Source organism: Labeo rohita, chromosome 1, assembly GCF_022985175.1.
Source record: "Labeo rohita strain BAU-BD-2019 chromosome 1, IGBB_LRoh.1.0, whole genome shotgun sequence".
Lineage (NCBI taxonomy): Eukaryota > Metazoa > Chordata > Actinopteri > Cypriniformes > Cyprinidae > Labeo > Labeo rohita.
In genome coordinates, this window is record NC_066869.1 from 15,772,172 (window position 1) to 15,833,119 (window position 60,948).

At 33.6% G+C, this 60,948-nt stretch overlaps 3 protein-coding genes and 1 long non-coding RNA gene across 4 annotated transcripts; 1 reads left to right on the forward strand and 3 right to left on the reverse strand.

The window, feature by feature from the left end:
* Window positions 1-18,239: 18,239 nt before the first annotated feature.
* smarca5 (SWI/SNF related, matrix associated, actin dependent regulator of chromatin, subfamily a, member 5) lies at window positions 18,240-29,515 on the reverse strand. Its single transcript, XM_051118202.1, has 24 exons — window positions 29,248-29,515; window positions 27,932-28,054; window positions 27,638-27,804; window positions 26,981-27,081; window positions 26,749-26,849; window positions 26,426-26,605; window positions 26,187-26,342; window positions 25,948-26,079; window positions 25,731-25,799; window positions 24,781-24,890; window positions 24,436-24,662; window positions 24,233-24,354; window positions 23,973-24,125; window positions 23,648-23,780; window positions 21,965-22,113; window positions 21,743-21,862; window positions 21,548-21,655; window positions 21,344-21,457; window positions 21,126-21,248; window positions 20,823-20,955; window positions 20,619-20,737; window positions 18,960-19,172; window positions 18,756-18,866; window positions 18,240-18,672 (listed from the first exon to the last, which is right to left on the reverse strand). The coding sequence occupies exons 1-24, from the start codon at window positions 29,323-29,325 to the stop codon at window positions 18,607-18,609; spliced, it is 3,108 nt and encodes a 1,035-aa protein (XP_050974159.1). The 5' UTR covers window positions 29,326-29,515; the 3' UTR covers window positions 18,240-18,606.
* Window positions 29,516-32,192: 2,677 nt separating this feature from the next.
* Window positions 32,193-44,340, forward strand: patl1 (PAT1 homolog 1, processing body mRNA decay factor). The gene is made up of 18 exons (XM_051118117.1): window positions 32,193-32,350; window positions 33,102-33,201; window positions 34,984-35,384; window positions 36,607-36,681; window positions 36,789-36,992; window positions 38,143-38,244; window positions 38,452-38,538; window positions 38,635-38,837; window positions 38,922-39,072; window positions 39,313-39,427; window positions 39,749-39,846; window positions 40,155-40,214; window positions 41,040-41,185; window positions 41,453-41,612; window positions 41,717-41,842; window positions 41,952-42,043; window positions 42,182-42,331; window positions 43,805-44,340. The coding sequence occupies exons 1-18, from the start codon at window positions 32,336-32,338 to the stop codon at window positions 43,824-43,826; spliced, it is 2,307 nt and encodes a 768-aa protein (XP_050974074.1). The 5' UTR covers window positions 32,193-32,335; the 3' UTR covers window positions 43,827-44,340.
* Window positions 44,341-47,428: 3,088 nt separating this feature from the next.
* Window positions 47,429-51,623, reverse strand: wu:fc75a09 (uncharacterized). The gene is made up of 2 exons (XM_051126136.1): window positions 51,513-51,623; window positions 47,429-48,349 (listed from the first exon to the last, which is right to left on the reverse strand). The coding sequence occupies exon 2, from the start codon at window positions 48,347-48,349 to the stop codon at window positions 47,693-47,695; it is 657 nt and encodes a 218-aa protein (XP_050982093.1). The 5' UTR covers window positions 51,513-51,623; the 3' UTR covers window positions 47,429-47,692.
* A 2,471-nt stretch (window positions 51,624-54,094) lies between these two features.
* Window positions 54,095-56,841, reverse strand: LOC127172874 (uncharacterized). Its single transcript, XR_007828687.1, has 3 exons — window positions 56,731-56,841; window positions 55,120-55,285; window positions 54,095-55,006 (listed from the first exon to the last, which is right to left on the reverse strand). It is a non-coding gene; the product is annotated as an uncharacterized LOC127172874 (long non-coding RNA).
* Window positions 56,842-60,948: the final 4,107 nt, after the last annotated feature.

Sequence of the window (60,948 nt, forward strand, 5' to 3'; positions counted from 1 at the left end):
TCATACAAACAACACATGGTGCTTTTATTAGTATAGAGATGGGAGGGTTAAAACACATTTGCGTTCCTCATATGTGCCATGCCCACTAAACATACAATTTTAAGCATTAAAACACAGCTTGTGTTGCACTTGAACTTAACTGTGCACCTCCATATGATTGTTTGCTTCAAATATAGAAAAAAAGAGTTTTGCAATGCAAAACTGGTGCAGCTGTGTAATAAAACTGTGCATGTTTTCTACCCAAGGGGGATATTTTCCATAACAATGCATCAGAAACGCTGTCCTTGTTGGCTAATCCCACAGATTTGGGTTTGTTATGATGGTTACAGAGACAGAGAAGCACAATGGGAAGCCCACAGCGCTTAACCAGAAATAAAAATTCTCTTGTAGCACCGCCGTCTCCCGTGGCATTTCAGCGCTCCCTCATTAAATCACAACACAGCACTATATTAATGACCTGTCATGACCGCTAACATTTATTTCATGTGAATTCATTCAAATCGAGGGAATTTTTACAAATGGCACCCACCGACCACAGGTTCGTTTTTCCTCCCTTCATTGAATTTAAGTCAGCAGAGCCACGGCGCTTCGGCTTCGCGCGGAGAAAGAAGAAAAATGACTATATTTATGGTGTTCGGGAACGTCGTTCTCCTGGGCACATTGTTCAAGGCATTAAGCAATATCTTGGCAAATGTGAGGGTAGACACTGAAGATTAATCTTTGTAGAGAGTAAATCCTCACAACGCTACTGTATATATACTCAAACATTTCTCATCAAACTCTTCAGAGGACCAAATTATCTAAGCTATACTTAAGACTGAAAACATTTTTCATTTGAAACAATCCTTCAGAAGTTGCTAGTAAATTTCACAAATAATTACAAAGAAACAAAGTATTGAATTAAACATGATTTTTTTGAAGTAGAAATACTGAAAATAACAATAATCTTTGACAACTTTGAAAATAATATTCATTTTATGGTGTAATTTCATAGCTCTATACTCTTTAATTAGGTCAATAACCATCACATTTTTTTGTTTTTCATTTGAGACAAACCTGATGCTTAAAAGAAACATAACTTTGTCTAACTAACTGTCCTGAGATAAAAGAGCAACCTCTGAGCAATATAAAACTTGATATCACATTCAGAACCGTAAAATAATAATAGTATACTTTACATTACCATTGGTCAATAATAGTTAATGCATTAACTAACATTAACTAACTATGAGCAGTATATTTGCTACAGTATTTATTTAGGTAATAAACAAGCTAATTGTTGGAAGAATAAATAAAAATAATAAAAATAAGATAAAAGATATCATTATACTTTCCCTAGTTGATTAACAAAAAATTACATGACAAGTTTTCCAAAATTTTATGTTTAAATATGTAAATTATGTGTCATTTAATTAAATATACACTAATTTGCATACATTTCCAGAACTGAAATCTGAACGCTGGATTAAATCAGGCTCAAAAATCTATCTTTATCACTCCATAAATCCGAAAGTACTGTCAACACCCTAGTAAAAAAGTAATAGATTTAAAATGTATTTATTTTAAACTAAGTATAGTTCAAATCTATTAACATATTTACTGACATATTGCTCGAGACTTACTGATATAAAAATTGTAATTAAACTTTTTTTGGAGTACTATGCACATTTCTTAATATTAAGCCTAAAATATGTTTTAATGTCACTATTGATAAGGATTGTATGATCTTTATCAATAATTTAATAATATCAGTCTTTAAATGCAAGATATTTGAAGTGTAAATAAAGTATCCTTGCAATAATTCCACTTTAGCACAATCAGATACACTTATAAGTATATCTTTAGTTGGACTTCAGCACTATTTCCACACAATTAAGTACAAAATTAGTTGTTCTAATTTAGCAGACTGTAAATATACCAGTTTAGTATACTAAAAGTACAATTGCAGGGTATTTTTATTAAGTACAAAATAGACCAATGCATGAAAAAAAACACGTTTTGCCTGTAGCTGTCTATTTAAAACACAATTTTTGATTTTAGTAAAGTATTAGCAAATGGCTTTTAACATATATAATTACATTTCTTATTTTTGTAATCAGTCTATCACTACATTCAGAATATGCATAAGAAATGAAACAACAAACACAATTTTATTTATGCATCAGTGTGAAGGAAATTGTTCAAAGTAAGAAACATTATATGACCCAATTTTGCACAGTGGCGCACTTGCTGTGTCCAATTGCTGTGAAACTCCCACATCGGCCAGTTTCTTCTTCGCCCGGCAAGTTTCCTCCCTTTTCTCTCACCGTATTTACGATGCCACCCATTGCTTAATTTGGTGAATAGCAAGTTCAGCGTCAACATATTTTTGATGGGAGGCACTTGGTGTTAACAACGGTTCAGAGAAACCATTTTCCAAGAACTGATAATAAAAGATGGAATTGGCCTTATATCACTTTCCCATTTCTAAAAGACTAACACGCTCATGAAAGAAGACCTCAGTCTGTAGATTCACAGCAAGTATGAAGCTACTGCAACAACCTGATACGATCGCATTTCATACTTTTCATTTTCTGCATATACTGTTCTAACATCGTGAACTTGAAATGTTATTTTATGGTATGAAAAAGTAAAAATGCAACAAAAAGCTCTGCAGATTTTGCATTGGTCTGCTCTAGCTGAGGAATTACAAGGCAATACAATAGTGCGGGTTTTTAAATGGGCCGGGACACAGATAGCAACATACGGTTTATCCTTCTGTCCTCTAATCATCCAAATGAGCCATGGAGAAAACGACAGAGAAGGAGAACGAAGGAGCTCAAGGCAGACAGCCAATCTGCAGTAACACTAGCAGGATGACAAATGACAGGATAAAGAGTAATGAGAATACCCCGTCCAAGTTGTCTCAATACGGTGTTTAATCTCTCCTGCTAACCGCGCTCTTCTCAAAGGACACGTGTTCCCCGAATGACGCTTGTACTAGTTCCTGCAGGAGCTAAAAATCACATAAAGTACTTATGTGGCGTAATAGTTGGATTCGATTGTGCATTTGGTGTTTGGAGGCTCGAACATCTGCTCTGTCATTCCCCACTGAGAAGAAATAGTCAAACAAAAGACATTTCTATTGAGAAGACAGCCATTTCAGCTCATGCACAGCAAAAAATAACTGCTTTTTGTTATTAGGCTATTGGCTTTTCATATTGGAAATCGTTAAGACCACATTAACTTGAAGGGTTAGTTTACCCAACAATTTAAATTCTGTCATTAATTACTCCCCCTTGTGTCGTTCCAAAACCATAAGACCTTCATTAATCTTCAGAACACAAATTAAGATATTTTTGATGAAATCCGAAAGCTTTCTAACCCTGTAAGACAGCAATGCAACTGACATGTACAAGGCCCAGAAAGGTAGTAAGGACATTGTTAAAATAGTCCATCAGTGGTTCAGCTGTAATTTTATGAAGCTATGAGAATACTTTTTGTGTGCAAGGAAACAAAAATAATGCTTTATTCAACAAATTCTTCTTTTCCGCGTCAGTCTTCATTGTCGTACTCTCATGAACGCGCATCGAAGACTGACATGGAAAAGAAGCAATTCTCGTAGCTTCGTAACATTACGGTTGAACCACTGATGTCACATGAAAAAAGTTCTTGGATTTCATCAAAAATATCTTCATTTGTGTTCTGAAGATAAATAAAGGTCTTGTGGGTTTGGATCGCCATAAGGATGAATAATTAATGACAGAATTTTCATTTTTGGGTGGCAGATGTAAACAGGAGCCTTGTTTTTCCATCGGTGACACTTTATGATGCAGTCAAGATTTAAGATTTGCACAATTACATCGACAAACTCTGGGTTAATGTTTCAATCTGCATATTTATGAGGTAAAATAAATAAATTCCTGCTTATCCCGCTTATACCATGATCATTTGCCAGCACTGACAAATTAAAGCTGTTACTGATGTTTGCAGAGCAATATTTGAGCAGAAGGGTAAAAATTATGGTTATTTTTATCAGTTATGGTTTGTTAATTCTAGCATTCTGGCAGCTTCAAATCAGACAATTAATGACATATACAGCTGAAGTCAAAAGTTTACATACACCTTGCAGAATCTGCAAAATTTTTATTAGTTTAACAAAATATGAGGGATCATACAAAATGCATGTTGTTCCTTATTTAGTACTGATCTGAATAAGATATTTCACATAAAAGATGTTTACATATAGCCCACAAGAAAAAATTATAGACGAATTTATAAAAATTACCCCGTGATTCTTAACACTGCGTTGTTATCTGAATGATCCACAGCTGTGCTTCTTTTGTTTAGTAAAAGTTGTTCATGAGTACATGTTTGTCCTGAACAGTTAAACTGCCTGCTGTTCTTAAGAAAAATACTGTTGGCGGTGGAAACACCAGCCAGATCATAAAATATATATAAAAGCCAGGGGGTGAAAACTTTTGAACAGAATGAAGATTTGTACATTTTTCTCATTCTGCCTAAATATAATATTTTTTTCATTTAGTACTGCTCTTCAGAAGCTACAGGAGATACTTAGAAGTTCCCCAGAAGACAAAATAAGTTTAATTTTCTGATCTTCAAATTCCAAAAGTTTTCACCCCCTGGCTCTTAATGCACTGTGTTTTCTTCTGAAGCATCAGTGAGCGTTTGAACCTTCTGTAATAGTTGCATATGAGTCCCTCAGTTGTCCTCAGTGTGAAAAGATGGATCTCAAAATCATACAGTCATTGTTGGAAAGGGTGCAAATACACAAAATTGCTGAAAAACCAAAGAATTTTTGGGACGTGAAGGATTTTTCTGAAGAACAGGGGGCAGTTTAACTGTTCAGGACAAACAAAGGATAAAAACAAACAAACAAACAAAATCACAGCTGTGTATATCATTCAGGTAACAACAGAGTATTAAGAATCAAGTGTATGGAAACTTTTGAACTGGGTCATTTTATAAATTCAACTATTATTTTCTCTTGTGAACTATATGTAAACAACTTTTATGTGAAATATCTTATTCAGGTCAGCACTACATAAAAAATAACATGCATTTTGTATGATCAATCTTATTTTGGTAAAATAATTAACATTTTGCAGATTCTGCAAATGTAAACTTTTGACTTCGCCTTTAAATCCATGCATACTTAATGGCAGCAGAATGTGCAACTTAAAGGAATCAACTCAAATGTCTTTCATTTTGGTGAACAGGCTTCAGGTGAAGTGCTCAAGAAGTGATGAGAGTTACAATGCAAAATAAAACCAAATATACCTTCAGGGAAAGAAATGTTAAAGGGTCTATTAGTGTCCTTGATAAGCAACTGTAAAAGTTTTAGATTGCTAATGAGAAATGTTGTATTACATTAGAGCAGAATGCAAAAGAGGAGCATTTTGTGTCTGTTTGACACTCTTAGTCTCTATAAATAGATGTAATTTCACACACACACATTTGCTGAGCATTTCAATTAATCACTGAACAAACTGCGGGCCGCTTAAATTAAGAGCAGCGCTGTTAAGACACGAAACAGGAACACGAAGCGCATCGTTTATCAGCCAATGGCTATATGAGAAAGCCGAGAGCTCATTAAAAAGTTTATTCATTTAGTGACTATATTCACTCTTTGACTGTTGCGGCGAGCGCTGCGCTGGAGTGCTGCTTAACAGGGCATTTAATTATAGACACGTCAGTGAGCTGTGAAATACTGTCACATCCGTAGGAGTCAAGTCACGGGTTCACCAGCAGAGGTCTCCATCATCAGAGAGCACGTACCAGCCCGTCCCATCACTGTCACTGGTGCGCTACTGCGCTTTGTGCATTTCTAACCCCCAATTACAATCTTGTCATCAGTTCTCTCAGTAATTCTGGGCATTCACCCTGCGTGTGTTTATTCCAAATTGGTAATTTTTCTTACCAATTATGCCTCCGCGCGCCTGGATATCTTAATAAACTCAAGGAACTCTGAAAGTTTGGGTGGTTTGGACTAATTCCTGAATTATCCATGTTAGTTACACACTATAATATTTGAGTTTTTAAAGTTTCAAAGAGCATGTTTTACAAAAAACTACTTTTACAGTTGTTCTAATAATTCAGTGTGTTACTTGCCACTTCTTTGTAACTTGTGATATTAACTAGCAATTTCTAAGTGAAAGTTTCTAAAACCTTTTTTCTTTCCCTAACACATTCATATCTGTAAAATGTGGATTCATGTTCCAATTTGCTTATTTATGAGAGTAATAACGATGATCAGATTAGCCTTAACGCTATCTACATGCTAGTGTATACTTAAACTTTTAATATTCTCATTTAGAAGATTTACATTTTTAAAGCAAAAACTTTCTCTTCCAGAAAACAGAAAAAAAAGTTGTGATATTAATACAAAATTTATTTTAATTATTTACTAAATATGAACCAATTAATATTAATCTTTAATAAATAAATATTTGTATTTAATAAATAAAAACATTCAATAAATAAACACTTAATAAATTATTTGTAATAAATATATTTGTATTACATAGACACTTCTATTAAATTGGCAAGAAAATCATATTAATTTCATATTAAATTAATAAATACTCATTAAATAAAAAAAATATACACACTACCAGTTTTTAAAAGATTTTTTTAAAAAGATTTTTTTAAAGTCTTTTCTGCTCACCGTGTGAATATTAAATAAATTATTATCTATATTGAATCGTATTACATAAATATTCATATTAAATTTGCAACAAATGCATATTAAATTCATATCAAATTAATAAATACTCATATTAAATGAATTCACACTAAATAAGGCTGCATTTATTTAATCCAAAGTACAGCAAAAACAGTAAAATTTCAAAATATTTTTACTATTTAAAATAACTGTTTTCTATTTGAATATATTTTAAAATGTAATTTATTCCAAAGCTGAATTTCAAAAGCTGAATTTTTAGCATCACTACTCCAGTCACATGATCCTTCAGAAATCAATCGAATATGCTAATTTGCTGCTCAAAAAAACATTATTATTATGTTAAAACAGCTGAGTAGAATTTTTTCATGTTACTTTGTTGAACAGAAAGTTCAGAAGAACAGCATTTATCTGAAATAGAAATCTTTTGAAACATTAGAATTGTCTTTATCATCACTTTTGACCAATTTAAAGCATCCTTGCTAAATAAAGTTTTGATTTCTATAATTCCTTTCCCAGAAAAAAAAATAATAACAATAAAAATAAAAATAATACTTAATAAAATATTAATTAATAATAATTAATAATATTAGTAAATTATTTGAAGTATTTTAAAATAGAAAGCAGTTATTCTAAATAGTAAAAATATTTGACAAAATTACTGCTTTTGCTGTATTTTGGATCAAATAAATGCACGCTTTGTGAGCAGAAAAGACTTCTTTAAAAATAATTTAAACGTTTAAAAAAAGAATCAAATAATACAATTAAATACATACATATTCATAGTAAATATTAAATAAATATTCATATTCATACAGTTCACCCAAAAATGATGAAGTTCTAAACCTGTAAAATAAAATAAAATATAGTTTAATAAACTCTTTAAATAAATTTGTATTAAATATTTAGATCGCATAAACTCATACTTAATAATTTACATAAAATAAATGTTTTTAAAACATAAACATTCAATTCAAATTAAATCATTAATATTAAACAAATAATTGCATTAAATGAATATTCATTTATGCATTTAAATATTCGTAATATAAATACTTTTTTTATATTACATTTTTTACAAATATAAATATAAACTTGCATTAAATAAATATTCATATTACATTTTTTCATAATAAATCAATTCATGTTAAATCTGTATTATATATATCTATACATATATATATGTATATATATATATAAATTAAATAAAATTAATGTTTCAGCTATATTTGTCTATACAATAAGGAGTCATTTTGAAACCAAAAACAGCACATAAAAGCATCTGTGATACAAAGCACATGAATATTTAATGAAGTATTGTTTAGTTTGTGATTGGCTGTGTACTGCTTGCAATATATTCTACAAATGCATTACTTACATTGCATAACTATCATTGTTTTCCCCCCAAACACATTATTCAACAATTTCCCTACTGAAATAAATTAACAACAGCACGTTGGTTTACAAATGACGTCATAGCTAAAAAAGTTCGTACATCTGCCATAACGTCCAAAATAGCACTAAACATTACTGTTTAGCTTTAAGTGCAGTTTTAAGATTAAGTGACAAGGATCTCATAAATCACTAAAAATAGGTCAAATGGAAAGTGTAAGTAGTATGCAGGGCAAAATGTAAAGGAATATTAATGAGGCGGCAAGCAAATATGGCCATTTATCTTGGCTGGGGGAACTAATTGGGGTTTATCTGATGTCTGTAGAGCAGTCCATCTCCAGAGACAGTCGTTTAGATGATCTCAGCCTTTAACGAGCGAGCGGTAAATCCCACCAAACTTCCAGCCCATTAACCAGGAGACACGCCAGTCATTCACTGAGGAATAACATCACACACTAGCAGGCACTCCTGAACATGGACGCCTAATAGACATTCGCCTGTATCATTCAATAAAATCACCGTCACTGCTACTTAAAACTGTTTCGATTATAAACACTAACTGCTTTTATTCTGCAAGGGGAACATTTGTAATGTATGTCCTTGCACAAAACTCATTATCATTCCTTGGGGACGAAGTGAAGAACAGAGTGTGAAATTATGTATGCTACACATTTTCTTTATGTTATTTTTTGCCTGCCATAGCCTAGATTTTATCACATAGTCAAACCCATCCAAGTGTTTGAATACCGGAGTCATTTTTGCTGATGGGAACTTTTCTTTTTTCTTCCAAGCGAACAGCCTGAAGATTGTGAACCTATTAGATTTATTTTAAAAAAATATGATTCACATTAAAATTCACTATGTTAAACGTGTAAGTCTGACTAAGACAGGGCACATATTGACTTTTGAGACATTAAAAAGTAATTACTTTAATTGCTTAACTTTTCACTGCTTATGTATCATTTATTCTAGATGTTTTTTCAGCTTAAAGGAGTAACGGTTGGACAACATCCAGCTGAATTTGTCATTCATCAAAATTTCCACTTCAAGTTCTATTTATCAGTCTATTCTCCTGCAATTTTGCATCGCAGGCTATTACAGATCATTTTGCTATTCGGCACACACTCTCTTTACCTTCAGGACCCTGCGGTCACTTGATAAATGCTGGATATGAATACGCTGCATTAGATTTCACGCTGTCGAGACATACGCTGCCGGTTTTAAAATGAACGGTATTACATAAGGCCGGTTTGCGTAAGGAATCCTGAACGCACCCTTTGAACATCTGTTATCATCAAAAGCACTTGTAAAGGCAGAGGTAATATTAAGCACCACACAAATGTCTGGGCCCCGGAGATCTGAGAGTATTATAAAAAGACTGAACGAATCAATGCTTTATGCATGTTTTTTTTACATAACAGATAATACGCAGCAAGCTGATCAGGATTTACAACACATCATGTCAACAATCACTATATAAGCAGTTTATAGTCTAATTTTAGCATATGCAAATTAACAATGGAATTACAGCATTATTTATTGAAGCTATCAAAATAATCAAATAATCAAAATATGTTAGCATAAGCCTAAACATTCAATGTTTGGTTGACAGCAGATCTACACTGTAAAAAATAAAAAACACAATTTGTTGAGTCAGCTTAAAATAATTTGTTACCCTGCTGCCTTAAAATTTTAAGTTCAATCAACTAAAATAAGTTTAGTCAACTTGAAATGTTAAGTTGTACTAAGCAACAACTTAGACATTTGTGTTTGCTAAACTTAACAGATGGGTAAGTAACCCAGCTGGCTTAAAATTTTAAGTTGATTCAACTCAAATATCTAAGTTGTCACTTAGTATAATTTAACATTTCAAGTTGAATAAACTTTTTTTTGAGTTGACCTAAATTATTTTAAGTTGACTCAACAAATTGTTTTTAACAGTGTACAGTTATTTACAGACTTTCTCTTTCAGTAAAAAAATAAAAATCTGCACTACATATTTTTTGTCTAAGCTGTGGCAAATACAAAAATGTATTTTAGGTATTTACTAAACAATATAAAATAAAAATGCACATTTAATATTTATTTTGCTTACATTTATATTCAATAATTTATATTAAATAAATGTATTAAACCATTTATATTACATAAATCATTAATATTAAACAAATAATTGCATTAATTTAATAAATATTAATTTGTTCATTTAAATATTAATAATAATATTAATAATATTTAAATTTAAATATAAATATATATATATATATATATATACACACATTTTATATTATATTTTTTATAAATATAAACTTAAGAATGTTCATTTAAATATTCATAAATATAAATTTTAATTGTTATATTATTTTTTATAAATATAATTAGATATTTGTATTGAATACATATTCATATTACATAAATAATAATTGTTATTATTAAATAAATAATTCCATTAAATTAATAAATATGAATTTATTAATTTCAATATTCATAAATATAAACATAAATTTTTATTTGATATTTTTATGAATATAAACTTGTATTAAATAAATAATCATGTTACATAAATTCATATTAAAAAAATCATTTTAAATCTGTATTACATCATATTACATAAATTCATATTAAATATATGTATTCAATAAATATTATATAATTAATATTAAATAAATAATTGCATTAAATAAATAAATATTCATTTAAATACCCATGAATATAAACAAATTTTTATTTTATTTTTTACAAATATGAATTTGTATAAAATATTCATATTACATAAATTCATATTAAATAATTGATATTAAATAAATATAAAAGTATGTTTATATTTATGAATAAAGAATATTTTCTATAAATATAAATGTATTAAATTAATATTTATATTACATAAATTAATATTAAATAAATTCATGTTAAATAGGTATTAAATATTTATATTACACAAATTCATATTAAATATATTTCTATTAAATACATTTTATATTATTAATATTAAATAAATAATTACTTTAAATAAATAAATATTCATTTATTCATTTCAATATTCATAAATATAAATGTTCATATTGTATTATTTTTTATAAACAAATATAAACTTGTATCAAATAAATACTCATTGCAGTCATTAAATATATTAATTTATGTTAAAAAATATACATTAAATGCATTCATATCAAATAAATAAATTTGTACTAAATAAATCAATATTCATATTACATTAATTCATGAAACAGTCAAACACTTGCATGTCTGTGCTGTTGTGTCTTATGTAAATTGATCACACACACTAAGATGATGACTAACCATCAAAATCACATCATCTGAAGGCAGAGATATTAGATCACAAACGATCAGTCGGTAAACACCCAACACCAAAAGCTCAGCCCAAAACTGCTGCCATTAAAGCTCAACGGGTTCATCCTGCAACAGCAAAGCTGACATCAGAAGCTTGTGGCTGAACACCTCGGGGCTTCAGCTCCTCGCCTCCAGCCAGACTGGAAATAAAAATAGAAAGTGGCCAGAGACAATGCCAGAGGGTCCAACAGGGGAGTCAAAAGGCTTTTTACAGTTTGTTTTTAAAAGGCACAACTAAATGGACCATGTGCTCCACAAAAGATTCAGGGACGCTGTCGGCAAATAAGCTTTCAAAGCGAGGCACGCAACAGAGACGCTGCATTATTCACAAGCGCAGGTGACTGCAAACAAGATAGCAAAGAGAAGAGGAAGAAACGTGTCAGCCAGGACTAGGAGAATGAGGGAAAAGAGGGGGAAACAAGGGAGGAAGATGTTGCAGGAGTGAGGCCCTTTTAACATCATTCACATTAACAGCACTCACTAAAAGCGACCTGATTGTACCCTCTGACACCATTACTGAAGACAGGTCGAATAAAGATGATGAAAATCATTCTGAAATAGAAAATGAATGCCCTTTGCTAAAAAGACCATCTTTATTTTCCAAGCTGGTGCAAAGCTGGTCCACCTAGAAAACTAAAATGGAGAGCAAATGGACACTTTTGCTGGCGTCTCCTGCTTGTCAGATGTTTCTAACTGAGCTCATATTGGCTAACACACCTAAATGTACAATTGAAAATCATATTTATGAACTCAAACATTTCTCCTTAAGTTAAGCCACATTCTCATGTTATCTTTTTTGGGTTGGGGGGGGTTGGGTGTCATGTTCTGACATGAAGTGATAAAATGTTGCTTTTTTTTATAAATTAAATATATATTTAATAATTTTCCATAATGAATGAATAAAATAAAAATATCTACTAAGTTAAATATAAATACACTTGCTTTTGACAAATGAATAAATCCACATTTAATAAATATTCACATTAATAACTTAAATTCATATTTGATGCATAAATATTCATATTTAATTCAATTCCATTTTTAATTAAAAAAAAACTTGCTTTATAGTAAGAAAATATTTTAAAAATATATTTTAAATGTTAAAATATATTTAAATATCAAAGTTGATGTGCGGGAAAAAACATATTTGATAAATTAATATTTACTAATCTTTTGGGATAACTGAATAAATACATATTTAACAAATACTGCTTTTTAATTAAAAGAATAAATAATAAAAAAAAATAAGAAGAACATATTTTAAAAATGAGTAAATACATTTTTTAAATATTAGAATAATTTTAAAATATTTTCTGTATTTATTTATTTAATTATTTTAAATATTGAATATTTTTAATACAAAAAACATTCCTTATTAATAAGAACTAAAAAACGTGTAAATATATTTTTAAAACATTTAAATAATCTCAAAATATTTTATTTATGTATGTATTTATTTATTTTAAACACTGCTTAATATAAAAATATTATAAAAAATCCTTTTTAATAAGAACAGTTTTTTTTAGTAAATTTTAATGTTAATAATTCTATATATTATTAATAATAATATTTTTTAATAAATATTTATTTATTTAAATGTCCATCTCAACACATTTAAACACTTGTTTTAAGGTTAATAGTAAAATACTTGGTGTGTTTCTGAAAGAGAATTCTTTGTCTTTGCATATCTTCATTACATATCTTTATTTATTGGCGAATAAAGCTAATTCTGATATCTGCATATCGTCAAATGACTCATCTGTGTCTATTTTTATTTTCAAATTTTAAGAGAAAAACCCAAGACTGAGTTACTGGCAGTGTCGCCAAGTCTGCGGTTTTCCCGCGGAATTGGGCTACTTTAAGAATGTTGCTGCGGGTTATTTTTAAAGCAAATTTTACCAGGGGAACACTGCCAAAAAATGTGCATTTTTACCCCCCGGACTGAGATTTTTACAGCGGAACCCCCCTCAAAGTGAGATTGGGCTATTGGGCGGGCTTTGTTGTGAAACCTGGCAATCCTGGTTATTGGTTTATGTGCAAAAAATTATACTGGTGGACCATCATGGTTGCTTCTGGTGTAGCCAGTTAACTAAAGTAATCTGTGTCTTTAACCTACTTAAAAAGCAGCATCCCATACTAGGATCCATATACATAATACATTCTGGCAACCAACCATGTCAGTTTGTTCAGAAGGGTCCATATATTGATTAAATGAAAAGTCAGACTAAGATTTTCAGCTCTCAAACTACATTTTAAACACATAAATTTGTCTTTGGACTTCAAATGGCATCAGCCTTTACACTCTGATATCGCAACAATAACAACATAACAGACAGCAGAACAAAATTGATCGCTATTACCGCTGGTGCCTTTTCCGAAATTGTGATTCCTGCTGGTTTCTTCTCCAGCCTCAGTTATTGCACTGAGAGAAACAGACAAACGGTCAGTGATACATTGCAGGGGTGTGTTTGATCAATACATCCTCTTTTTACCATTCACCATGAGTTCTGTGCAGCATCTTTAATCTCATTCACATCCTAAATGAGGAACGACTGAAGAGCCGCTGCTAGCTTTATTCAACCATTCGCCTCCAATGCAGGGAGGGACAACGGCGTCCCACAAAGCATCACAAAAAAGGAAAAGCTTAATAAAAAAAACCTCAGTCATATGATATAACATTTCTAAAAAAAAACCCAGATATTTACATATTTATGTAGAGAAATATGCATGAATTGCCTCTTTGAACTGCTTCTGGCTGCAAAATACAGCAGGATTCGGTGAAAGCACTAGTGATGAAAATCTCAAAAGTTACATTAAAGCCATAAGGGACTAGAGAGAGGGTGTAGGGGAAACTATTCTGCTTATTTTAAGAGCTGAGGCAGCTAATGTAAAATCAATCATGTTAGGGTATTTTAATTGTTACTTAAAAAGAGTTTCGTATTGCCAAGAGCACCCAGACATTCGTATCGATTTGGCGAACAAACACAATAAAGGCCCTATTACTCCAACAAGATTAGTTTTCGCTACAAGATTACTCATGGATGGAGACGTTTATGAGGTTATCATTTATGCTTAATGTTACTATTCTTTTGCTCGGGAGCAGGCCACCTTCAAGAGTCACACCATTGCAAACTGCTGCAGTCTTTCTATTAAAAACAGAGCAACAGCACCACCTTGTGCATCAAACACACACATTTTCAAAATCAGAATCTAACATTTTGCACAACAAATACACACACACACAAGGGCAACTACAAAACAGCTCCTTATTCATAGGAATAGCTAACATTTTTAGATTTTTTGAATGAATAAAATAATTAAAATAAAAGAAAATAAATAAATAAATATTTATTTTTAATATATGTGATAAATAAAATGAAAATATAAAATTAAATATATATAAAATCCACATGTGTACACTTACAGGTGTTGTGGTCTGTTCATAAACTGCTTTAAACCATCCTGGGACTCCAAAGGATCACACTGCACCTGGCAAAAACAGATTATATCAGGTGTTTTATTATATTTATAACATATATTACAAGACAATATATATTACAGGTCATTTGACGGATGGGTAGAGTTATAATCATTACCAATAGGCATATCTGCTAGTCAAAGCTAAATGTAAGTGTTATTAGAGGGATTTGACTGGGGGTTTTGGACATAAATTGTAATACAACATGAATGAACCATTCATATTTTTATCCGGTCTTCCTAGTAGAGAAATAGTGTACTGTAAAATATTAAATACAAAGTACAGGCGATTCAATAACAACAAAAACAACATATATCGACATGGAAATTTAAAAAACACTGTTGTGAACAATTAATATTCTTACACTAATATTAATATAGGCTTAATATAGTGTTTTATATCGTGGTGTTTTGGTTTAATGTGTTTAATCCGATGGGTAGACCAGCAAACACAATTTTACAAACATAACAGAAAATGTCCTAATGTTATTACTTTTTTTTTTTTTTTTTTTTGGAAACGCGCCAGTTAAACTATAAAGTCTTCGACTGAGTCAAAGTTGACTTAATTTACAACCATTTTGTATAACTTTCAGGTTTTAATATTATTATGATCCCGTTGTTTTTAGCATTCAAAATCACCTCAGAAATCACCCGTCGTCGATTCTTCTCCGAATTCATCGCGCATGCGCGTTTCATGTTGCCAAATCGCTACGTTTTAATGGCGTAGTAATGTAACTCTGAAAAAAAAATGTGAGCCTCGAAAACTGATTCAGTACATATATATATATATATATATATATATATATATATATATATATATATATATATAATATTAACAACTTGAGCAAGACACAAACGCGGAAACAAGGTGAGAGGTTTACCCGCGATGCTCAAAAAGCGCGCGAACAGATCCAACGGAGTGAATCACGTGACATTCGTCTTTTTATGTACTTCAAATAAATCCAAAACTTAGGCTATCGAATATAAGAATTTAGCAGAAAACAGAAAAGAAGAGGACAGAAAATAATTAATAAAATAATTATTCATAAAATAAGGCCCTGGTAAAAAAAAAAAAAAAGGCATATGCTGGTAGGTAGGTTTTGATGCTGGTCCTTTGCTGGTTTTTGCTGGTCATGTTGCTGGTCAAGGACCAGCATGAACCAGCAAAGGACCAGCTTAAACCAGCATAAAACCTACCTAACCAGCATCCCAGCATCAAAACATACCTACCAGCATATGCTGGTTTTTTCACCAGGGTTAGCATGTTATCAGCATGTTTCTAGCATGATTAGCAAGTTACTAGCATGATTAGCAAGTTAATTACATTTTGCTAGCATGATTAGCATGTTACTAGCATGTTGTTAACATGATTAGCAAATTACGAACATGTTTTTAGCACAATTTGCAAGTTACTAGCTTGTTTCTAGCATTATTGGCATGCTACTAACATGAATACCATGTCACTAGCATGTTGTTAACATGATTAGCAAGTTACCAGCATGTTTCTAACATGTTGCTAACATCCCTGGTGAAAAAAACAGCATATGCTGGTAGGTATGTTTTGATGCTGGTTTAAGCTGGTCCTTTGCTGGTTTATGCTGATCATGTAGCTGGTCAAGAACCAGCATAAACCAGCTAAGGACCAGCTTAAACCAGCAACAAAACATTCCTAACCAGCATCAAAACATAGCTACCAGCATATGCTGTTTTTTTCACCAGGGGGGCTTTAATATCTGTAAACATTAAACTGTAAACATTTTTAAAAAACATCTGTAGTCTTTTCGTTCCGTTTTTTGTTTGTTTTGTTTTTTTGTTTTTTTTTTGCGTGATTTAAAATGACAAACATCACTTTTGTCTCTTACTGTAAATAAGAGCATGAAAATGGCTGTGATGCAGCAGTACTATACTGCAAAATGACAGTGATTAACTTTTCTGCATTACAGTGACCTCTTGTATATTCATATTTTAATTGCAATAACATGACATCCACACAGGTTCAATCAATCATATTGCCCTGCAAAAGAAAGATTAATACGTGTCTTCTTTTAAAGCTCTGATAATCACTTGTTACTGGCGCTGCTTCTGATTATGGTAAATGTCAATAAAATGCTTCATTTGTCTTTTATAGAGAGCAATTATTCCATTCTCATACAGAAAAAAACATGTACAGAACAAAATATGCAGCAGACATAACGGTCTCAGTTAAATTCAGTAAGGAGTAATGATTATGTTTTTTAAGTGCTTTATTTTAAATAAATAAATAACACTGCTGACTGTAAATGATGTTGTCTTTAAATTACACGAATAAAAAGTGTGCAAAAATATACAAAAAAATATTTTGTGTGTATATAAAATTGGTATCAATATACAATTCACACAAGTATGCAATGTTGGCTTGATATTTTAAATAAATAGAAAAATCACCTTTTTCTATTGCGAATTTTGTATTATTTTTCCAAACACAGCATGCTAATTTGATTGTCCTTTTTTGTACTATTACTTGTGTAGTTTATTATATGTATGTCATTTATTTTTGGGTTTTCCATATATTTTTAATATTTATTTTTGCCTGTTCTTTATGAAGTACATTACACCTTTTAGCCACTTTATGTTTACCTGTAAGAGTAAGCGCGGCCATTTGTAAATGTTATGGGTGTGGCTTCCAGTCTCATGGCGTCCGCTCATTTTCAGCTGTACAAAACAGCTCGTTTCGCTGCTTGATATTGCAAATTGGTGTGTTTTACCATATTATTTTAATGTATTACCTTAAACATGTACACACTGGTTTGTAGTGCAAATAGTTTTACCGTTTACTGCACGTTGTTATTCTTCTGATTATTTTCCGGAAGTCTCGTCCATACTTACACGTTTAAGAATAAGGCGGGTAAATTAAACTTAAGTATTGCAGTCACACCAATATCTCAAAATGTGGCAAAACTAAGCTAACTTCAATGCTTTAAAACAGAATAAACAATTTGTAATTCTCATTTTAAATAAAATGATTGACAAATGTCACGAATGAGAGAGAAAATACAAAGATGAGGTAACAGACAGAATAGAGAAGATACGGAGAATGAGGTACATTAAGAATTTCCAAGAACGCACATGAGCACTATTTTAAATTGCGTTTCTTCTATTTTCACCCCTACCCTTTGTACAACTTTCAGTACAAAAACCTTTAAATCTTATCCTTGAGATTTTTCAAAAGCATTTCTCAAACATTATTCCAGCCATTAGCCCCAAGGCTCTCGGTGTAATTGCTGAACGTGTACACCAATACTACATTAACATACAAGCGGAACACTTGACATTTACTTGGAGGAATCATACAGAGCAGTGTTTATAAAAACAACATTTATTAGTCACGTTCCAATTGACTATTCAACTGAGGGTACAGAGACAATACTGAAGACGCTAATAATGAGGGAAAGACAGCCAATCAATTTGATACAAGCAAATGGAATGTGGTACAAAAAAACCAAAAGTAGGCATAAATACAAAAACACAACTGACAGCACAGCCGTAGCACATTATATAACTAAAAGAGAGATCTAATTTACAACTCTACACCTTGTTAAAAAGGTCAAGCTACTTGAAGGCGAGGTTCAGTGCTGCAAATCCGTACAGTACATGAGTGGGACCCGTAACATCAAATGTAAGAATTGCTGTACTGAAGGTCCTCGCCAAGTGAGGTGCGACGCCGATCACAATTTGAGCTTCTTCTTGCGGCCACGTCCGTCTGGGGTCCCGTCCTGTTTGCGTTTCTGGGCCTACGTGAAAAGAGGGATAGGTCATTAAACAATTCCTTTCGCTAGCAATTGTTACAATGAAGAATACACTAGCACAAGCTCACCGAAGATGTACGAGGGCCCCTCTTCTTCTTCTCCGCTTTCTCTCGCTCCTCCAGCTCCATGTTCTCACGTTCGATAAGCGTGATCAGTGTGTTACATCTCCTCTGAAGCTCCTGTGGTTACGTAACAGTGTTAGGACATTTTTTGAATCGATGAATATTATTTGATTGCTCGTGATGTGACTTTACACTCCTTGTAAATCTTACCATGGCCGTGCGGGATTTGAGGAACCAGTCGAAGCGGAACTGAGGCGAGTTGCGTATACACTGGCGCAGCTCATCATAAACGCTCTCCTTGTCAAATCCCAGTTTGTGCAGCATGCAGATGAGAAATCGATCCTCCTCCTCTGTGTAGTTCTTCCCTTTGTTTGTGCCGTACGAGATCCTGAGCTGATGGAACGGCGCCTTATAACGACCAATCTGGAAAGAGAAAAACAAACGTTAATTCTCTGAATCAGCATTTCACTGATATACTAATATAGTTCAATATTTTGCATTAGATTTTATTTTTCAATTTCCTGTTTTCACATGAATTTTTCAAGTTTAAGTAATTTTTTTGGAGGTATTAGTATTTAGTTTATTTGCTTTTTTATACGTCCATATGGTATTAAAAAAAAAAAAAAAAAAAAAAAAAAAAAAAACCTAAACATTTTTTTTTAAACCAGAAAAATCTGCAAATTCTGAAGCCAAAGAATGATTTATTTTAGTATTTTATTTTATAATTTCTTTTTTTTTTTCCTCCTCACTTTTTTACTTCCATCTGTTTTCACTTTAAATTTTGGTTAAGTAATTAGTTTAGTAATTTTGTTGAGTGTTTTTTCCTGATTTTTTTTTTGCCTAAGATACTTATACATTTTTGTTAATTTATTAAGTTTTAGTTTGTTTTAGTATCACTGATATGCTGTTATAGTTAATATTTTGAATTCGATTTTATTCTTATATTTTCCATTTTCACTTTAAATTTTGGTTAAGTTTTAGTAATTTTGACAAGGTTTTCCTCTATTTTTAATCTGTGTTTTTTAATATGCCTATGATATTTATTCAGTTTTGTCTTATTTTTAGCCTAACTGACATGCTTTAATAGTTAATATTTTGAATTAGATCTATTTTCACTTTAAATTTTGGTTAGATTTTAATTTGAGTTTCTTCATTTTATCATTTTTTTCTTTTTTTTTTATATAAATATGCCTATGGTATTTGTTAATTTTTATTTGTTAGTCTGTTAAATTTTTGTTCTAAAATGATCACTGATACCCTGTTATAATTAATATTTTGAATTAGATTATACCTTTATATTTTCCATTTTCACTTTAAATTTTAGTTAAGATTTAGTAAATTTGTTGAGTGTTTTTTCCATTTTTATCAGTTTTTATAAATGTCTATGATATTTATACATTTTCATTTGGTAGTTTATTAAGCTTTAGTTAGTTTCCATTTTGTTTAATTTTAATCATTTTGTTTTTTTGTTTTTTTTTGTTCAATATATGCCTATGATATTTATTAATTTTTATTTGTTAGTTTATTAAGCTTTAGTTAGTTTTATGCTTTGGATGCGTTATGGCTTCATTTTTATATATTTTTGGCTTCATGGCTTTAGTTTTAGTTAACAGTATCCGTGAAATATAAACTCCAGTAAAACTATTTTACTGTGTCCTTGTTACATGTACTTACTATAGTAGTAACAGTAAATATTATGAATAATTACATGCAGCTAAGCCCTAATCAAACCTTATTCCCGAACACTATAGCAAGTACATGTTATTAATAAGTACTTAAAGACATAATTACGACGTAACAAGGACACCTTAAACAAAAAGTGCAACGTGAACCACTCATTGAGAAACCAATGACAGAACTGTCACTCACTTTAGAGTCCAGTGCTTTCTTGATGCTGATCCTCCTCTGGATTCGGGCCTCTCCTCTCTCGATCTGTGCCATGATCTTCTCAATGTCCTGCAGCTCATTGCATCGCTCCCAGAACACAGCTGCACACAAACAACACATCTCAATCACTCATACACTTCCTGTATACACTTAAGCGGTATGCTGGTGGACGGTGTATGGACATACCAGAGTATTCCATGACCTCCTCTGGTGTTTTGCCCTCAACCTCACGGGCGATGTTCTCGATGTCGTCTCTTCCCCACTTCTCATTGGCTTTGATGAACTGATTGAAGTCACGCTTGGTCCAGATAGTAAAACCCTGAGTATACAAGACATTTTGTGATGAGCCACAACATTTGAGGTCAAAACATCTGAAAGCACAACTTAGACTAGGACAAGGAGATAAATGTGAATACACTGGGATTAATTACAGTTACAAGGTGTCATGTAAATATTGAAGATATGGAAGTCGACTCCACTGGGATTTACCTGTGAAAGGAGGTTCTCCTTCTCCTCCAGCTCCTCCTCATTAAGTGGCTCAGCTTCATCGATCTTGGCCTGTTCCTCTTTCTGCATCTGGGCCGAGTTGGGCAGATCAGGGTTTCTTGGCACCTGTTAGCATAGTGACATCATGCATTAGGAACTTATTGCTTCTGAAGAGTTTTTATAATGCAATTATAAATCACTGAACTGTATGTGAGACACACCTTGTAGCCAATGGTCTTCCTGTAATACAGGATCTCTTTCTCCAGCAGCTCAAAAAGCCGAGGAGGAAAGAACTGGAAGTCTTGAACATTGGGCTGTTTGGGAGGACGTGGAGCCTGAGGGAACATGAGAAAGTCCATTAAGACAGCTCTAGGGTTTGCAATTCAAATGCTGATTACGGTCAACAGCGTAAGTGCTAATAATACCTTTGGTGCTTTGGGCTCGCTGACACGCAGGGCTTCTCTGAAGTACGCATCCACAGCGTAGTTGGCCTTGCGCTCTCTCTTGGGTGGCTCAATCCAGTTAGTGATGACCTGAGGAGGAGGGGAGTTCAGATCAGTCTATCATTGTCAACCCAACACTATAATGATAAGCACTTGTTGCCATCTGTCACGCATTACCTTTTTCTTTTCTCTGTAATCTTCACCCTCAAAGTTGTACACGCTGTTCTCTGTGTCCATGGTGAAGTTCCTCAGCGAGCTTTCTCCAAGATTGGCCAATTTTTCTTTCATCTCCATGGTCTAAAACAACCATTGGAAAAGTCATAAAGAGCATTTCTCGAAATTAACTGAATAACTCCAGTTCAGCTTTGTGATGTAATTTCCTTAGTTTAGAGGATGTACCTTCTTCTCTCCTCTCTCCAAGATGGCATCAATGTCTTCATCTGTAATTTCACTCTCCTTAGAGGCAAACACATGAGTGGCGCCATGTCGAATGATGGACAGCATCTCATCTTTGCCCAGTTTGCTCGTGTTTGGATCGACCAGCCTGCCTGTTGGGAAGCAACAGTGTTACTATATTGATAAAAAAAAAAAAATAATAATAATAATAATAATAATAATAATAATAATAATTAATATAATAACAAATAATTAAAAAAAAGAAAGTATAATATATTTTAAGAGAATATTTTAGAAATATATACATAAATATATACACACAAACACACACTCTGAAATAAATGAGAATATTAGAAAAAAAAATGTGAATCAATTTTAGAAAATATTACAATTATATTTTATAAAAGATTATATACACAGATATGAATAAATAATTTAAAAAAATTAAATAATTTTATAAATAACTAAATGATATTTTATTAAAACAGTTGCATTAATTAGAAACAAAGTATAATGTACTTTAAAATATTTTATTCAAAATATATATACATTTTATTTTATAAATATACATACATAAATATATACCCAAACACACAGTGACATGAATTAGAAAAATAAGAGAGAAGAAAAAAAAAACCTTACTATCAATTTTATAAAATATGAAAATACATTGTATAAACTATTTTATACATAAATACGATTAATTTAAAATGTTTTTATAATTAAAAAAAAAAATATATTAAAAGGCAGTTGCATTAAGTAGAAAAATAGTGACTAATAATTTTTTTAAAGTATAAAATACTTTAAAATATTATTTTATATAAAGTGTAATTCATAAATGTTATATTATGTATACACACACATGCAATGGCATGACTTAATTAAAACATTAAAAAAATGTGACTATCAATTTTACAAAATTACTACATTTATAAACTATATCCAAAGACATAGTGAGATTATAAAAATTATAAAATTAAAAAAATAATAATTCTATAAAATGTGTATTATATATACACATACAATCACATGAATTAGAAAAATTTGAAAATTAAAAAAGTAAATAATTGTATAAAATATTATAATTATATTTCATAAAATATTACACAGATAGATATATAGAAAGACTAATAATTTTATAAAATATTATAATTATTTATTTTTTAAAAATTATACTGTATAAAATGTATTTATTTATATTCGATTTTTTACAAATATGTGACCCTGAATCACAAAACCAGTCATAAGTAGCACAGGTATATTTGTAGCAAAAGCCAACAACACATTGTATGAATCAAAATTATAAATTTTTCTTTTATGCCAAAAATCATTAGGATATGAAGTAAAGATCATGTTCCATGAAGATATTTTGTAAACTTCCTACTGTAAATATATAAAAACTTAATTTTTGATTAGTAATATGCATTGCTAAGAACTTCATTTGGACAACTTTAAAGGTGATTTTCTCAATATTTTGATTTTTTTACCCTCAGATTCCAGATTTTCAAATAGTTGTATTTCAGACAGATATTGTCCTATCCTAACAAACCATACATCAATGGAAAGCTTATTAATAAAAAAAAACAACAAAAAAAAAAAACCCACACCACTTTATGGCTGGTTTTGTGGTCTAGGGTCACATATTAAAAATATTCAGAAGTTGCTTGTGTTTGTTTTACATCTTACCTTGTTGAATGACAATAGAATCCAAGCGAAGCTTCATTTCTGCACGTTCCACAATTCTTTCCTCCACTGTATTTTCCGTGATAAAACGGAACACGCGCACCTGCTTCTTTTGACCGATCCTGTGGGCACGATCCTGAACAAAGAAAATCCAATGAAAATGAATTAAGACTCTATTCTAGAAGAGGTCCGATGCTGCTTTGGAGAGAAGCACTTTTTAATAAATCAACAGTTTGGCAAATGGAGAAAAGCATATGCTACACGAGTCCAAACAAAGCAAAAACATAAAATAGACTTATAGAAAAAAAATATCAGTGTGCATATTGACCATAGCCTGAAGATCCACTTGAGGATTCCAGTCAGAGTCGTAGATGATGACGACGTCAGCAGTGGCCAGATTGATTCCGAGACCTCCTGCTCTGGTGCTCAACATGAACAGAAACTTTGAGCTGTTGGGCTCATTGTAGGCATTGATGGAGATCTGAGGAGTTGAGAAGAATCTCATTAATTTGTGCTTATTTATTACTGAGCTGTTCAGTCAGGATGGAAGCCCAATTTATAATCATGACCATGAAATCATTATCATACCTGTCGCTCCTCATGAGGAGTCTGTCCATCCAAGCGGCAGTAACCGTAGTTACGCCACATACAATAATCCTCCAGAATGTCCAGCACCCTGGTCATCTGACTGAAGATCAGCACACGGGAACCTGCAGGAAAGTTAAAAACAACATGTCAAGACAGTTCAAGACAGATTAATGTTAAAGTATGTCTGGCAGTAAAGTGTTCACCTTGCTCTTTTAGCTTCGGCAGCAGCTTGTCCAGCACCACCATCTTTCCGCTGTTGACCACCAGGTGCAGGTCAGTGGTGTATGGTGGACCAGGCTCAGCTCCATCAAACAAGTAAGGGTGGTTGCAGCATTTCCTGAGCTGCATCAGCACGTTCAGCAGACGCATTTTGTCCATCTTACCAGCAGAGTTCAGAATGTCAATGTCCTTCATCAAAATCTTAGTGTACCTAAAGAGAAATAATAATAGCTCATTATTTGTCTGTTGATTCTGATACTTGTGACTTACCAAAAAAGCCTGGTAAAACAACCTTGAAACACCCATTTAAACACTTTATTAATATTTACCATTCTCTCTGCATCTTGCTAAGCCCAATATACATCTTGATTTCCTTTTTGGGGAGGAGAGACTTTTCCACATCGGCTTTGATACGTCTCAGCAGGAATGGACGGAGTACCTGTAACATTAAGAGATTGCTTATTTACACTATATTTTTAAAGAAGTCTCTTCAGCTCACCAAGCGTGCTTTATTTGATCCAAAGTACAACAAAACAGTAAAATTGAGATATTTTTACTATTTAAATAAACTGTTTTTTATCTGAATATATGTTTAAGATGTAATTTATTCCTGTGATCAAAGCTGAATTTTTAACATCATTACTCCAGTCACATGACCCTTCATAAATCATTCTAATGTTCTGGTTTGCTGCTCCAAAAACATGTTTGTTTGTTTGTTTGTTTGTTTTTGTTTTTTTTTTCAGGTTTCTTTCAACAGTTCAGAAGAATAGCATTTATCTGAAACAGAAATCTTTTGGGAAATGATAAATGTCTTTATCAATTTTGATCCATTTAAAGCATCCTTTTCACAATATTACTGCATTTTGGATCAAATAAATGCAGGCTTGGTGAGATATATAAATAAATATATCCTAACATATTTATATATTTTGTATTTTTATTTAAAATAAATAAATATATAAAATAAATGGTTTAAACCTATGCTCAGTGATTCTACAGTTTTAATAACATTCTCAATGTTTAAAATAATTTTAAAATCTACAATTTAAAATAATATTTATTTAAAATGTAACATCTAAAAAAAATATATATATATATAAGTAAAACATTTTGCATTATTAAAAAAAAATTAAGCCACATGCTTATATTTTCCAATTCAAAATTTACATTTTAATTGCCTTTTGATTTAATAATACACTTTAACAAACACATTTATGAGATTCACCCACTGTTTCAAGCTATAAATGTCTAGACAGGAATCCGAGGAAAATGCACTCACAGTATGCAGACGTTCCACCAGTTTTGTGTCTCCCAGACAGTTATTTGTGTCAAACCAGGAATCAAAATCCTGCACAAAACGAAAAGGAAAAGACAAAACGCATTCATAACAGGTTCACCTACAAAAAAAAAAAATGGAATTTCAAAAGCTTATACGGCCTGAACAACATGCATTAATGCCCAAGTTCTTGGGAGAGTATGCAAGAAAGAAGTGGCACCTCTGAGGAGTTGAAGACATCAGGCAGGAGGAAGTTCAGCAGTGCCCAAAGCTCATGAAGGTTGTTCTGTAGTGGGGTTCCAGTCAGCAGCAATCGATTTGTGGTCTTGAACTCTCGCACAATCTCTGAAAGCTGAAAGAACACATTTTATTAGTTTACTTTCAGACTAGAGGAAACCAGGGACTCACAATCAATCAGTAACTGACTGTGGAGAGCTGGAGACGGATAAAAATGCACACCTTTGATTTCTCATTCTTAATACGGTGAGCCTCATCAATGACCAGGTATCTCCAGTTGAACTTTTTGAAGACGGCTCTCTCGATAATGAGCATCTCATAGGAGGTGACGCACACATCCCATTCGCCTGGCAGCAGTGTGTCACGGATAAAAGCCGTCTGCAAACAGAATTGAGCTATTAGATGGGCAGAACTTTGAGATAGTTTATAAGACAACTAACAATAAGTAAATGCCTACTTACTCTTTCATCTCTGTCACCGATGAGGCAGACAGCACGTAGAGAAGGAACCCAACGCTTGAACTCATTCATCCAGTTATACAGGGTGGATTTGGGCACCAAAACCATGTGAGGTCCAGGAATGTTTCTATAATGCTTCATGTAGCCCAGCAGAGAGATGGTCTGAAGAGTCTTACCAAGACCCTGATGGGACAAGAAAAGACAAGAAGTGTGAGCAAAAACCAGATTCTGGCTGCTGAGTTGAGCATAACTTTTACAGGCTTGGAATTTACAATTTAAATACAAAAATCTATAAAAGGACAATGAGTTTGTGGGTGGAGTCATACCATTTCATCAGCAAGGATCCCATTGATTCCGTTCTCATAGAGGGAAATGAGCCAGTTCAGTCCACGGACTTGGTAGTCTCTCAGTTTGCCAGTTTTCACATCTGTTAATAATAAAAATATAGGCCACAATAAGCTTTTCTTGAAATTACGAAGAGGCCATAAAACCAGATTGTATAAAACCATTGTTGTAAGTGTTTATAACAGATATTATGTGTTTTAATGTGCAACTCACAGGAAGGCGAATCATCAAAACGTGTGCAAACGCTGGTGGCCTTGCTGCTCTCATTCAGCAGCTCCTCATCCTCCTCTTGTTCAGTCCGACGATGGCGGTTACTTTATATTTAAAAAAAAAAAAAAAAAAAAAAAAAAAAAAGTGTGAACAATCAGTCAGGAAGAAGCAATTATCTGATAGACACATTAACACATGGAGCTGATGCTGTTGGAGTTATGAAGTGAACCAATAATAAATGTAAAACTTAGGACTGCATGATTTATGGAGGGGAAAAAAAAAAAAAGCTCAAAGTTTCGCTCTGCTCATTTGTAGGAATGCGTTATTTTTGAATACTAATATAATTAAATAAATTTATTTAAATAATGAAATAAAAATACAGAACAGAATTATTATTACTGACAAATTACATAATATTAATAATAAAAATTACTACTAACAAAATACAAAATTAAGTATAAGAAAAATAGCGTAATATTTTGCTGTAAAATTGTATTAAATTAAAATTCAAGTAAAATTCAGATTATTTTCTCCACAGAAAAATATTTTTTTAATATCATTTAAAAGTTGTTAATTAGCAGTATATGATTTCTATTGAGAAAACAGATGGGAAAAATACTTGTGAAACCAATTCTGCTTGAACCGTATGGACAAACTTACTCTCCAGCAGACAGCAGGTTCTGCTTCTCGTCTTTTTTAATGCGGGGACGGCCAGGCTTCATCTTCAGAGGTGAAGTTGGGGTCTTCTGGGCAGCTGGCTGGATGAAATGAGCAAACAATTCAGTCTGCTTCAGGAGGTACTCGAATCTGTTGGTCCGGTCTGTTTTCTGTTAAAACAAAACAGTAGACGTCAACAACAACACACAGCGCCATGTCTACTTACAGATCAACATTCCTGCATAACTGTAACATGCATTTATACCCAAAGTAACTTTGATTCATTTTTAACATTACCACTTTTTCTTCATATCCACCCGGCTGATCCTTTTCTTTTGCCGAGGGCGGTGACGACGACTGCGCTTCACTATCCATCGCAGTATCCGATGCTTCATCGTGACCGTTTTCTGAAGTATCATCCTTAAAGAGAAACAATGTAAATTTAGCTTGAACAGCAAGAAAAATTGATGAGACTGAGTTTCCTAATGAGAGTTTTTTTCTGTATTGTGATGTACTTCTAATCAATTATGATTTAAAAATTAAGGCAACATTTATAAATTTAAAAAAAGAAAAACACAGACAAATCGTTCACAATAAGATATGTAACGCATTTAGAAAACAGGTGAAATTTAATTGCACAATGACTTTAAAAGAAACAGTGATATTTTCATTCAAGAAGGATTTGATTGGACAATATTTTGGACACGCCCACAAGGGCACAATTACGTCATCACAACTTTTAGTTTGTTTTCTATAACCTAAAAATACATTTTAAAAGCCTACATTATATTGTAACAAGTATACTATGTTAACGATAACAAATCACCTTAAAATATCGACAAATATCGCGTTATAAAGGCTTAAACTGAACATTATTACGCAAGCGTTGCTTTTAAACGACCGTTACTGCGATTCTAGACGTTCAATCGGAACTTCACTTTCACAGCCTTATAAAGCAGTTCAGTTTAATAACGCAGTTAGTAAAAGCAGCAGACTGAATTAAAAATACGTCTAAATAACATCCAAGTACGCATTAAAAATACAAGTCTAATAAACGTCACTGAACGGTGACTTTTGTGTCATCGCATCTTTCCGATGGCGGGTAATTCCCTGTTCAGCGTCACTACAGAAACGTCACATGAAAACCAACAGAACGGAACTTTTATTCTGAATGAAAATCTACAATAAAACGACTGCAAGCCATAAAAATGTACCTGTCTGACCTATATAGCGAAACGTGGTTCATTTAAAGCAACGTTACCGTTCTTAAAGTAACAAAATATCAACACCACTGACTGTCATATTAAGTTTATTCAGACAATAACAACACATCAAACCGGCCATCTCTCTAACCCCATCCATCAATTTGCCAATCTTCCAGTGTTAAAAGTGATCAAACGCTGTTATGAGTGTGAAAATGGACGCCGATCTGCTCATCTATTCATCTGAGCCGGAACAATACATGCTAACAAAAACTTTCAGCTGCACTCTCGAGAGACGCGCGCGGATGGTTCGTCGGCGCTTCGTTTTCAGCTCCATCAGTCCGTGTTTTAAAGCCCCAGATGAACTGGGATGTGATTATGAGTGGGATATGATGGGAAAGAAGCGCTCACCTCTGCCGGACCGGCCGAGTCGAGTTGGCTCGGCTCTTCCCGCTGCTGCTGCTCCATGCTGCTTTCTGTTTGGGACATGATAGGCTAGCTAATTCCGTTGTTTCGCTATAGGCGCGAGTAATTCCGTTTAAAATAGGTCCGAAAAGCCGAAAAAGTATATAGGTTTGATTGGGAAGTTTCAAAATATTGCCCAAATAGAGCAAGCACACCACGCGTCATTCACGGCCCCCGGCTTTTCTGTTGACACTGTTCCCGCAAAACGGGCCCGGCTATAGACTATCGCGAGATTTCAGACGTGTGACGTCACTCGTACACTAAAAGGGAAACGCAAGTAAATCCGCGGGTTTATTACTACCCCTTACAGAATTTTACATTCATAAATGAAAATACCTAATTTATTAGGTTTTTATTAAGTTTATTTTATTTTCAAAAAGGCGTTCATATATATTTGAATTCCTAAAAAAACTCTAAAATTCACTTGCTTGTAAGACTTTTATAGTGTAATGCGTTTTAGTTCATTTAATAAATTTCATATATGTGACCCTGGACCACAAAACCAGTCTTAAGTCGCTGGGGTATATTTGTAGCAATAGCCAAAAATACATTGTATGGGTCAAAATGATCGATTTTTCTTTTATGCCAAAAATCATTGGAAAATTAAGTAAAGATCATGTTCCATGAAGATATTCTGTAAATTTCCTACTGTAAATATATCAAAACTTAATTTTTGATTAGTAATATACATTGCAAAGAACTTAATTTGGACAACTTTAAAGGTGATTTTCTCAATATTTTGATGTTTTTGCACCCTCAGATTCCATATACTGAAATACTTGTATCTCGGCCAAATATTGTTCTATCCTAACAAACCATACATCAATGGAACTATTTATTCAGCTTTCAGATGATGTATAAAGCTCAGTTTTGAAAAATTGACACTTATGACTGGTTTTGTGGTCCAGGGTCACATATTGTAATCATTTTATACTTATATTGTTTACAATATTTTGTTTGTCTTTATTCTTGTAAATGTTGTTACAAAATTAAAAGATAAATCAATATGTGCCACATATGTGACCCTGGACCACAAAACCAGTCTTAAAAAAAATACATTGTATGGGTCAAAATTATTGATTTGTCTTTTATGGCAAAAATCATTAGGAAATTAAGTAAAGATCATGTTCCATTAAGATATTTTGTAAAATTCCTACTGTAAATGTATGAAAACTTAATTTTTGATTAGTAATATACATTAAGAACATTATTTGAAGAACTTTAAAGGTGATTTTCTCAATATTTAGATTTTTTTGCACCCTCAGATACCTGATTTTTAAATAGTTGTATCTCGGCCAAATATTGTCCTATCCTAACAAACTATACATCAATGAAAAGCTTATTTATTCGCATTCATATGATGTATAAATCTCAAATTTGAAAAAATGACCCTTATGACTGGTTTTGTGATCCAGGGTCACATATCTTAAAAAAAAAAGATGTTTGTACATTTATAAAAAATTTTTTTGGGCATGTCCATTGTCTTTTCAAAATGTTTATTTTGGTTCATTTTTCTTACATTTACATTGCATTTAATAATTTGCCATACACTTTTATCCAAAGCAACTTAAAAATAAGAAATAGCTTTCACAGTTGCCAAATTACATATTGAATCTAATTTTGTAAACAAAAACATTTTAGGCTATTGTTTTTTTTTGTTTTTTTGTTTTTTTAAAAAGGTAAATAACTATAAAACTATATCTAAACAGTTTTAACTAGTAATAACATGAATGCAGTTTAAAGCTGTTTAATGGTTAAAACTTTGTTTGGTAGTGTGCTGATATCATATATTTATATTTTTACACATTTTCTTAATGTGCATTATTTTTTAAACATATGACAACAAACAGTACAATTCTGAAATATTTTTATTATTTAAAATAACTTTTCTGTTTGAATATAGCTTAAACTGTAGTTAATTTATTCCTGTGATCAAAGCTACATTTTCAGCATCATTACTCCAGTCTTCAGTGTCACATGGTCCTTCAGAAATTATTCTAATATGCTGATTTGCTGTTTTTTAAAATTATTATTATTATCAATATTTAAAACAGTTTTTTTTTTTTTCAAGATGTTTTGATGAATAGAAAGATCCAAAGATTTATCTGAGCATTTAGCTGAACTAAAAAGCTTTTGTAACATTATGCACTATACCATTCAAAAGCTTAGAGTCAGTATCATTTTTTATTTTTTTGGAAAGAAATGATAGAAATTAATACTTTCATTCAGCTTTAAATTAATCAAAAGTGATGATAAAATCATTTATAATGTTACAAAAGATTTGATTTCAGACAAACAATGTTCTTCTGAACTTTCTATTCATTAAAGAAACCTGAAAAAATTCTACTCAGCTGTTTTCAACATAATAATAATAATAAATGTTTTTTGAGCAACAAATCAGAATATTGTATCATGTGACTGGAGTAATGATGCTAAAAATTCAGGTTTGAAATCACAGGAATAAATTACATTTTAAAATATATTCAAATAGAAAAGAGATATTTTAAATAGTAAAAATGTTTTACTGTTTTTGCTGTACTTTGGAGCAAATAAATGCAGGCTGGGTGAGCAGAAGTGACTTTTTTTCGTTTTTTTTCTTTTAAAGAAACTTTTGATTGGTAGTGTACCATAGTATTTACATCATCATGTCAGTACTTTGAAGAATGCCATGGCAATACCATTATACTTTTTTGTTTTTAATTAATTATTTCTTCATTTCCCTCATTCTTACATCATAATACATAGCTACGACATACTTCCTAGTCCAAAAAAATGTGAACAGGATTCCTTTCCTAATGTTATTTCTGTCCTAAATTTATTTTTAATTCCAACATGCACAAACACAAAACTGGATCTTTTATAACGCATAAATACCAATATTATGGGTACAAATAGAGTCATTCCGTGGTTTTACTGCATTCATACCGCGTGCCATCTCTTTAAGCTCGCGCGTGAGGAATCTTGTGCCGTGTGTCAAGCGCGCGCGGCGTGTCGCGCAGCAGAATTAAACGAGATCATTTTTTAACACAGACACATGTTTCATTTTCAGGTAAATCTTTTCTTTCTTTACAAACTGCATGTCGGAATTGCTCCTTTCAAAGAAAAGTCTTGTAAAAAGTGGTGTGTAGAAGATTTACACGCAGATTTTGATGGGAATTTGCGGCTTTGTTTTTCGACACTACAGTTAGCGAGCTAAAATTGTTTGTGGGGCCTAACCGCCAGTTTCCTCCGGTGTTGATATTCAACAAGATGTAAAAGCTTCATGAAATCTATAATAGCCAACTGTCCTTAGCAAATACCCCCTGATTTGCGTTTTGTGTCGGCCAGATGTGTGATATTAAACCTTTGGCCTTGTTAGCATGCTAGCGAGGCCGTGCTAGTACGTCAACTGACCGGGGCAACGCAAACGCACTGGGATCACTTTTTTGATCCAAAACATTTTCCAAACATTTTTAATTTATCTCGTCACTCTTAAAACGATGTTTTCAGAGCAAACATGTTTCTGTAAGATTTTGGATTGTCTGCAGTTTTCTGTAGCTAAATGTATTAAATGTTGCTGGACTTAGCTGCTCAATATTGGAAACATGTATAAACTGTTTCTAAGAAGTGAAAAGAAGACTAATGTCCTCCAACACTGATCATATTGTTTTTTGGTGAGCACAAGTACAGTATTATACCTGTGCATGTAGCTACAGCAGCATCTTTCCCCTCTGGTTTTCACCTTCATAGATCTCCTTTATGTTTTATGACATACTGCTAATGATGTATTTAATCAATATTGCTTCTGTGTTATTTTGCAGTCTTTTGACGATGACTGCACCCTGGAGGAGGAAGGGTTGGTAGAGGAAGAAGATGAAATTGACCAGTTCAATGATGACACTTTCGGTGCAGGGGCAATCGGTATGTTTTTCTGCAATCCTTACACCTGGACTTATGAATTTATCCAACAGAGCTTACTGGATCACATTTGATTTGATTGGTTTCTAATGTCTGTAAATTGCCAATATGATTAAAACTGCTGCAAAACCTGTTGTACATGATCTACTCCATGCATTTAGGTCACTGATTGTACAGTTTGTACTTTATTAAGTAAAAGGCATTTCAGTGCAGTTGTGAAAATGTCCACATTCACATAAGTAACTTAAGTCAAATTGCATATCGAGGGGTGAGAACCAGAGGGGCGCAAGTGACATTTTGGGTTAAATGGAGATAGATATATCAAATGAAAGCTCGTGATGAGCTCTTTCTACTGGCAAAAGTATACCGCCATCCATGAGTGTACACATTTTTATTACAAACCATTGAAATCAATACAGTACAGTCAGATCAAACTTTTTTTTTTTGGTAAAATTTTTGTTTTGGCCCTCCTGTAAAGTTGGTGAAATGTCACTTACGCCTTTCTGGCTCTCACCCTTCAATATATGTTCTCAGTTTGGGCGTCTGAATAAAATGTAAGTGTTTTTTAAGTTTGCCTCCTTGAGTATAAGCTCCATGTTCTCACTTTGTCATAGTATATGAGAGTTAAAAGTCTGATGTATCAAATATGATTGAAAACATAAAATGTGCATATATTTTGTCCAAAGGTACTGTTACATTTTAAAAATGTTTTGTGAAATGGATGTTTTCATTTAAATTTTTCTAGTGTCTGTTTTAATGGTTAAATTAAAAAACATGAATAAAAAAGAATGTCTAATTAATTGAAATTGTGCAATGTACACAATTTAACAGCAATTTACTACAAGTTTAACAAATAATTATTTTTAAGGCCCTATGAAATACGTTTTTTTTTTATTATTATTACAATTTCTTTAATATATTATTTATTTTCAATTTTTTTTTTTTTTTTTTTTTTCAAATTCAGTTTTGTTTTTCCCAAATTGTATTTTCAATTAATTTTCTGGATTCCATTTAAATGGTTTTATTAAATTGTAATAATCAAAATAATTTCTAATTAATTTATTTTTATATAAAAAAAAAAAAAGATTATTATTATTTTTTTTTTTTTTTTTTAAGAAATACTATTTTAGAAATTATTTTCTGGTAAATATTCCTTAAAAAATAATGTTTTAATAATAGTTTTATTAGTAGTAGTAGTACTATTATTGCATTAAGTAATATATTTCTGTCACAAGTTTCTCCAGGTTAAACTACACTTTAATTTTGATGGGTTGCTGTAAATGTGTCTGTTAGTATATGATCTGACAGTAGCTTTGTGCATGAAATAACTCTCAGAGCAGTTACGACGGTTATGTTTTTGTGTGTTCATGTACTCCTATATTGAGGCGGCAGAGGCTGAAAACACTGCTAGTGTCACATACGCTAGTATGTGTGTAGTAAATGAAACCATGCATCTGCGCCATTAATTCGCACAGAAACACATAGGACATGCAGGATTCATATATTCAAATAGTCTTATTGCGGCTTAATATTTACAGACACTAGTCCATGTCATGTTTAGATTTAAGTGTACTGACCTACTTTTGATTTATTCTTCCCAAATTTGCCAAATTCCATGACATTCGGCGTCATATTCCATTTTTATAACCAGATTCCAAGGTTGCATTCACGGTTTCCGCATCGCAGAAATCATAGGGCCTTACTATTTAATTTCTCAGACATACTACATCTAAGTTACATCGGTGTATCAGATTGTAACATCACCTTATGTGTTTTCCTCTCTAGATGATGATTGGCAGGAGGAGCACGCCCGCCTCGCAGAGCTTGATGAGCGGGTACGAGACGGGCTGCATGGAGCAGGCGACGCCTCCTCTGTTGACCTCCCTCCAGCTGGCGGCAATGCCCACTCTTCGGCCCTCCCTCAACCCTCCTCTTCCTCCCGGCTTTACCCTGACATAAATGAACGGGGTGGTGGTGACCTGGCAGAGTCACTGACTCGCCTCATCTTGGGCTCGGATCCGGCTATCGCTGGAGTGGGCACCGCCAGCTCGGACAGATCTCGCCTTCCTCCGATGCTGTCCGGTCAGCCTCCTCAGCCTTCGGCATTAGCTGGACAGTCTTCTCTGCTGCTGAGCTACCAACAACAGCAGCAGCTCCTGCACAGAGGACCGGCTCCTCTTTCACAGGTTTGTGTGAATGTATCCCCATAATATTAAGCCATTATTGATATGATTTAGTTTGTAAATGTATTTTTAAACCTGAAGTGCCATCATCAGGGTGTGGATTGCAACAGGTAACGTTAACAAACAGATATTTTAATAGGTGTGGCATTTTGTCACATGTAAAATATGGCTGCACAGTTAATTGAAATAAAGCCAAAGCAGTCTAATTATTGAACTGCAAATATTTATTTAAAGAAATATAGACTACCAGTTAAAAGTTTTTGAACAGTAAGATTTTTAATGTTTTTTTTAAAGTCTCTTCTGCTCACCAAGCCAGCATTTCTTTGATCCAAAGTACAGCAAAACAGTACAATTTGGAAATATTTTTACTATTTAAAGTAACTGTTTTCTATTTGAATATATTTTAAAATGTAATTTATTACTTTGGTTTCAAAGCTGAATTTTTAGCATCATTACTCCAGTCACATGATCCTTTAGAAATCATTGTAATATTCTGATTTGTTGCTCAAAAACATTTATTATTATGATGATGTATAATTTTTTTCAGATTTCTTTGAAAAAAAAAAATATATGTATATGTGTATATATATATATACACTGACTTCTAACTTTTGAATGGTATAATGTTACAAAAGCGTTTTATTTCAGATAAATGCTGATCTTTGGATCTTTTTATTCATCAAAGTATCTTGACAAACATGTACTGTTTTATATGTTGATAATAATAATAATAATAATAACACTTTTTTTTTTAACAGCCAATCAGCATATTAGAATGATTTCTGAAGGATCATGTGACACTGAAGATTGGAGTAATGATGCTAAAAATTTAGCTTTTATCACATGAATAAATTACATTTTAACACATATTCAAATAGAAAGCAGTTATTTTAAATAGTAAAAATATTTCAAAATATAACTTCTTTTTGAAGTTTTAAGGAATCTACCCTCTCATGTTTGACTTCTTTATAATACAGGGCAATAAACATTTAGGAAATACAGGTTCAAATTGCGTTTTCTAACCTGTTTTATGTTTAGTCTGCCCTATATGAAACCATCTAGTGTGAACTAAGATGGATAAAATAACATTTAAACATATGTAGAAGCCTTTAGGTGAATTTGATACGTTAAAGAAAACAATGCAGATTTGTCACTGTGATGTTATTGCTCTAAATATTCTGTATAAATGACCAATATTTCCTTTTTTTTCACACCCCCCCCATAGATAAATTCTCACAGTATTTGGGAGAACAGTATGGGCTTCAGTCCTGTTAGTTCTGGACTAGTCACTCAAAAAGAGGTAAAGCACATGTGTATATAAAAAAACAAAAAAAAAAAAAGGCTTTCCCACATTTGCCTAATTGTCATTCTGTGCTGTTCTTCTGGACCTCTTGATTCACTGCTCAGGACAAAACACTAATGTCCATTATCAAAGAGGTCGGGCTTCCAAATCGGCCTCCCGCACACAGGGATGAAGGGCGAGATTTGTCCGAAAGGGTTCCGCCTCCTCGCTCCTGCTCACCTGTGATTGGAAGTCCACCTGTAAGGGCTGTACCTATTGGAACACCTCCAAAACAACCCATGAGTCAAATTCACAATCAGCATCAGCAGGTAAGATGACATCTTTTTCAATCATAGTATCGTTGTTAAAACATTTGGAATATTTACTATTTTTAAATGGTTTTGAATAAATTACATTTTAAAATCTATTCAGAACATAGGTAGTTTATATTTAAAAGAACTTTTTATCAGTCAGAGGAAACATAATTTTAATGAATCAACTGTTCAGTTAGAACGATTAGAACTTTATGCATAAACATTTTAAAGTGTACTTGAAAATTTGATCATTTCTAAATTAACCCACTGAATGTTGATGTGTACACTACTGGTCAAAAGTTTTTGAACAGTAAGATTTTTAATGTGTTTTGTGTTTTTTGTTTTTTTTTTTTTTTTTTTTTTTTTTTTTTAAGAAGTCTTTTCTGCTCACCAAGCCTGCATTTATTTATTTATTTGATCCAAAGTACAGCAAAAAGGGTAATTTTTTTTTTTTTCAAAACTTTATTATTTAAAATAGCAGTTTTTTTATGAGAATGTACATAGTTTACATGTAATTTATTCCCGTGAATTTAAAGCTGAATTTTTAGCATCACTACCAAAGTCACATGACAGAAATCATTCTAATATGCTGATTTGCTGAGCATTACTCACTATACCATTCAAAAGCCTGGAGTCAGTAGTGTTTTTTTTTTTTTTTTAATTAAATGATAGAAATTACTACTTTCATTTCACAAGGATGCTTTAAATTGATCAAAAGTGATGATAAAGACATTTATAATGTTACAAAAGATTTTATTTCAGATAAATGCTGTTCTTCTGAACTCTGTTCATCAAAGAATCCTAAAAAAAATTCTCAAACGTTTTCAGTGTAGTAATAATAATAATAAATATTTTGGAGCAGCAAATCAGAATATTAGAATGATTTCTGAAGGATCATGCAAGTGGAGTAATGATGCTGAAAATTCAGCTTTAAATTCTCATAAATAAATTACATTTTAAAATATATTCAAATAGTAAATGGTTATTTTAAATAGTAAAACTATTTCAGAATTTTACTGTTTTGCTGTACTTTGAATCAAATAAATGCAGGCTTGGTGAGCAGAAGAGACCTAGTTAAAAACATGAAAAATCTTGGTGATGCAATGATGTGCACTGAATTGAAGTGGTTCATTGACTGTATGTTTTGTTTTGTTTTTTTCTTTAGAATAATCACCCATCAGCCATTCATGTGAGAGCCTCTGTGCCACTACGCTACCCACCTCCCTTCCCTGAGCGTCTGTCCCCTAACAACCTCCTCAGCATAGCTGTGAGTCCCAGATCAGTTCAGAATCAGTCAGCTCCTACAGCCTGATGGTGGTGCTATAATACAGCAAAAAAAAGTGAACAATTTTCCAGAGTTTGGTGTCTGTTTGCTTGCTTGCTTTTGCAAGGAAAACTGGTTTGATGTCTATTTTGAATAATGTACAGTATTAAAATGACAAATAATACTAAACCCTTTTTCCTGCTCTCTCAGAACTCACCGTTGTCTCATCCTCCGTTCCCTGCTGGTGTTGGTCCTGTTCTTTCTCAGTTACAGAGAGCCCAACTTCTCAACTCTCAGGTGACTTATTGAGAGTAATAGCATACACCTTTAAGTGATTTGAGAGTTTCCCAACCCAACAAACATTCTTCAAACATCTTGTTCTACGCTCCTCAGGTTGGTCAGTTCCAGCGTGGTCCAGCTCCCCCAATATTACAGGGAGGTGTTGGGGGTTTCAGGCCGTTCTTTGGGCAGTCTGGGCCTAGAGTGGGTCCCCATGGGCCTCCTCTCGGCCACGCACCCATCCGACACAACACCACCCACCTTCACCCGCAGCACCGCAGGATGCTCAACCAGAGGATGCAGAACAGAGGCTCGGGGTAGGTACCATCAGTGCTCTTTCTGGATGAAGCTCCACTTTGAAATGCCTCATGTAAATGTTTTTGTGTTTCTTGTACACTCAGTGATCACGTCGGCGGGAGAGGTGTTGGAGACAGGAAAAACAGAGATCCCTACAGCAATCTGATGACACAAAGAGAGAAGGAATGGGTGGCGAGAATCCAGATGATGCAGCTTCAAAGCACTGATCCGTATCTGGATGACTACTATTACCAGGTAATCACTCTTTTACCCATGTGCACAAAGACATATTATTTCAAATGAAAACTTTATTAATTTTGCAACTGATATATACCTATATAAACCATACTAGCAAACAGTATTGCAGCTGAGTGTCTGCAATGTCTAGTTATTTTCTACTACTGCGCTAGCTTTTTTTATTTGAGAAAGATCATTCTAAAAAAATATTGTGTAGCGATTGCTGGTTTATGGTGGATATCAATTCTTGTTTTGCAGAATTATTATGAGAAGATGGAGAAGCGTCAGGAGCGGGACAGAGACAACAGGAAGGAGCACACCACCAAACTCATCACTCCTCAAGTGGCCAAACTGGAGCACACCTATCGGCCAGGTAACCAGATAAAAAAATAAATCTTATGGCTGGTTTCACAGTATTACAGGATTAGGCCATAATTCAGTTAGGACATAAAAGTAATTTTTGTAAACATGCCATTTATAAACATGCCTGGTGTGCATTTTGAAAGATCAGGATCAATCAGAGCAAGTTTCTGAGTGTTTTTCTGGAAGTGGAGTTCTCCTTTAAGCCTTGTCTGTGAAATTAGGGGTCAGTGCAAGCAGAGTCCAAAATTGTTAGCGATTTTAATTGTGCATTTCTATCAGGTGATGATCTGTTCAAATGATCTAATACTCTGTGATTGTGTTTGTTTCACAGTGCAGTTTGCCGGCTCGTTAGGAAAACTCACTGTCTCCAGTGTGAACAATCCAAGGAAAATGATTGATGCTGTGGTGACCACTCGCAGTGATGATGAGGTCAGTACTCTTACCCTTCCACTTCTTTTACAGACTCTTTTTATAAAACCACCAATGAGTCTGTCCTTGATATGCATTGTTTTTGTTGTTTGTTTATTTGGACCCACACTCATTTTGTTTTCCAAAAACAAAAGAAATCTCCACCAATTTGTTCTGGTCCTAGTAATACTAGTAATAGTATAAAAAGTTTTAGTAAAAATAGTAATAGTAAAAAGTCTTTCTTCATAAATAAAGGTTTTATTTAAAAGGTGCATGTTATGTAATAGTACAGTTTCTTTGTAACAATGTTCTTCTTGCTCAATTTTCAGGAAAAAAGAGAAAAGCAAGTGTGGAACAAAAGACGGCAAATCCTTTACACTGTGGAGAAGGTGAGAGTGGATAGAAGTAAAGTTTTTGTAGCCGTAATGATTTTATTCTAATTCAGGTGATCAATTAAAAATAAATAAATATATTATATTTATTTATTAATATTTATATCTAAATAAATATTAAATATTTAGATTTTTTTTGCCATGCCAGAAATTTTACTGGCCACAAAAAAATAAACAAATTTTCATTGTTTTCGCCCTATTTAACCTTGATTTCTAATAAATAAGGTTATGACACCTTTTTAGATACCAATGAATTTTCCCAGTTCCCAGTATTTTTGTATCACAGCAATTAATTATTAGCCTCACTAATATAAAAGATGAATAAACAAATATTAAAGATGAATAAACAGTCAGTAATAAAATAAGAACAAATAAACATTACAATCAATAGCACGAATAATACAACATATAAACGAATACAGTAGAACAATATGCAATATACATTAAAGGATGTACACTTCTGAATTAATTTCTTGATAATTTACTCACCGCCATGTCATCTAAGATCAAAAGAATTTTTTTTTTTTGAGGGAAAACATTCCAGGATTTTTCTCCATATAGTGGACTACAATGGGGACCAACAGGTCCAATGGGTTGAAGGTCCGAATTGCAGTTTCAATGCAGCTTCAAGCAGCTACATGATCCCAGCTGGGGGATAAGGGTCTTATCTAGCAAAACGGTCATTTTCTAAAAAAAAAAAAAAAAAAGGCAAAGGAAATTGCTTAAATGCTTGAATTGTCCTTTTTGTTAAGCCCTGAAATTAAATCAGTGTTTCAGAAAATATAATGTAATCCAATAAAACCTGTATGTTTTGTTATGCAGATGTACAGTCTACTACTAGAAGTGCAAGACTTTGAGAAGAAGTTTTTGCAGACCCCTGAGCACCAAAGAGATGCCCTGCTAGAACAGCATAAAACCCACACGCTGCAACTCTACAACTCCCTCCGGGAAAAAGAGTGGGACGACCGGTGAGTGCAACAGGAAGAGCCACATGAGTACAGGCTTGTTTGATGAGTGATGAGGCTTATACAAAGCCCAGTCCTGTATCTCTTGACTGAAATCCAAGACTGTTCTATTTTTGAATGAGCAAAAAGTGAAACATGAAGCAGTATCTAAATAGTTTTATGTTAAACAGCATAGTTTACTTTAGTCAAGAACTGTGTGAAATCACTGATCTCAGTGTCGTATACTGAAGGTTTGTGATCGTAACAAACCTCCTTTTCATCCTCTTGCAGAGTGAGCGATGAGCAGTGCTTGATGATCATGTCTGTGCGCAAGGGGAAACGCCTCATTTCCAGACTCCTCCCCTTCCTGCCACAGCCACAGGCTGCTGCTGTTGTCATGGGAATAGCCAGGAACCTTCCGGCTCTGGCCAAGAAAGACAAACAAGACCAGGTACAATCACAAACGAGTGGGTGAACTATCGAATATGGCAAGTTCTATAGATATTAGCACTAGGAAAAAGTTTTTTCTTTTCTCATTTCCATGTTCCCTCTCAGGTACTGTGTTGGTTGGTAGAGCCAGTGACTGCAGTAATCCAGTCCATGTCGAGTACTTCCCTCACCGACCTCCTCCAGGAGCTGCAGGGCAGTGAAGGACAGCTTCCCCTTGTGCTGCAAAATAAGGTATCACTCTCAAATTTTATTTTTGTAATGGCATGCGTGTCAATAGTCTCCCCATAGGCTTTTTGTTCAAACTTAACCAATGATGTTTCATATGTGTTGTGTTTGTCAGTTTGGCGTGACGTTGCTCTATCTGATTCTGAGTGAAGGAGAGAGGATGCAGAGCTCCGATCCCAACTGTCAGCTCATGGATGATAACCGCTGGTGAGCATCTGTCTGGGTATTCTACAGGTTTTCATGTGTGAAAGTGGCTAGTGTTGCAGTATTTCATCATGATTTGTTTCTCATGTCTTATAACATTTTGTCCTGTTGTTCTTAGCAATCTTTTCTTATCGTTTCCAGGACTGAGTTGGTGTTCTCTGTGACGCGGGAGCTTTTGAAGGTCCCGTCCTCTGCGCTCTCATCTCCGCTGTTCACTCCCCCAAACCTAGTGTCACTGTTCTCTCGATATGTGGACCGGCAGAGACTCGAGCTCTTGCAGGAGAAGCTACAGTGAGTTTGTCCACTAAAAAAACAGACAAGCTCAAGTTTTAAACTGGATATAAGACTATAGGTCTGATCCATATTAAAGGAGAAGTCAACTTCCAGAACAAAGATTCACATATAATGTACTCACCCCCTTGTCATCCAAGATGTTCATGTCTTTCTTTCTTTCTTCAGTCGTAAAGAAATTTCAGCATTTTTCTCCTTATAATGGACTGATATGGATTTTGAACTTTCAAAATGCAGTTTAAATGCAGCTTCAAACGATCCCAACTGCGGTTGTAAACAAGTCCAGCTGAGGAAGAAGGGTCTTATCTAGAGAAACGATTGGTTATTTTCATTAAAAAAATACAATTTAAATAATTTTTAATCTCAAACGCTCATCTTGTCTTTCTCTCCCTGAACTCTGTGTATTCTGACTCAAGACAGTTAGGGTATGTCGAAAAACTCCAATTGTATTTTCTCCCTCAACTTCAAAAATCGTTTCAAAATCATCCTACATCGCTGCAGAAGTACCGACCCAGTCTTTGCAAAGTGAACATGCAAAGATGATCAAACACCCTTAACAAAAAAGGTAAAACAGCGATATAGGACGATTTCGAAGTTGAGGGAGAACATGAGATGGGAATTTTTTGACATACCATAACTGTCATGAACCGGAAAAAAACTGTCCAGGCAGAGTAAGACAAGATGAGCGTTTGACATTTAAAAAGTATATAAATTGTATTATTTTTATGAAAATAACTGATTGTATTTTTTTTTTTTTTTTTTTTTTTTTTTTTTACATGTACACAAAAAAAAAAAAAATCAATTTTACTAAACACAAACTGTCATATCATCATTTATATATTTGTATGTAAAAATTGCACTTCTGTTATAGGACCATGTAACATTTATATGCATATGAGATTTGTTTATATATTTAATATATGCATGCATGAACTTTTTATTAAAGTATTTTTGCAAATACAATACCAGTCAAAAGTTTTTGAACAGTAAGATTTAAAAAAAATTAAGAAGTGCACCAAGCCTGCATTTATTTTATCCAGAGTACAGCAAAAACAGCAAAACATTGAAATATTTTTGCCATTTAAAATAACTGTTTTCTATTTGAATGTTTTAAAATATATATATTTTTAATAATAATAAATAAAAAAATAATAAATTTCATATATATAATTTTTTATTTATTTTTTTTAAGCTGAATTTTTAGCATCATCAGAAATCATTTTAATTACAAGCTTTTGAATGAGCAGAAAAGACTTTTTTTTAAAAAAAAAAAAAAAAAAAAACACTTAAAATCTTAAAAAAGCAAAAACTCAAAAACTTTTGACTGGTAGTGTATATAAGCACAAATTTAGTCCATAGTGTTTTATAATGTTTGGCTTTTGTGTTCAGTGTAAGAGTTGATCAGATGAAGGAAATGTCATTTCAGCCTTTCATTTAGAATGACTTGTGTTTTTTTTTTTTTTTTTTTTGCAGGATCACAGCCCTGTCCAGGTAGAAGTGACTTCAAACATGGCAGTTGTTGAGAGACTGACTGTTAATGTGTTTGTGAATGAGCAGTTTTATGTGTGATATGTTTTGGAGGTTGAGGCCCGGTCACTTTTCCTTTCTCGTTATAAGAGTCACAATAGATAAGAATAATGTTTAAATGGTAATAAACTGTTGTCTATAGGTTTGTCAATAAAGGCGATCAGGTATGTATTTTAGCTTCCATTAGGGTCAGCTCTTGAGCAGAGGAGCCAGGTAAAGGGAGCTCGGCGTGAGGCGACGTTTCCCTGTGACAACATCCGACCTTATTTATAGACACATAGATTTGAGGAGAATTTTTGCTGTACATTAATATCTTAATTTTTCTTATACACTGCAGCTTGATGTATGTTTGCAAAAGAGTGACTGTGCAAGTGTGTCTGTGAGTTTAAATGAAGGTTTAAACAAAGGTATTCTTCATTTTTAAATATCTTGACATGATGCCTGTGATAAACATGAAATTAAAACTTTCTATTATACAAAGATTGGTTGTACTGTTTTGGTCTTAAAATCCACACAATCACCATAAAGTCATGTCAGTAATGTCATATCATTATCTTTTCCCTTGAAGTGACACTTTCTTAATACTTATTTTTTTATTTGTCGGCCTGGAGGTCTTCATTTCTTAATGCAGAATAAACTTTTTCTCTGTAACTGCTTGAGAGAACAACTATCGTCTCACACAAACTGACAAGCAGCTGATTCCCTTCAAGGTCATAAATGTTTTGCGTAGACCTTGAGTGTGTTTCTATACAGACGGAGTCAGCGCTTTGACAAAGACACAACTAAGATTATTACACCATCTCTGCTCATGCTCTTGACAGCTTTCATCTGCTGCTTGGTTTGAAGAAACAGTTTGGCCTATCACATGAAATAGACCAGAACAAAATATGCAGTATACATCTGCAAGTATTACTGTGGGGAAAATGCATAAAATGCCATTTCCCTTTTCTCTACATAGTGTGCTGACCTGATTTGTGATGAGAGTTCACAGGGAGGAATTCTTCCAGGCATCTTATCTGCTGACCTTCCTGATCCACACACATTCTGACAGAGAATAGCCTTGTATTTGGCTTTTTATAACCCAAATGTTAGGTGATTTTTAGGATTTTTTTTAGTAGTTATTTTTTATTTAAATTAAATTTGTATTATTTTTGTGATAATCAACATTACGTTACAAATGCTGTCCATTAAACACTTGAGTATTTAAAAAATCAAAATCATTATCGTCTATTGGGACGATATTTTTTCACCCTGGGTCATTCTAAAACCCGAGAAATTCTGTTTTATTTTACTCCACGTTTCACACTGCTTATAATTACCTGGGGGTTAACTATTAATCCTGGGTATTTATATGCTGACGCTTCACAACGTACATTTCTAAATCCGAGGCTGACGTTAACGTTCTTATTTTTTAGTGACTAAAACTGCAATGCATATTATATTTTTTTATTTTATATTTTATTATATTTTTATAACTCATCCGTTTAAATTATATTAAGCCTTAAAGTTCTGCATAATTTAGGGCGTGGCCACTTGAGTGACAGGTGGATTGCCGCTGCTGTCACCACCGTCGCGCTAGGCGGGCGTGGTTTCAGCAACCAGCTCCACCCACATCCCGCTTCTTTGCCCATTTTCTTTTTTTTTTTTTTTTTTATTGCTGAGAACAAGAACATAGAAATCAATACAAAATACAAAATATAGACAAAAAAGAAATTTGAAAGAAACAACAAGAATAATAATAAAACAATACAAAAAAATACAATAAATAATAATAAAATAAATAAAAATAAAGCAAAATAATATGCAATAAAGGGCCATTGTTTTACATAAGATTCTCTACACAATTCTTTGCCCATTTTCGATTATCCAGGAGTGAACAGTGACGCGATTCCAAGATGGCGACGGTCGACTCCCGCTCAAAAATGCTCTTCAGAAACTTAAGGGTGACGTCACGGACACTACGTCCATATGTTTTACAGTCTATGATTTTGTACTGCCAGCCGTTAAGAATTACCTTAACGTTCCTTTCCTCACTCCAATTCATGTATTTTTCGTCACCATTTGCCATTTTCCCTCTCAAACCCTAAAACGACTTTTTATACGCTTGTTTCCATGATTGTCCAAAGCGGTTTGGTCAGTTACCCAGATGCGCCGCCATAACACTTGGACGTAAACAACAGCACTGAGTGAATGGTAAATGTACTAACATAACAATAAAATTTGTTGTTCTGCTAATTTATGCTATCTAAACTATGGAAAAAACATGTGGAAGCTGCTAAATCATATAGAGAAGGACTTAGTAAGCAGGAAAGGGCGCAATATTTTGACAAGCTAAAGTTAATAGGTGGTAAAGATACATATGAGCAGTATTAATTAAGAACTTAACCTAATATTTCACCTACCTAACTGGAAATGATAAGAGCAAACATAAATGAGACTCTTGTCCTGGAATTCCTGGTTCAGTTTGGACAACCACAAACGCCTTTTGTTCTTCAGTTTTTTGCAGTCTCTCCTTGATTTGTTATAACTTTTGGCAGTCTATAGTACCGTCAAACGTGACAATATTTGACCATTTTTAGCAACAATAATCAGCAAAATAATCATTGGCATTGTTTATGCTCAGTGCCGCCAATACGGCAGATTGATGACGTATCGTGAAACACTCTACAGCCCCTTTCACACAGTAATACCAGTAAAATTACAGAACGACTTTACCGGTAAATACAAAAATGCGCTATTCCTACAAGCAACAATGTTCCTTTTTTTTTTTTTTTTTTTTTTTACCAGTAAAGCACCATTCACACATCAGTTTCAAAATACTGGTAGAGTCTTACATAATTAACCGAAAATGACCTCTAAATGGCTGTCTTCTGCTGCTGTGTTTGTAAACATGGAAAGATATACGTGGTCAGTGTTTTTGTTGATGTTTTTATTTTTGTGTCAAACATTCACATTTATGCAGGAGTAAATGCTAATTTACTGGTATTTTTGTAAAGGTCCTGTTCACACATGATTTCTTAATGGTAATTTACTAGTAATTTACCAGTAATTTTAATTACTTTATTTTTTTGTGTGAAAGAGGCTTTTGAGGCATGCAATTGGCTGTCAGTTGCTAAGCATCTAGCCATAAATGTATGGTTAATGGCGCAAATGTGGTGCTAATCCTGCTCCGGAACAGTTTCATAATGGGTTAAAAGCTGTGCTAACTGGTTTTAAAATTTTAAAAGTTTTAATCGTTCCTTTACCCCAGGTAAAAACAGAGATTTTACCTTATCTGCTCAACTAACATAAGGGCTCCAGTGACAGGAAAGGAAAAGGAAAGGAAAGGAAAGGACGTGACATGTGGCCAAGTATAGTGACCCGTACTCGGAATTTGTGCTCTGCATTTAACCCATCCAAGTGCACACACACAGTAGTGAGTAGTGAACAAAACCCAGGAAGCAGTTGGGGGATCAGTGCCTTGCTCAAGGGACTCACCTCAGTCATGGTATTGAGGGTGGAGAGACCTGGTTATTCACTGGTTATATAGTGTTGTTCTTTTAGAGCAAACACTCAGACAAGACTGAAGTATTCTCTTTGACTCGCATTTATTCACTGCTGAAAGTAGCAGACCGATTCAACGGCCAAAAATCACATGCATGTTTAATTCAATAGAAAGCACAAAAATACCAAGGTTACAAGTTTACTTCATGACAAGTTCAGTCAGTAGATGAGCACATCTTTCTGTTACTAAGCATATACATGTTCTACTGTTAGTTCTGCTAATCTACTTGTTTCAGACCTTGCACTGTACATCTCAGAGACTTTATCTGCAACTTTTCCTCCCATATGATTTCAGAGTATGGTACAGCTACAAATACAGTTTCGAGACGGTGTATCAGTATCTGTGGAAACATCATAAGTTTCTTCCTTATCTTCATGATACGCTGCTAATTCTGTATCAGCAAGACTCAACACAGCCATTTGGAAAACTGCCGTGTGATACCCAATGGTCAGCAGAAAGTTGTCTAGATTCGCGAATGACTTGATGGTCTTCAGGAGGCTCCTGGAGATATGAAATGTGCCGTATGGATCAAAACTCCACTTATCTTTGTGTGTGGTCACGTAAATTTTCCCAAACTTCCACTCTCTGTGATCGGTGACAATGATGCGATCCGTGTTTCCGTCTCGCTGGCCGGTGTTGTGTTCACGGATGTACTCCGGCAGCATGTCAGCTCCTGGTGAATTCAGATTGCCCAGCAAGTAGTACTGAAAGTTCACATCTGGAAGAAGTGTCTCTTTATGTTTAATGTGTCTGTTCTCAAAGCGGTGAAAGCCAAAATATTCCTTCGTCGGGTCAACCGCCAGAAACATGTCGTCGTTGTCGCTAACCCAAATACAAACTTTAGCAAACCAGAACAAGAGCTGGAGTCCATGTCTGGGCCAAGGTTGACCAAATCCACACTCTTGTAGCTGGGGTATAGTTGTGATTTTTTGCGGAATGGGCTTCATCTGATGGAGGGACAAAGATGTTAATAGAGTATGGGAACATGACATCAGCAACGCACTGCATTCTGGGACTTTCAGACACGGACACTACAGTCTACACTGGGTATGCTTTTATGCTTTTCAGCTTGAAACAACACAATGGCAAAAGCCACACAATGAAAATAAACAACTTCCAAATCTGGCTTTGTCGTTTGTATTTATTATTAATTGCAGATTCATAATTTCCGCTTACGCTGTGAATAACACGTGTGGAAATGTACACGTATACATTATAACGAATAACACGTGTGGAAACGTGTTTAATCTGTGATATGACTCTTTGTTCATAAAGCAACTCATCTGATTTACTGTTCAGCAGCTCTTTGTAAGAAACTGTGTATTTGTTCAATTTAAGTCCAGTAAAACTTATTGCACTTCATCCGTTAATGAAATTAGGGCGATATGATATATAATGAAATACATCAGCGTTTACTTAAGAATATTCTTTCGTGGATTTGCGCTACGCCACCACCTGCATCGTCTTTACACAGACTAAACTCAGAATCGTGACATAATATACCTCTGTAAATAAATGTAATTTAAATTCACACTTTAATGCTCGTTGAATGGAACATATACGCTGTCTTCGAACTGGAATCAGGGCGAAATATTTAAAGTTGGCAGGGCACTTACTTTTGAATAGAACCGACATCTGAGATACACACAAAATGTGCAGAGCGGTGGTTCACTTACATGATCAACTGGCTGAGATCAAGCTATCAAGCTCAAACCACCTAGTTATTAAAAACGGCAAAAAAGAATTTAATTCAGTTCTGTGTGTGGTACAGTAGAAGGCGGCCGTATGATTTCTGTGAGTGTGTATGTGTGGTGTTCTGGCCACATGACTCAGTGCTCGAATAAATGCGATGGATTCCAATATTAGTACAATTATTCTAAGCAAGTGCAAGCAGCTCTTAATAATATTAACGCAAATACAGTAGTTTTATCCTGTACGTTATTTAGCATGTCCTAAAACATGGTGGCGACTACCCAGAATGCAATGCGCAGTGACGTAGCTCTGTTATTAAATAATAATGCATAATTTAAAAATGTAAGAGTTTTGAAGCAAGCATTTGAAATAAACATTTAAAACCACTGCTAGATAAGACATTGTTTTATACAGAGTGTACTTTGATAAGCACTTTAAAATACTTAGAATCGGACAAAGGACTTTTTCATGGTGTGCTTTGACTCAGCATCATAAATAAATTTTCCAAGACAGCAGAATTTATTTATTTATAAAGATAAAGGTCAGTTTATTCATTACAATTGGTTTCTTTAGCAGTATGAGTAACCTACAAATACTCTAAGGAAATTAAATTATAAATGTCAAGATGTTTTTCAATCAAGGCAATATCAGTGATGGTTTTGGTGCTCTTAAGGTGGTCATGAAGCAACATCTGATGTCGCTGTCATCTTCACAGATATCTTCTGCATATTATTTACAGTTGAGGTCAAAAGTTTACATCCCTCTTTCAGAATCTGCAAAATGTTAATTATTTCACCAAAATAAGAGGGATCATACAAAATGCATGTTATTATTTATTTAGTACTGACCTGAATAAGATATTACGCATAAAAGATGTTTACATATATCTACAAGAGAAAATAATTTATAAATTTATATTAATTTATATAAATGACCCTGTTCAAAAGATTACATACACTTGATTCTTAATACTGTTGTTACCTGAATGAACTACATCTGTGTTTTTTTGTTTAGTGATAGTTGTTCATGAGTCCCTTGTTTGTCCTGAACAGTTAAACTGCCTGCTGTTCTTCAGAAAAATACTTCAGATCCCACAAATTCTTTGTTTTTTGTTTTTTTAACCCTTTCCAACAATGACTGTATGATTTTGAGATCCATCTTTTCACACTGGGACTCATATGCAACTATTACAGATAGTTCAAATGCTCACTGAAAAAAATTATGCATTAAAAGCCGGGGGGTGAAAACTTTTGAACAGAATGGAGATGTGTACACTTTTCTTATTTTGCCTAAATATCATATTTTTTTATTTAGTGCTGCCTTTCAGAGGCTACAGAAGATAGTTTCCCAGAAGACAGTAAGTTAAATGTACCCTGATCTTTGTTGTGGCAGAAAATAAAAATGACTCTCACCACGACGTCAAATGACGTCAAATGACGTTAAATGACGTCAAACTCACTCAGCTGTCTTATGCTAAGTTTCATTTCTTGCACAAAAAAGGTCGCAGTTGCACAAGTTTTCTTAACAGCGGTACTTTTTCACACATGGTAAGAAAGTCAAAACCACATTCTGCTGTATGGTACTTCTAAAGCTTGGACCCTCATATTTAGGGCCTAGATGACCTTTTAGGTCATAGACAGGCGGCTTTGGGTCTCCTAGTTGTTCCCCTTTGAGCTGAATTGTTCTTCCACATCTTCAAATTCAAAAAGTTTTCACCCCCCAATTCTTAATGCATCGTTTTTCCTTCTGAAGCATCAGTGAGCGTTTGAACCTTCTGTAATAGTTGCATATGAGTCTCTCAGTTGTCCTCAGTGTGAAAAGATGGATCTCAAAATCACAGTCATTGTTAGAAAGAGTTCAAATACACATAAATGCTGAGAAACCAAAGAATTTGTGGAATCTAAAGGATTTTTCTGAAGAACAGCAGGCAGTTTAACTGTTCAGGACAAACAAGCGACTCATGAACAACTATCACTAAACAAAAAAAACACAGCTGTGGATCATTCAGATAACAACACATAATCAAGCGAATGTAAACTTTTGAACAAGGTCATCCTTATAAATTCAGCTATTATTTTCTCTTGTGGACTATATGTGAACATCTTTTATGTGAAATATCTTATTCAGGTCAGTACCTAAATAAACAATAGCATGCATTTTGCAGATTCTGAAAGGGGGATGTAAACTTTTGACCTCAACTGTATAAAGTTGCTCTAATACATGTTTTAGTATAGTATAAATTCCCTTTGTGTCAACTAGCGTGGGTTCTAAACAGAAAGCTTACTAATGACACGATGTTGCTTACTTAAAATTTATCAGACGACTGGTCTTAGAAGAATCAGACAGCAGAAGTTACGACTGAAATAACTCTTTGAGCGTAAACAGAAAAGAAAGAATAAAACTCAAAGGCTACTGTACCTCTTTGTTATCAAATATAGTTGCAGAAATCTCTTCTGTGTTGTTGTTTTGCTCACCGATACAGGAGTGAAGTACAGGAAGAAGAGGAGCTCATTTGGGGGGGGATTCAAGAGAATGAAAGTAGGTGTGTCTTTTTTCAGACATTCTGGCTTCCTTTGATGGTTTTGCTTTGAGTGCCGTCCTGTATAACAAATACAATCACTATGCCAAGTCTAACTGATGAACTGTTAAATGGTGCAGTTGATATTATTTCCATGGAAGGTAAAGTTATGCACATTGCATAGTAAGATGCTGTAATTCTATGGCTGTATTTATTTAATCAGAAATACAGTAAAAAACAAAAACAAAAACAATAATATCATGCAATATTATTATTATATTTTAAATGTAATTTATTCCTGTGATGCAAAGCGGAATTTTCAGCATCATTACAGTTTTGAGTGTCACATGATTCTTTAGAAATCATTCTAATATGCTGATTTGCTGCTCTAGAAACATTTCCGATTATTACAAGTGTTGAAAACAAGTGTTGATTTTTTTTTTGAGGATTCTTTAATGAATAGTTTAAAAGAACAGCATTTATTTGAAATAGAAATATTTTATATCTGTATATCTTGCATAGTTTTACAGTCAGTTTAAAAAGATCATATAATGTTAATAAAGTCTTGTTAACGAAAAAGCAATACAATTTTGACAAATATAATAGGATACTGCACCTGTAGGTCATCCTTGACTGTTCACACGCTCCTGTTCTTCATGTCTCTGTTAGTGGGCAGAAAAAACCTTAAACCTCCTGCTGCGTATGGAAACTGGAACTGGATTTTTGTGTATTGTTATCAAGGAAGAATCTGAGAAATGTTTCTGTGGAACTAAACTACACTACACTCATGAATGTCTAAAGCTGAGTAAGAAATAACAGACCATTGTTTTAATAGGATAGATATCTACAAAATGTGAAAATGTAAATATAGCTTAAGTATGTAAGTGAGAAAATAATAAACAAACCATTAGTGCAGTATTTATTAGTGTCATGCAAATGAACTGATATATTGAACATTATAAATGGACATCTATATATGTCATACTTTATATGTACACACACACTGGACAAAGGGACTAATTTGAATCTTGTTTAATTTCATTAATCTTTACTTTGCCAGAATAGTAAATTGATGTTCTTCCATATTTTCTGCCCATAAAAATACAATGTAAATTTTAGCCCTAATTTAAGCGTAACATTTATACCATAGTCTTTACAAACACACAAAAACAGAAAGATTGTGCCAGGACCTTTTAAAGCATTTTTGCCGCAAGACCTATTAAATCAAGAATCAAGAATTCTAACCTAGCAAGAAAAGTAGCTGATTTTAAACATAAAATGTCTTGGTTCCCCTTACAGTGTTGCTTTTGGGCCTTCACTACTATCAATTATCTACTTATCTAACAGTTTTTAAAAAAATGTAATAATGTCATTATTTTACATTTACAGTTATTAAAAACATTAAAAACGTCTACACTCTAAAAAGTGCTGGGTAAATATTAGACAGAATACATGCTGGGTTATTTTGACCCAGATGGTTGCGTTAAATGTTTTTACCCAACATGCTGGGTTGTTTTATTTAACTCAACTATTGCTTAAAAATTATTATATTGCTGGTTTAAAATGGTCTGAAAATTAAAAATCACACAGGATTATAGAGGCAACAGCAATAATCAAAAAATGAACATTTATTATTAAGCAAGAACACCCATGTACAAACAAATAAGACAAATTGAATTTATTTGGGTGAGGAGCATAGTTTACAATATTACATACATTTAAACTTGTTCAGCAAGCATTATAGAAATAATAATGTAACATTTAAAAGTAGCATTTTAATTTAAGTGTATTCAACCATTCTCTGTAATCACTTTTCCCCAAAATAGTGCTAATTCTCATGTTGGTGTGTGGACGAAATCTGATCCGGTGATGGGTTATTGTTCACTGGGGGAACTATGAACATCAGACCGCTGCCTAGTGTTTAACTCGTAGCTGATAAAAACCTTTTTTTCGCTGAAGAATTGCACCAAACTGGCGGTGCTGAGAAATGCTCTCTCCTGTAGAGGATGCAAAAAGCCTGCACTCTGACTGTAACTCAACAGCTGTGTTGTTTCGTCTGAGACAGGCTCAACAGAGGTTGGGTAGAAAAACTAATCTAGCATTAAAAATGACCCAGCAAATATTAAAACCAACCCAGTAAAATGATCCAACAGGCTGAACCCAGCATTTGGTTTAAAAAAAAAAAAAAACAGCATTTTTAGAGTGTACTCCTTTTCATTTGAACAGAACTGCTTGTATTTGTGTGTGGTGCTGTAGTGATGAACATAAAATCATCAGTGTGTTATGAGAAACACATTAGATTTACTTGAAAGATAATTTAGATTAAACTTAGATTAAATTCAGATTTCATATTACATATTAAAGCATATTATACTGTATATTATTCATATTAAAATGTATTATCAAAAGTAAGATTTGTATTCATCACACAAACATAGACAATCACCATCATCGCAACAAATTTGAACACATATAGACATCACAATTTCATAGTGATTTTATTATGTAATCTTGAAGTTTTACATTTGGTACCTTTAATTGTTTCATATTTGTTTACATCATTACCGTGACCATTCAAAAGAAATATGTGATGCTCAATATTGTAAATATATAAAGTCAAGCATTTACATGTATTCAGATTGTCAATCCAAAATTTGCTGGGAAAAAACATACAGCAGTTGATTAAACTGTGTTTGCCATTTTGAAAAGAATGAAGACAAACACAAACCAGATCAACAGAGCGGAAATCAGTGCGCAAATCAGCTTGGAGCTGCAATCACAGAAATTCCCGGTAGATTGTTGTGACCTTTGATTCTGCAGTGACTGAAGTGAAGATGTAGACTGTGAGTGTATGTTGTAATTTTGCTGGGAATACATCTGATAAGGATGCATTTGTATATTCATCATTTCTCTGCGGAAGTGTTCACGCCTCAACATTCGAATTCTCTTCAGAAGATTAATGCTAATGCAGTAAGTGTGATTCTGGTCAAAGTCTGTCAGATCGGAGTGCTGCGTTACATAAATACTCTCAAATCTGTTCCACCTTGAGTTAAAAGAAACTATGATGCGATCTGTGTTACTGCTGTCTGACCATCCTGTGTAATATCTAGTGACATAATCAGGCAGTGAACCAGGGGTGTTCAGGTTGCCCACCTCATAGTATTGTAGGTTAGTGTAAGGAAGAAGTCTGCAAGCATTATGGAATCGGTGGAAACCAAACTCTCCGTTTGCAGGGTTGCAGCGTGCACTCATACGTTGATTGAGGTCAATCCGAACACAGTCATGAGCAAACCACCACAACAAATTCAGGCCATGTCTGGGATGTGGCTGACCAAACTTGACCTCTCTCAGATCAGACAAGTCATACAGGGTTCTCATCGTGTTCCAGACAACACTGTAGAAAAACAAGACTAATTTTACACACTTTTACATTTCCAAAATTTAATAACAGAGTTATTTTAGTATTTTGATACAACACATTTTCAAATATTGATCACTTGCACAGACCTTTGAAGCAGTAGAAAGACTGGCTCTCTGAGACTCTTGAGTGAGATGAATGAGATAAGTTGAAAATCTCAAAATGTACCTTGATTCTTCAAGCTTTTCTTTCAAGCTTCAAGACTAAAGTATGTTGAATTCACTTTTGCAAAGAGAGCGTCCTTGAAAGGATGTCCTTGTGGAAGAGAAATACAGGTGTTTAAAATGATTGAAAAACAAATAAACAAAAATTCAAATATTCAAAACCACTGCTAGATAAGACATTGTTTTATACGGAGTGTACTTTGACAAGCACTTTAAAATACTTAGAATCGGACAAAGGAGTTCTCCATGGTGTGCTTTGACTCGGCATCATAAATAACTTTCCAAGACAGCAGAATTTATTTATTTATAAAGATAAAGGTTGGTTTATTCATTACAATTGGTTTCTTTAGCAGTATGAGTAACCTACAAATACTCTATGGAAATTAAATTATAAATGTCAAGATGTTTTTCAATCAAGGCAATATCAGTGATGGTTTTGGTGCTCTTAAGGTGGTCATGCTCCAGAAGGAAAAATTATGTATTAAAAGCCTTTGGGGGGGGTTGGGGGTGGAAACTTTTATTTTGCCTAAATATCATATTTTTTTATTTAGTGCTGCCTTTCAGAGGCTACAGAAGATAGTTTCCCAGAAGACAATAAGTGAAATGTACCCTGATCTTTGTTGTGGCAGAAAATAAAATGACTCTCACCACGACGTCAAATGACGTCAACCTCACTCAACTGTCTTTTGGTAAGTTTCATTTCTTGCACAAAAAAGGTCGCAGTTGCACAAGTTTTCTTAACAGCGGTACTTTTTCACACATGGTAAGAAAGTCAAAAACACATTCTGCTGTATGGTACTTCTAAAGCTTGGACCCTCATATTTAGGGCCTAGATGACCTTTTAGGTCATAGACAGGCGCCTTTGGGTCTCCTAGTTGTTCCCCTTTGACCTGAATTGTTCTTCCACATCTTCAAATTCAAAAAGTTTTCACCCCCCAATTCTTAATGCATCGTTTTTCCTTCTGGAGCATCAGTGAGTGTTTGAACCTTCTGTAATAGTTGCATATGAGTCTCTCAGTTGTCCTCAGTGTGAAAAGATGGATCTCAAAATCACAGTCATTGTTAGAAATAAAGGATTTTTCTGATGAACAGCAGGCAGTTTAACTGTTCAAGACAAACAAGGGACTCATGAACAACTATCACTAAACAAAAAAACAGCTGTAGATTATTCAGGTAACAACACATAATGAAGCGAATGTAAAATTTTGAACAAGGTCATCCTTATAACTTCAACTATTATTTTCTCTTGTGGACTATATGTGAACATCTTTTATGTGAAATATCTTATTCAGGTCAGTACCTAAATAAACAATAGCATGCATTTTGCAGATTCTGAAAGGGGGATGTAAACTTTTGACCTCAACTGTATAAAGTTGCTCTATTACACGTTTTAGTATAGTATAAATTCCCTTTGTGTCAACTAGCGTGGGTTCTAAACAGACTGATCTTGGAAGAATCAGACAGCAGAAGTTACGACTGAAATAACTCTTTGAGCGTAAACAGAAAAGAAAGAATAAAACCCAAAGGCTACTGTACCTCTTTGTTATCAGATATAGTTGCAGAAATCTCTTCTGTGTTGTTGTTTTGCTCACCGATACAGGAGTGAAGTACAGGAAGAAGAGGAGCTCATTTGGGGGGAAATGCAAGAGAATGAAAGTAGGTGTGTCTTTTTTCAGACATTCTGGCTTCCTCTTATGGTTTTGCTTTGAGTGCCGTCCTGTATAACAAATATGACCACTATGCCAAGTCATCTAACTGATAAACTTAAATGGTGCAGTTAATATTATTTCCATGGAAGGTAAAGTTGTGCACATTGCATAGTAAGATGCTGTAATTCTATAGCTGTATTTATTTAATCACTCGTAGCTGATAAAATATCCTTTTTTTCGCTGAAGAATTGCACCAAACTGGCGGTGCTGAGAAACGCTTTCTCCTGTAGAGGATGCAAAAAGCCTGCGCTCTGACTGTAACTCAACAGCTGTGTTGTTTCGTCTGAGACAGGCTCAACAGAGGTTGGGCAGAAAAACTAATCTAGCATTAAAAATGACCCAGGAACTTAGTTACAGAAAAACTACCCAGCACCTGGGTAAAAATATTAAAACCAAGCCAGTAAAATGACCCAACAGGCTAAACAATATATTGGTAGAAAAAATATTTTTAGCAATTTTTTGGCAGTTTTTTTGTATATTTTGAAATATATTTAAAAATATATTTGAAAATATATTTTTTGTTGTATGGGAGCACCTGGGTAAAAATATTAAAATCAACCCAGTGAAATTACCCAACAGGCTGAACCCAGCATTTGGTTTAAAAAACTAAAAAATTTTTAGAGTGTACTCCTTTTCACTTTAACTCAACTGGTCTCCACCTTTGCACTTTTTTACAGAACCATAATAATATGAAACTAAAAATGCATGTCATTGTCTCTGTATTTTTACGCTGCACAATGATAATAAAGTTGAATCGAATGTAATTCAATCTTCAGCTAGATCTTTGCCCCTGAATGCATCACTGATAACAATGGAGGCCTACTCATGTCATTAACTCATAACAGAAACTACTCTATAGTAACAGACACTTGTACCACTAGTTGCTTGTATTTGTGTGTGTTGCTGTAGTGATGAACGTAAAATCATCAGTGTGGAATGAGAAACACATTAGAGCAGGTGTTAATGAGTGGATTTACTTAGATTAAACTTTAGAGTGTTTAGCACTTATATTCAGATTTCATATTACATATTAAAGCATATTATACTGTATATTATTCATATTAAAATGTATTATCAAAAGTTAAGATTTGTATTCATCACACAAACATAGACAATCACCATCATCGCAACAAATCTGAACACACAGAGACAATTTCATAGTGATTTTATTATGTAATCTTGAAGTTTTACATTTGGTACCTTTAATCATTTAATATTTATTTACATCATTACCGTGACCATTCAAAGAAATATGTGATGCTCAACATCGTAAATATATGAAGTCAAGCATCAATCCAAAATTTGCTGGGAAAAAACATACAGCAGTTGATTAAACTGTGTTTGCCATTTTGAAAAGAACGAAGACAACCACAAACAAGATCAACAGAACGAAAATCAGTGCGCAGATCAGCTCGGAGCTGCAATCACAGAAATCCCCGGTAGATTGTTGTGACCTTTGATTCTGCAGTGACTGAAGTGAAGATGTAGACTGTGAGTGTATGTTGTAATTGTGCTGGGAATACATCTGATAAGGATGCATTTGTATATTCATCATTTCTCTGCGGAAGTCTTCACGACTCAACATTTGAATTCTCTTCAGAAGATTAATGCTAATGCAGTAAGTGTGATTCTGGTCAAAGTCTGTCAGATCGGAGTGCTGCGTTACATAAATACTCTCAAATCTGTTCCACCTTGAGTTAAAAGAAACTATGATGCGATCTATGTTACTGCTGTCTGACCATCCTGTGTAACATCTAGTGACATAATTAGGCAGTGAACCAGGGGTGTTCAGGTTGCCCACCTCATAGTATTGTAGGTTAGTGTAAGGAAGTAGGCTACAAGCATTATAGAATCGGTGGAAACCAAACTCTCCACTTGCAGGGTTGCACCGTGCACTCATACACTGATTGAAGTCAGTCTGAACACAATTATGAGCGAACCACCACAACAAATTCAGACCATGTCTGGGATGTGGCTGACCAAACTTGACCCCTCTCAGATCAGACAAGTCATACAGGGTTCTCATCGTGTTCCAGACAACACTGTAGAAAAACAAGACTAATTTTACACACTTTTACATTTCCAAAATTTAATAACAGAGTTATTTTAGTATTTTAATACAACACATTTTCAAATATTGATCACTTGCACAGACCTTTGAAGCAGTAGAAAGACTGGCTCTCTGAGACTCCTGAGTGAGATGAATGAGATAAGTTGAAAATCTCAAAATGTACCTTGATTCTTCAAGCTTTTCTTTCAAGCTTCAAGACTAAAGTATGTTGAATTCTCTTTTGCAAAGAGAGCGTCCCTGAAAAGCATGTGGAAGAGAAATACAGATGTTTAAAAAGATTGAAAACACAAATATACCAAAAAAGAAAGAAATCCACACTTTTAGTGTTTTAAGCAGAAATTCACAATCAACAGAAAACAGGTCTTTTGTAAAATAACCAACCGATTTAGTAAAGTAAAGAAGACAAATAGCAATCTAAACCTTATACTTTAACAAGTGTCAAATTGTTACTTACTGTTATTGCAGAAATGTGTTTCGTGCTGGAGTCTTTTAAAGAATGAAAGCTCATTTCAACTGAAGCAGATACTGTGGGTGTGTCCCTAAAACCACCAACTTTGACTTCCTTGTAGCAGGAAGCAAGGATTCCATAGGCTTTATTCATTATTGGTAACAATGCATGTTTGCCGATGCCACTAAACTAATGACATGAAGTATGCTATAAACCCATTTGTTGACCTACAGATTGTACGTGTGTGTCCTGTTGCCGTTATGATAAACAGAAACTCATACTATGGAAAATGAAACTTTCAGGTAATAAGGAGATTTGCATTAAGGAAACACACATCACAACAAAAACATGATCTATTTATAACTACAAGAAGAAAACAGCGAAAGTGAATCAAATGCAAAACAGCACAATCTTATAACAGTAAAGTTTTTGATAGTTGCTTTGTTTGAAATCATGTCATGCAGGAATGGAACACTGCAGAAGAATATTATTTGTTTCTATGAAACAAATTTTATCTTTCCGTTTATAATGTTTATTATCAACACACTAAAAAGATCCATATTTGCCTTGAGGAAAATTCCTGATTCTGAACCAAACAATCCAGAATCAGAAATACTCACAGACAATGGGCAAAAAAATCCAAACCAGTAAACTGCAACCTTAATTGGATCAAAGCAAACCAGTAGAACGTCACAAACAATGTGAATACAAGAACGTCCAAAATAAAAAAAAAAACTAATAAAACTTCACACAATATAGCCACACTGAATATGATGGACATGAACATACATGTGATGCAGCTGATAGTCTTCAATGGAGCTGAATAGAAGCACATTATTTTCAATGGACAGAAATAGTGTATGTAGGATCCAGCTGAAATGATCAAATTAACTCAATAATGGCAGCGCTGTCTGATCTTAACATTTCTGATGAAACCTGGCCATTCCAAGCTTTGAATTTTGTCAATGAGGCCTTGGCTGATTTGGTAAGTGCAGGTCTCATTGAAGCACTCCTGACCTAAGTGACGTGTCACATAAATCTTTGTAAACCAGGTTTATTCCGTTTTGAGTTGACTGAAACAACAATGCAATCTGCGTTGCTCTCACATAAATATCGGTTATAATTCTTAGTAACTAAAGAGCCATTTTACCCGGACGGTGCAGGTTGCCCATTTCATAGTATGGTAGGTCAGTATCAGGAAGAATTCCTTCGGAATTATGGAATGGATTAAAACCAAATTCTCTGTCTTCTAGGTCGCAGCATGCAATCATCCTGGTGTTGTCAATCTCAACACATTCGTGAGCAAACCACCACAGCAGAATGAGACCATGTGTGGGATACGGCTGGCCGAACCTGGTCTCTCTCAGATGGGACAATTTAAAAAAATTAAAATTTAAATTAGCAACAATAAACTGTACCTTATTGTAAAAATATGAATATACTGTAAACTAGGTTTAATGTCTTTTTAAACACATCCTGAAAGGAAATAGTGCAAAAAAAGGATTAGTTGACTTCCATATTAAAAA

What these genes read in the sequence shown, in the direction of transcription:
- smarca5 (XM_051118202.1), bottom strand. Translation starts at nt 29,325, where the DNA reads ATGTCCCAAACAGAAAGCAGCATGGAGCAGCAGCAGCGGGAAGAGCCG. An exon ending in ACTCGGCCGGTCCGGCAGAG is followed by an intron (nt 28,055 to 29,247) that starts GTGAGCGCTTCT and finishes TTTCTCTTTAAG; the next exon opens with GATGATACTTCAGAAAACGG. An exon ending in GGAAGACCATTGGCTACAAG is followed by an intron (nt 21,249 to 21,343) that starts GTGTGTCTCACA and finishes CTATGCTAACAG; the next exon opens with GTGCCAAGAAACCCTGATCT.
- patl1 (XM_051118117.1), top strand. An exon ending in ATGCAGAACAGAGGCTCGGG is followed by an intron (nt 38,838 to 38,921) that starts GTAGGTACCATC and finishes TTGTACACTCAG; the next exon opens with TGATCACGTCGGCGGGAGAG. An exon ending in GGAGCACACCTATCGGCCAG is followed by an intron (nt 39,428 to 39,748) that starts GTAACCAGATAA and finishes TTTGTTTCACAG; the next exon opens with TGCAGTTTGCCGGCTCGTTA.
- wu:fc75a09 (XM_051126136.1), bottom strand. Translation starts at nt 48,349, where the DNA reads ATGAAGCCCATTCCGCAAAAAATCACAACTATACCCCAGCTACAAGAG.